Source organism: Plecotus auritus (assembly GCF_963455305.1).
Source record: "Plecotus auritus genome assembly, chromosome: X".
Lineage (NCBI taxonomy): Eukaryota > Metazoa > Chordata > Mammalia > Chiroptera > Vespertilionidae > Plecotus > Plecotus auritus.
In genome coordinates, this window is record NC_137784.1 from 53,519,238 (window position 1) to 53,591,326 (window position 72,089).

Here is a 72,089-nt window from a genome sequence, read left to right on the forward strand (position 1 = left end):
GTTTTTACTGTTGAGTATTGAGAGTTCTTTATATATTCTAGATACTAGTTTTTTGTTGGATATGTGGTTTTCAAATATTTTCTCTAAGTCTGTAGCTTTTATTTTTATCCTTTTAGCAAGACCTTCTGTAGAACAAAAGTTTTTAATTTGGATGAGTTGCAATTTATCAAATTTCTTTCTATGGTGCAGGCCTAAGAACTCTTTGTCTTGTTCTAGACCCAGAACATTTTTTCTTTTCTTTTTTAAGTTTTATAGAATTGTGTTTTACATTTAGAGTTTAAATATGCAATCCATTTCATGTTCATTTTTTTATTAGTTTCTGAGATTTAGGTCATGGTTTTTGTGTTGTTGTTTTTACCAGTAAGTGTCCAGTTGTTCCAGTACTATTCATTGAAAAGCTTTTCCTTTCTCCAGTGAATTGGCTTTGTACATATGTCAAAAATTATATCACAGGGTTTAACCTCTTGAGATTGGCAGAGTAGACATCATGCAGTGGATCCTGGAAAAGGCTAGAAAGGGCTACAACACTGAAGAACAAAGCCCAGAGATCATGTGACATTTATACTATGACATCAGAAGACATCAAGTGTTTTGATGTGAGTGTTCTTCCAGATGATAACTGTTGTCCTCTCATGTTTGCACTCAGTTGTGATCAAAAGTCACTGTACTCTTTGTGGGGTGAGGAGTCAGCAAGTCATTGGCTAAAGAACACTCATGATCCCTGTGTCCTGTGTGCTGGGTCTGCAAGTGGTGTCTCCTGAAATAGATGTTTCTGGCTGCTGCCACTGCAGGCATCTTTAACTGTGTTTACCTTTACTCTGTTCCCTGTGGATTCTGTTTGACACAGAATTTTTGACTAGAACTTCAACTTTGACCTCACTCATTGTATACATCTGCTTGCAAATAAGCAGATGAGATGCCCAAAGGCCCTGGGTTAAGATGTATGAGCCCAATCCTAAAATTAATCAGAATGTGGGCATTTTGGATATTTTTTAAAAGGAAAAAATGGTTTAGAGCCACTTTTCCAGAAGCAGATGCTTTCCATAGCATATGCAACACAGTAACAAATAAGAAAGCTAATTTATTTCAGCAATATTCTCATATCCAAACATTAATATATTACTTTGCACAAAATTAAACCCTTGTATTACTACATATTAATTTAATTTTTTATTATTACATCATTATGATGATTAAAATTCCTCAATACAGATAATTTTCTACAAACCAGCATAGGATTTGCTTTAATAGTGCTTTTTTTTGTATTTATTAGTAAAGCTTAACTGGATTAAGACTTGTAATGCTCCCTTTTTCCAACATATTCTCCACAAAAGTCTCAAAACAAATATATGAATTGCTCTATGTGGTAGTCAGCCTCCAAAATAGTCCTCAGTGATCTTCACCTCCTGGCATTCATGCCCTTCCCATGACCTGAGCAACCAACAAGAGATTGTGGAAGTGACTTCTGAGAGGTTAGTTCATAAAGATACTTAAGACTCTCCTTGCTCTCTCCTCAATCACTTTCTTTGGGAAAGCCACCTGTCATGTGGTGAGACCACTCCATAAGCCCTATGGAGCAACCATCATCCATTGGCCAGTCGTGTGGATTAACATCCTTGGAAGTGGATGGAAGCCTTCGGATGACTGGTGTCCTTGCTGACTTATTGTTACTGCAACCTCATGTAAGCTATCAGAAAGGAGGTTGATGGAGAGGCTGGATGAAAGAAGGGGAAGGGATTAACTTAAAAACATATATAAATAACACAAAGACAAAGACAATAGTGGGGTGATAGCCAGAGGGAAAAGAAGGTGAGGGTAGAGAGAGGTGCGAAAAAGAGGGGAAAATAGGGATGGGCGCACAATGCCATGTGCAGATGATGTTTTATTGTGTTGTGCACTTTAAAGCTGTATGGTTTTACAAACCAATGTCACCCCAATAATTTCAGTGTTTTAAAAAAGAAACTGAGCCAGATCCACATAAATAAACCACTACCAAATTCCTAACACTCAAAAATTGTAAAATGTTTACTGTTGCTTCAAAAAATCAGTTGGACATATTGATGTGGGTCTATTTATTTCTGGTTTCCCTATTCTGTTTGAATGATCTATGTGTCCACCCTATTGTCAATACCACACTGCCTTGATTACTATTGCTATATAGTAAGCCTTAATATTGGGTAGAGTGATCCTTCCCACTTTATTCTTCTTTTTCAAGATTGTTTTAATAATTCTAGACACAGTGATTGTCTATATAAATTTTAGAATAAGCTTGTCTGTAACCATAAAAAACTCCCACTGGTATTTTGATTAAAACTGTGTTAGGAAGATCCAAGATGGCTGCCAACAGAACAACAGGCTGCAAGATAGTGTGTTGTGAAAGAACGAAAGGAGAGTGTGTGGACATGCAGGGAGTGTCTATATTTGTAAGTGAGGGACAGCTATATTCCAAGGAATTGTTGGGGACTGCCGTACAGGGCTCCCCTGGTCGGGCAGCCTCTACTGCTGCTGAAATCTCTCCCAGAGCAGCTGGCTCTGCTGCAGAGACTGCACCATATTGAAGGGGAGAGTGGCAGAGATATGAAGCCCAGTCTTACCTTCAACCTGGGAGACCTCAGATACCTCCTGGGACCCTACAACCACAACCCCCAGGGACAATCTACCTCAGCTGCGAACCCAGGAACACCAAGACTCCAGCCTCTCTGACCTCAGGGGCCTAGAAAGTCTGTCCAGGAGGAGACAAAGCAGCATGAATATGCAGACAAGCCTTGCGCCTTCTCACAGAGCAGATAGAAGGAACAGCTGAATCGATTTCATCCACCTGGAATTGGCAAATTAAACACAGCTGGTGAGGCAATCCATGGAAGGAAAGGTCAGATATCGCCAAGGGAAAGATGAGATCTGGGATCCAGGCTGGAGGGAGAAAAGCATGTGAAATGCATGTGAAACACACGCAGTGGAAAATAAAGTCTCAGAGGAAGACTGAGCTGAAAAATCCACAGCTGTTGAGGTCAGTGTAGCCCTTGAATGTGGAAGGGGGTCCACAGGGCTGCTGGCAGAAGGGGACTATAGAAATTAACCCACAGCAGGGCTGGGCCCAGAAAGGCAGCTTGAAGTTCTACCCGTATACCAGCTGTGGGGTGCCAGGGGGAAAAGACATGAGTCTGCGCGCGTTCTGCAGCTTTCTTTTCCTTTTTCTTTTTAAATCCTTGCTTGTGATTTCTAAGTCCAGTACATAGGATCTTCCAATTAAAAATCACTCACTGAGACAGCAGGGGAAAGCTGTTTTTGTGGAACTTGGGGATCAGAGTGGAGAGAGATGAGCAGAAAACCAGCTCTAGGGCAGTCTATCCCCCCAACCCAGTATTGAGTGCTGCAGGGAAAGCAATATAAACACTGGGTAGGGGAGGGGCCTTCTAGCACCAGATATGAATACAGAAACACTGCCACCCAGGGGTTGTATCAGAAATTGACTCTTGTGTAAATACAACTAAAGGCAGGCTGAGAAACAAAGAGATCCCGACTGCTTGAAAACAGGGTTGTGGCTTATGACACAGAGGAGCGGTGGAGTGCAGGGAACTTCAATACTGTTCTGTCTACCTGACAGGAAACAGACCTGCTAAGCAGAATAGAAGAGGAAGTGAACGACCTTCACTACTTCACATTTTTATTTTTTAATCTTTCACTTGAGAAACTAAATTTTTTTCTCACTTGATTTTACCTTTTTTATTATATTTTTATTTTTAATTATTGTTATTACTCCTATTATTTTACCTTTTAAGTTTTATTTTATTTTTTCTTTTCTTTTATTTTGGGATTAGTGTTCTACATTCTATTTTTATTTTTCCTCTAGCATTATTTTACTCTATCTCAATTTTTCCTTTATCCCGACACTCTCTTCCTCACTTTCCCGCTTTGTCCTGTTTCTCTTACCTTGTTCCTGCTTTAGTTTTTCTCTACCCTTTCTCTTTACTCCCTGTTAAAAAATGATCTTACTCATATATCTAACTTATGCTTCCCTGCTCCAAGGCCATACACACTTCTCTCTTCTCTTGCTTCACTATCCAAATCTTCCTTCACTATCCAAATTTTCTTTTACTTACCATTTTTTTTGGCTTTTTCTTTCTGTCTGTCTTGGTGTTTTTTGTTTGATTGTTGATTAGTTTGCTTTTATTGCTTGTTTGTTTTTGTTTGTTTTTGTTCTTTTTTCATGTTGTTTTTTTTAACTTCTGTTTTTCCTCTCCTCACTGGTTCTTGTCTTCTACTAATAGCTTAACTAATTCCAATCACAAACTCAGGCCTATCTACTCTCTATTTTCCTTTGCCAATAGTAAATTAATACATAGATAGATAGATTAAAGAGGGGGAAAAGATATATATATATATATTTTTCTTTTGTATATATACTTTAATATATATATAGTAAAAAGCTATATACAAAAAAAGAAATATATATAAAAAAGCTATATACAAAAAATATATAGTAAATATATACAAGCAATATATAGTAAAAAGCTATATACAAAAAAAGAAATATATGTCTTGGATCTATACACACACACACACACACACACACACACACACACACACATATATATATATATATATATATATATATATATATATATATATATATATTTCTTTTTTTTGTATATAGCTTTTTACTTTTCTTCTTATACCCTCATTCTCTTTCTACCTCCTCTACACTGAATTGTGGCTATTTCCCCATTCATTCAATTCCTTGACCTTACCTTCTGGAAATAAGCTTTGCTTCCTCAGATTCATCTGGGTGTTTGTTGTTTGGGGGTTTGTAGTTTACATATTTTGAATTAGTTATTGCTTGTAGTTTGCATTCATCTTTGAGAGTTTGTTGTTTGTATTTTTTGGATTAGTTGTTGTTTTATTGAAGTATTCTCCCCATATACTTATATTTCCCCCCCCCCTTATTTTTCTTCCCTTTCTTTCCTCTCTTACATTTTTTACTTTTCTCAATATCATTTTTGCAATCTTTTCTATTCCCTAACTCTCTTTTCTTGTGGTCACCTTTATTTGGGGTCATTAGTATCGTGAATACGTTGTATATGGTGCCCTGTGCATTGTGTCTTGTTGTGTTGTATTTTGTGCCTTTAAGTCAACACAGGACAGAGAGAGCTACATAACCAGACATTCAGATAGGAGCGATCATGGGGATACAAAGTAACAGCCTACATACAAAAAAAAAAAAAAAAAAAAGAGGAATCACCAAAAAAGGAAGTAAATAAAATAGAGGCAAGAAATATGTCAGAGAAAGAATTCAGAGCAATGATCATAGGTAGCTGAACCGGATGGAAGACAAATTCAACAAGTGTAAGAACCAAAGGGAAATGAAGAAGAAGAAAGAAGAAATAAAAAATGGCATCGCTTCAATAAAGAACTCAATAGAAAGCATCAACAGTAGACTGGAAGAAGTAAAGGACTGCATCAGTGAGCTAGAAGACAAGGTAGGAAAAAATACCCAACAGGGCAGCAACTGGGAAAAAAAAAACTTAAAAAACAGGAGGAGAGCCTAAGGGAACTTTGGGACAACACACAAAAAAAACAACAACAACAACAACAAAAACAATATCCATATAATAGGGGTGCCAGAGGAGAGGAAACGGACAAAGAAATTGAAAACATTTTTGAAGAAATAATGACAGAAAACTTCCCTGATATAGGGAACAAAAAACCCACACAAATCCAAGGAGCTCACAGATTCCCAAGCAAAATGAACCCCAAAAGACCGATGCCAAGGCACATTATAATTAAATTGGCAAACACCAACGACAAAGTAAGAATCTTAAAAGCAGCAAGAGAGAGACAGAAAGTTACATACAAAGGAACCCACATCAGACTAGCAACTGATTTCTCAACAGAAACTCATCAGGCCAGTAGGGAATTGAATGAAATATACAAAGTCATGCAAAGGAAGGGTCTGAATCCAAGAATACTGTACCCAGCAAGGCTATCAATCAAAATTGAAGGTGAAATCAAGAGCTTCACAGACAAAAAAGGACTAAGGGAGTTTATTACCACCAAACCAGCAATGTAAGAAATGTTAAAGGGTCTGCTGCAAAAAGAAGAAAAATAAGGGAAGAAGGAACACAGGCATAAAGAATAAAAATGCCAACAAACAAGTACCTATCAATAATAACTTTAAATGTAAATGGATTAAATGCCCCAATAAAATACATAGGGTAGCAGAGTGGATAAGAAAACATGACCCATATATCTGCTGACTATAGGAACCATCTCAGAACAAAGGACTCACACAGACTGATGGTGAAGGGATGGAAAAAGCATTTTCAGGTGAATTGAAATGAAAAAAGATGGGGTAGCAATACTTATATCTGACAAATCAGACCTCAAAGTGAAGGCCATAATAAGAGATAAGGAAGGTCACTTCATAATACTAAAGGGATCAATTAAAAAAGAAGATATAACTCTGGTAAATATATATGCACCCAATACAGGAGCACCCAAATACATTTAAAAATTTCTGTAGGATATCAAGGGAGAGATTGACAGTAATACATTCATAGTAGGGGACTTGAATACCCCACTAGACCACTGGACAAATCATCTAAACAAAAAAATCAGCGAAGAAACATCAATCCTAAATGACTCAATAGATCACATGGACTTAATTGACATCTTCAGAACATTTCACCCCCAAAGCCACGGAATATACATTCTTCTCAAGTGCACATAGATCATTTTCAAAGATAGACCACATATTGGGACACAAGCAAAGTCTCTTCCAATTCAAGAAGATAGAAATCATATCAAGCATTTCTCAGATCACAATGGCATAAAACTAGAAATCAACTACAATAAAAACAGTAAAAAAGCAAACACCTGGAGGCTAAATAGCATGCTATTAAACAATGTCTGGGTTACCAAAGAGATCAAAGAAGAAATAAAAAGCATCCTGGCAACAAATGACAATAAAAACACAACAATCTAAAATCTATGGGACACAGTGAAAGCAGTCTTGAGAGGCAAGTTCATAGCTCTACAGGCCTACCTCAAAAAACAAGAAAAAATGGTAATAAATTATCTAACCATAAAACTCAAAGAGTTAGAAAGAGAGCAACAGGAAAAGCCCAGCATAAGCAGAAGGAAGGAAATAATAAAGATCAGAGATGAAATAAACTACATAGAGACCAAAAAAAAAAAAAAAATACAAAAGATCAACAAAAGCAAGAGCTGGTTCTTTGAAAGGATAAACAAGATTAATGAACCTCGCCGAAACCGGTTTGGCTCAGTGGATAGAGCGTCGGCCTGCAGACTGAAGGGTCCTGGGTTCGATTCTGGTCAAGGGCATGTACCTTGGTTGTGGGCACATCCCCAGTGGGAGGTGTGCAGGAGGCAGCTGATCGATGTTTCTCTCTCATCGATGTTTCTAGCTCTCTATCCCTCTCTCTTCCTCTCTGTAAAATATCAATAAAATATATTTTTTTAAAAAAAGATTAATGAACCTCTAGCCAGGCTCACCAAGAAGCAAAGAGAGAGGACCCAAATAAACAGAATCTGAAATGAAGAAGGTGAAGTAACAACCGATCCCACAGAAATAGAAACGATTATAAAAAATACTATGAACACCTCTATTCCAACAAAATGTACAACCTAGATGAAATGGACATATTCTTACAAAAAATACAAGCTCCCAAAACTCAATCAGGAAGAATCAAAAAACAAGAATAGGCTGATAACTATCAAAGAAATGGAAGTAGTGTTCAAAAACCTTGCAGCAAACAAAAGCCCTGGTGGGTGGTTTTACAGGGGAGTTCTACCAAGCATTCAAAGAAGAACTAAAACCTATCCTCCTCACACTATACCAAAAAATACAGGAGGAAGGCACACTTCCAAGCTCTTTCTATGAAGCCAGCATTACCTTAATCCCAAAACCAGATAAAGACACCACAATAAAAGAGAACAACAGGCCAATATTCTTGATGAATATAGATGCTAAAATCCTCAACAAAATTCCAACAAATCGGATCCAGCATTACATTAGAAAGATCATACACCCTGACCAAGTGGAATTTATGCCGCGGATGCAAGGATGGTACAATATCTGCAAATCAATAAATGTGTTACATTATATAAACAAACAGAGAGACAAAAATCACATAATCATATCAATTGATGCAGAAAAAGTATTTGACAAAATCCAACACCCTTTCTTGATAAAAACCCTCAGCAAAGTGGGAATGGAGGGATCATACGTCAATAAAAGCCTAATATGACAAACGTACAGCCAACATCATACTTAATGGGCAGAAACTAAACACATTTCCCGTAAGAACAGGAAGAAGACAGGGATGTGCACTTTCACCACTCCTGTTCTATATAGTACTGGAAGTGCTGGCCATAGTGATCACAAAAAAAGAAGAAATAAAAGGTATCCAAATTGGAAAAGAATAAATAAAATTGTCCTTATTTGCAGATGACATGATATTATACATACTGTGTTCCCCGAAAATAAGACATCCTCCGAAAATAAGACCTACTTACAGGTTTCCTTCTGAGTGAAATATAAGGCATCCCCCGAAAATAAGGCCCCAGGCTCTGTCTCAGAATGAAAATTAATTTACCGTAAACTGGTCGCTAGGGCCGCCCCGACTGGCGTCTAGCAACCAGTGACGTTACGCGGAGTCCTGACATCACTGCTGTGTGGAGGCAGAGCGGAGGTCGGAGTGAGCAGTGAGCGTGGGGCGGGAGAGAGGAGGAGACTTTCGCAGATGCGTGTAGAAGAACAGGAGGATTAGAGCGGACGGGACGCAGTGAAGGTGTTGAGTGCTGGTCTGTCTCTGGTGACACTACCTGATGCTCGCAGCCGCCTTCATGATGACTGAAGGTTCTCAGTCAGTGGCAGACCCTGCTCCAGCCCAGATCCAGGCCCCAGCAAGCCCAGTGACAGTCCCCAGGCAGGCCCCAGGGGGTAAATGTCTGATAAAGGGGTAGGGGGGATGTCTGGTGAAGGTGTTCAGTGGCACAGGGGTGGGGGAGGGGGATCACTTAAAATGACAAAGGAGGATCAGAGGGGGCAATAAAAATGACACAGGAGGATCAGAGGGGACAATCAAAATGACACAGGAGGATCAGAGGGGACAATCAAAATGACACAGGAAGATCAGAGGGGACAATCAAAATGACACAGGAGGATCAGAGGGGACAATCAAAATGACACAGGAGGATCAAAAGGGGTTACTAAAATGGTAATCCCCCCTCTGATTCTCCTGTGCCATTTTGATTCCCCCCTCTTATCCCCCCTGTGTCATTTTGAGTGATCCCCCTCCCCCCACCTTGATACCCCAATTCCTTTTTTTTTTACCCCTAGAAATTAGCGCATAAAGAAAAAGCTACTCCATGGAGTACAAGAAAGGAATCGTGGAAGACTCTTGGGGCCAAAATCTTACTGCTTTCTGCAAAGAGAAGATGTTGAGTATCCGATTGGTCCGAAAATGGCTAGCAGAGTATGGTAACCTCATTGAACAAGTGGACAAGGGAAATGCTAAAAAGCGCAAGTGTGGATCAGGTCTGCAACCATTATTTTCTGAGCTGGAAGACCTGATCTGTGAATGGGTTGTTGACAGGAGAGCAAAGGCTTTGGTTGTGAATAGGGCTCAGATTCAAGAATTTGCCCTTGCAATGGCACCACAGTTTGACATAGCCCCCGAAGACTTCAAAGCATCACAACACTGGCTGGATAATTTCCTTCAGCGAAGTGAACTGTCTTTAAGAAGATCTACAACATTGTTTAGGTTGGAAGATACTCAAGTTATTAAGCGAGCACTTGCATTCAAGTCCTTTATTGATGATGCTGACTTCTCTAAATACAATCTTTCCAACATGATTGCTATGGATGAAACTGCAGTGTTTATGGGCCAATCATCTCAAACAACAATTGAACAGCGGGGTGCCTCCTTAGCATACATTCCCTCCACTGCTTACGAAAGTGCACGTGTTTCCTGTATTTTGGCAATTCGTCTGGATGGCACTAAAATCCCACCTTTAATCATTTCTAAGGGCAAGAAGGAAAAGATTGAACGTGTTTTGGACGTTTTTATTCTTGAAACTGAAAAAGCCTGGGCCACACAAGCAGTTATAAGGAAGTGGGTCGATTTAATGCTGCTGCTTGTTATGCGAGGGAGCCAAAGAGGTCTGCTAGTCTGGGATACAGCCAGCACTCACCGCGCTAAAGACATGAAGACATTTCTTCACGAAAGAAAAATAGATCAGATAATGATTCCCGCAGGAATGATGGCCTATCTCCAGACTCTTGATATTGCAATAGACAAGCCATTCAAAGACAATTTGCGCATGGAAATTAATGACTACATTGAAAATAGAATGGAGAGAAATCAGCGTGGAAACTTTGTGAAACCTAAACTGCAAGAGTTGTGACTTGGGTGAAGAATTCATGGGAGAAAATCACTGACAGTTGCATTGCAAATGCACTGCGAGCAGGCTACCTTGACAAGAAGTACTCATTTAAAGACAGTGCTATTGCTAAACATGAGAGATTTGGTCCACTGATTCTGAAAGAAATGGAGTCACAAGAAATTCACCATGAAATTCAGGAATTGGATTGTTATGATGATGTTCCAGAAGATGATGACATGATTGTCATTGAATAAATGAGTAAATTCTTGATACTGTAGGATTCACAGTTTGTCTGGTTTGTGTTGACAACTACCGTACTACCGTACCATATACAGGTAATAAATTTCTTTTATTTTCATTTAACAATAAATGTGTACCGTATTCTTCTTCATGGAAAAATAAGACATCCCCTGAAAATAAGACCTAGCGTGTCTTTGGGGCAAAAATTAATATAAGACACTGTCTTATTTTTGGGAAAACACGGTAGAAAACCCCAATGACTCCATCAAAAAAACTACTAGGCCTAATAAATAAATTGGAAAATGTAGCAGAATACAAAATTAACACTCTGATATCTATAGCCTTTTTATACACTAATAATGAACTCACAGAAAGAGAAAGGAAAAAAAACAATAACATTTACTATGGCACCAAAAAAATTAAGATATCTAGGAATAAACTTAACTAAGGATGTAAAAACCTGTACTCAGAAAACTTCAGGACATTGAAAAAAGACATAAACAAATGGAAGGATATACCATGTTCATGGATTGGTAGAATCAATATCATTAAATAGTCCACAATACCCAAAGCAACCTATAAATTCAATGCAATCCCCATTAAAATACCAATGGCATATTTCACATACCTATAACAAACTCTCCAAAAATTCATCTGGAATAAAAAAAGACCCGAATATCTGCACCAATCTTGAGAAAGAAGAACAAAGTAGAAGGGATCTCAATACCATATATCAAGCTGTATTACAAAGCCACATGTCTCAAAATTGTCTGGTACTGGTACAAGAACAGAAATATAGACCAATGGAATAGAATAGAGAACTCAGAAATCAACCCAAACCACTATGCTCAATTAATATTTGACAAAGGAGGCAAGAACATACAATGGAAACAAGACAGTCTCTTCAATAAATGGTGTTGGGGACATTGGACAGATACATGCAAAAAATGAAAATAGACCACCAACTTAAATTATACACAAAAAAATGAGCTTAAAATAGATGTAGGACTTAAACATAAGAAGGGAAACCATAAAAATATTAGAGGAATCTACAGGCAGCAAAATCTCAGACATATGCCGAAGCAACATCTTCACGATACAGCTCCTAGGGCAATGGAAACTAAAGAGAAAATAAACAAATGGGACTACATCAAAACAAAAAGCTTTTCACAGCCAAAGAAACCATCACAAAAACAACAAGAAAGCCCACTGCATGGGAGAACATATTTGCCAATGTTATCACTGATAAGGTTTTAATCTCCAACATTTACAGGGAACTCATACAACTTAACAAAAGGAAGATAAACAACTCAATCAAAAAATGGGCAATGGGCCGAAACCAGTTTGGCTCAGTGGATAGAGCCTCGGCCTGTGGACTGAAGGGTCCTGGGTTCAATTCCAGTCGAGGGCATGTACCTTGGTTGAGGGCACATCCCCAGTAGGAGGTGTGCAGGAGGCAGCTGATTGATGTTTCTCTCTCATCGATGTTTCTAGCTCTCTATCCCTCTCCCTTCCTCTCTGTAAAATATCAATAAAATATATTAAAAAAAAAATGGGCCGAAACAGGTTTGGCTCAGTGGATAGAGCGTCGGCCTGTGGACTGAAAGGTCCCAGGTTCGATTCCGGTCAAGGGCACGTACCTTGGTTGCGGGCACATCCCCAGTAGGGGGTGTGCAGGAGGCAGCTGATCGATGTTTCTCTCTCATCGATGTTTCTAGCTCTCTATCCCTCTCCTCTCTCTTCCTCTCTGTAAAAAATTAATAAAATATATTTTTTTAAAAAAATGGGCAATGGGAGAAACCAAGATGGCAGCATAGGTAAACACCTGAAATTGCTGCCTCGCACAACCACTTCAAAACTACAACTAAAAGACAAAACAGACACCATCCAGAACCACAGGAAGGCTGGCTGAGTGGAAATTCTACAAATAGAAGGAGAGAGAAAAGCACACTGAGACTCAGAGGTGCGGAAGTAAAGTGCAGAGGTAGAGGCATGAGTGTGAGGAAAGGGCTGGCAACTGAGTACGAGGTTGTCTTTTTCAATCAGGAGGGAGACACAAGCTCCCAACTGCTCTGAACTCCTGTTCCGGGCTAGACTCTGGAGACCCAGACTCATACGGGGAGAAACTGGACTGTCTGGCTTCGGGCAGAACTCCAGGGCGGCTTTCTCTCAGAGGTGCTTGGAGGGATTATGGAGGGACACTGAGACCCGGGGGCCTCTTAGGGCAGGGCTGAGCATCAGCCATAACTGTTTGCTCTACCCTGTTGATTCCCTGAGACCCTGCCCCACCCAAGCTGTTTGCAGAGGCTTTTGCATATGAATGACCTGGCCCTTTGCAATATAAAATTACCTAACAAACTGCAGTTGGGCCAGAGAGCCCCAGAACTTCCAAAGGAATGCCCAAGGCACCACAGCAGCTTGCATTGCTTCACAGCTGGGCCTCATCTGGGCACCTCCAAATCCCAAACAAAGAAGAGGAATCTGCAGATCTCTCCGTAGCTCCTGCTGGGTGGCCTCAGGCAGAGATAAATTTGCACCTCCTTGGAGATCCAAGAGCCAGTGTATCCAGGGGTCAGAGTGGGACCATCCAGATTACAACTCCTCAGATCCATAAGGGACACACTTAAGGGGGCAGACTCAGTGAGCACCAAAGCCCCACTGAAGCAAGTCTTGCTCCATAAGGGTGTATCCAGAGCAGAAGTTTTCCCATCGTAGACACAACTGATCCTCACAGCCAAATGGCCTGGAGGTCAATTCCTCCCAGTGATACCAACAACAATCAAGGCTTAACTACAACAAGACTGTGCACACAACCCACAAGGGGTGCACCAAGAGTGTCCACCTCAGGTAATTGTGGAGGCTGAGCCGCTGGGCCCTATAGGATACCTAGCACACAAAGCCACTCTATCAACACAGGGAAGCAGCCAAAATGTGGAGACAAAGAAAGAGGTCACAAATGACAGAAATGGAGGAAAGCACACTACTGGATATAGAGTTCAAAACCACGTTTATAGGGTTTTTCAAGAATCTTCTAGAAACTGCTGATAATTTAGTGAGAACCTTGAGAAATTAAGCATACACTGACTGAAATAAAGAATAATATACAGAGGTCCAACAGCAGACTAGAGGATCACAAGAATCAAGTCAAAGATTTGAAATACAAAGAAGCAAAAAACACCCAACTGGAAAAGCAAAAAGAAAAAAGGAATCCAAAAATATGAAAATAGTGTAAGGTACCTCTGGGACAACTTCAAGCGTACCAACATCCGAATTATGAAGGTGCCAGAAGAAGAGAGAGAGAGAGAAAGATATTGAAAACCTATTTGAAGAAATAATGACAGAAAACTTCCCCTACCCGGTGAAAGAAATAGACTTACAAGTCCAGGAAGTGCAGAGAACCCCAAACAAAAGGAATCCAAAGAGGACCACACCAAGACACATTGTAATTAAAATGCCAAGGGCAAAAGACAAAGAGAGAATCTTGAAAGCAGCAAGAGAAAAACGGTTAGTTACCTACAAGGGAGCACCCATACGACTGTCAGCTGATTTCTCGGCAGAAACTATGCAGGCCAGAAGGGAGTGCCAAGAAATATTCAAAGTGATGAATAGCAAGTACCTACAATCAAGATTACTCTACCCAGCAAAGCTATCATTCAGAATTGAAGGTCAGATAAAGAGCTTCACAGATAAGAAAAAGCTAAAGGAGTTCATCACCGCCAAACCAGTATTATATGAAATGCTGAAAGGTATTCTTAAAGAAGAGGAAGAAGAAAAAGGTAAAGATAAAAATTATGAACAACAAATACATATCTATCAACAAGTGAATCTAAAAATCAAGTGAATAAAAAATCTGATGAATAGAATAAACTGGTGAATATAATAGAATCAGGGGCATAGAAAGGGAGTGGACTGATGATTCTTAAGGGGAAAGGGGTGTGGGGGTGTGGGAAGAGACTGGACAAAATCATATGGATGAGGACAGTGGGGCGGGGGGTAAGGGCAGAGGGTGGGGTGGGAACCGGGTGGAGGGGAGCTATGGGGGGAGAAAAGAGGAACAACTGTAATAATATGAACAATAAAGATTTATTAAAAAATGGGCAACGGACCTAAATAGATACTTTTTGAAAGAGGACAAAAGGAAAGCCAGAGACATGAAAACATGCTCAAAGTCACTAATCATCTGAGAGATGCAAATCGAAATGTCAATATGGTATCATCTCACACTTGTCAGAATGGCTATCATCAACAAATCAACAAATGACAAGTGCTGGAGAGGCTGCGTTGAAAAAGGAACCCTCATACACTGCTGGTGGGAATGCAGACTGGTGCAGCCACTGTGGAGAACAGTATGGAGTCCTCAAGAAACTAAAACTGGAGCTCCCATTTGACCCAGTGATCCCACTTCTAGGAATATATCCCAAGAAACCAGTAACATCAATCAGAAAGGATATATGCACCCCTATGTTCATAGCAGCACAATTTACAATAGCTAAGATTTGGAAACAGCCTAAGTGCCCATCAGCAGATGAGTGGATTAAAAAACTGTGGTACATCTACACAATGGAATACTACGCTGTGGTAAAAAAAGGAGTTCTTACCATTTGCAACAACATGGATGGAGATGGAGAGCATTATGCTAAGTGAAATAAGCCAGTCAGAGAAAGATAAATATCACATGATCTCACTCATTTGCAGAATATAATGAACAACATAAACTGATAAACAAAAATAGATCCAGAGTCAGAGAAGCATCGAGCAGATGCTCAAACTTCAGAGGGGAAGGTAGTGGAGGGTTGGGGTAATGGGGAGAGATCAACCAAAAGACTTGTATGCATGCATATAAGCCCGACCAATGGACACAGACACCAGGGGTGTGAGGGCATGAGTGGGGGTCGGGGGAAATGGGGGGATAAGGACACATAGGTAATACCTTAATCAATAAATTAAAAATAAAATTAAAATTAAAAAAAGAAATACAAGTGATTTTTTGTGTGCTAGTCCTGTATTCTGTGACCTTGCTGAACTTACTAGCTTTAAGATTTCTTTTTTGTAGATTCCTTGGAATTTTCTATGTAGACAATTATGCCACCTGCAAGTAGGAACAGTTTTATGCATTCCTTCACAATTTATGGTATTTTAATTTCATTGTCTAGCCTGGTTGTGTTAGCTGTTATATTATATTGAGTAGCAATGGAGAAAGTGAACATTCTTGCCTTGTTTCTGATCTTAAGGGAAGAGCACTCAGTCTTTAATCATTACATATACTGTTAGCTGTAGGTTTTATGCAGATGCTCTTTATCAAGCTTGGGTAGTTTCCTTCTATTCCTAATAGTGTGGATTTTATCATAAGTGGGTGTTGAATTTTGTCAAATGTTTTCTCTACTTTAATCAACATGATATTATAATTTATCGTCTTTAATTTGTTGGTGGGATACCTTGACTGATTTTCAAATATTCGACCAAGCTTGAATACCTGGAATAAAACCTACTTGTTCAAGGTATGTAATTGTTTTATAAATTATTGGATTCAGATTACTAATATTTTGTTGAGGATTTTGTTTTGTATTTAAATTTGTGAAAAATATGGTCTGTAGTTTTCTTGTACTGTCTTTGTCTAGTTTTGGTATTATGCTAATACTAGCCTCATAAAATAAGTTGGAAAGTATTCCCTTCTTTTTTGTTTTCTGGAATAAATTGTGTAAATTGGTGTTAATTCTCCTTCTACTAACCATTAAAACCAAGTTTGTTTATTAAATTCATTGGGGTAACATTGCTTAATAACATCATATAAATTTCAGGTACACTACTTTATAATTCAACATCAATATACTCTATTATGTGCTCAACATCTAAAGACTAATCTCCTTCCATCATCTTGTATTTGATGGAAGGAGACTTGTGTTATGTGACCCCATTAACCCTCTTCATCCTACCCTCACCTCTATTCCCCTCAGATAACCAACAAAGAAACAAACTCATATACATTTATTTTTGGAAATTTTTTATTTCCTTAATAGTCATAGGGCTATTCAAATTACCTATTTTCTATTAGATGAGTTTGTGATTTTCAAGGAACTAGTTCATTTCTTCTAAGTTGCCAGATTTATGAATGTAAAGTTGTTCATAGTATTTCTATGTTATCTTTTTAATAGCTTCAGTACCTGTATTGATATGTTTCATTCTTTTTTTTAGTATTCAAGACTTCCACATTATATCCATTCTTATCTCATTAAGCAGTTTCTTTTTTATCTTTTAATCTTTATTGTTGAAAGTATTACATAGGTCCTCCTTTTTCCCCCATTAACCTTTTCGAGCCCTTTCTTATCCTCACCCCCAGCTCCAAGTTTATTGGTTTATCTCTTCCCATCCTCTCTCTCCTGCCTTCCTTCTGATGTTCAACTGTCCTGTTCATGCTTCTGTGACTGTGGGTCTATTTTTGATCAGTTTATTTGGTTCATTAGATTCCACATGTGAGTGAGATCCTCTGATACTTATATTTCTCTGACTGGCTTATTTCATTCAGCATAATACACTCCAGGTTCATCCATACTGTTGCAAATGGTAAGAGTTATTTCTTTTTTTATTTCCATGTAGTATTCCATTGTGTAAATGTGTCATAGTTGTTTTTTAGTGTTTATTTGCTTTTTTGTCCACTCATCTCCTGATGGGCACTTAGGGTGTTTCTAAGTCTTAGCTATTGTAAATTGTGCTGCTATGAACATAAGGGTGCATATATTCTTTCTGATGAGTGTTTCAGGTTTCTTAGGACATAATCTTAGAAGTGGGAAGACTGGATCAAATGGGAGTTCCATTTTTAACTTCTTGAGGAAAGTCCATACTGTTTTTCAAGTGGCTGCACCAGTCTGTATTCCCACCAGCATTGTACTAGGGCAGTGGTTGGCAAACTCATTAGTCAATAGAGCCAAATATCAACAGTGCAACGATTGAAATTTCTTTTGAGAGCCAAATTTTTTAAACTTAAACTTCTTCTAATGCCACTTCTTCAAAATAGACTCGCCCAGGCCATGGTATTTTTTGGAAGAGCCACACTCAAGGGGCCAAAGAGCCGCATGTGGCTCGCAAGCAGCAGTTTGCCAACCACGGTACTAGGGTTCCCTTTTCTCCACAACCTCACCGACACTTGCTGTTGGTTAGTTGATCCTCCTATCTAATAAAAGAGTAATATGCAAATTGATCATCACTCCAAAACACAAGATGGCCGACCCATGTGGTCAAAGATGGCTGCCCCCATGTGGACACAAGATGGCCACCACAAGATGGCCGGCAGGGGAGGGCAGTTGTGGGTGATCAGGCCAGCAGGGGAGGGCAGTTAGGGGTTACCAGGCTGGCAGAGGAGGGCAGTTGGGGGAGACCAGGCCAGCAGGGGAGGACAGTTCTGCGGGGGGGGACCCAGGCCTGCAGGGGAGGACAGTTAGGGGGGACCAGGCCTGCAGGGGAGGGCAGTTGGGGGGGACCCAGGCCTGCAGAGGAGGACAGTTAGGGGGGACCCAGGCCTGCAGGGGAGGGCAGTTGGGGGCAATCAGGCCAGCAGGGGAGGGCAGTTAGGGGTGACCAGGCCAGCAGGGGAAGGCAGTTGGGGGTGACCAGGCCTGCAGGGGAGGGCAGTTGGGGGGGACCCGGCCTGCAGAAGAGGGAAGTTGGAGGGGACCAGGCCTGCAGGGGAGGACAGTTGGGGGGGGACCAGGCCTGCAGGGGAGGGCAGTTGGGGGCAATCAGGCCAGCAGGGGAGGGCAGTTAGGGGTGACCAGGCCAGCAGGGGAAGGCAGTTGGGGGGGACCAGGCCTGCAGGGGAGGGCAGTTGGGGGGGACCCGGCCTGCAGAAGAGGGAAGTTGGAGGGGACCAGGCCTGCAGGGGAGGACAGTTGGGGGGGGACCAGGCCTGCAGGGGAGGACAGTTGGGGGGACCCAGGCCTGCAGGGGAGGGCAGTTGGGGGCAATCAGGCCAGCAGGGGAGGGCAGTTAGGGGTGACCGGGCCAGCAGGGGAGGGCAGTTGGGGGGGACCAGGCCTGCAGGGGAGGGCAGTTAGGGGTGACCAGGCCAACAGGGAGGGCAGTTAGGGGCAATCGGGCCAGCAGGGGAGCAGTTAGGCGTTGATCAGGCTGGCAGGGGAGTGGTTAGGGGGCGATCAGGCTGGCAGGCAGAAGTGGTTAGGGGCAATCAGGCAGGCCGGCAGGTGAGCGGTTGGGAGCCAGCAGTCCTGGATTGTGAGAGGGATGTCCAACTGCCTGTTTAGGTCCGATCCTACCAGGATTGGGCCTAAACGGGCAGTCGGACATCCCTCAAGGGGTTCCAGATTGGAGAGGGTGCAGGTTGGGCTGAGGCACACCCCCCTCCCCCCATGCACGAGTTTTGTGCACTGGGCCTCTAGTTTGTTGATAATAGCCATTCTGACAGGTGTGAGGTGATATCTCATTGTTGTTTTGATTTGCATTTCTCAGATGATTAGTGTGATTAGTGACTGAGTATTTGTTCATATGTCTCTTGGCTTTCTCTATGCCCACTTTGGAGAAGTGTCGATTTAGGTCCTTTGCCCATTTTTATATTGGATTGTTTGTCTTCCTTTTGTTAAGTTGTATGAGTTTCCTATATATTTTGGAGATTGACCCCTTATCAGATATATCATTGGCAAATATTTTCTCCCATGTAGTGGGCTCCCTTGTTATTTTGATCATGGTTTCTTTTGCTGTGAAGAAGCTTTTTATTTTGATGTAGTCCCAGTTGTTTATTTTTTCCTTAGTTTCCATTGTCCCAGGAGATGTATCAGTAAACATATTGCTATGAGAGATGTCTGAGATTTTGCTGCCTATGGTTTCTTCTAAGACTTTTATTGTTTCATGTCTTACATCTATCTATTTTGAGTTTATTCTTTTGTATGGTGTAAGTTGGTGGCCTAATTTCATTTTTTTGCATGTTCCTGTCCAATTCTCCCAACACGATTTATTGAAGAGACTCTATCTCTGCTCCAATGTATACTCTTGCCTCCTTTGCCAAACATTAATTGAGCATAGTGACTTGGGTTGATTTCTGGATTCTCTGTTCTATTCCATTGATCTATATGTCTGTCCTTGTGCCAGTACCAGGCTGTTTTGAGTACAGTGGCTTTGTAGTATAGATTGATAGCTGGTATTGTTATCCCTCCAACTTTGCTCTTCTTTCTCAAGATTGGTTCAGCTATTTGGGGTCTTTTTTGGTTCCATATAAATATTTGGAATATTTGTTCTAGGTTTGTGAAATATGCTGTTGGTATTTTAATAAGGATTGCATTGAATCTCTGGATTGCTTTGGGTAGTATGGACATTTTAATGATGTTAAGTCTACCTATCCATGAACATGGTATATACTTCCACTTGTTTATATCTTCCTCTATCTCTTTTTTCAATGTCCTGTACTTTTCAGAATACAGTCTTAACTCCTTGGTTAAGTTTATTCCTAAGTGCCTTAATTTTTTTTTTTGTTGCAATGGTAAATGGGATAGGTTTTTTAACTTCCTTTTTCTGAGAGTATACTATCTATACATATAAAGAGGTAATATGCTAATTGTCCATTACAGTGTCCCAATAACGACCAATTTGCATACTGATGCACATTCAGCAGGGGGCGGGTGGCCAGAGCCAAGTTCCTGGGGGTCTGAGTAGAGTGCCTGACAGGAGCCTGGACTGCAAAGAAGGAAGAGGAAGCGGCCACGGGGAGCTCTTCCAATCCTCCTGCATGGACACCCTACCTCAGCCCCCGCACCCCCGAGGGGACAGAGAGGCTGACCATATGAGGAGAAGACCCAGCCTCAGGGGTAGCTGCAGCCTGCACCTCCGACTCCCAATTTCTTCCCCCAGCACCCCCACCAGGGGCGCCCACAACAATAGCACGCCAGCAACCACCCATCAGTACCCCTGGGGCACCCGGGTCCCATGGCCCACCACTGCTAAGCCCCCTCCACTGGGGCCTGGCACGCCTCTCCTCCCTACAACTCCAGACCCTGGTGGAGGCAGGCCTGAGCGGCCCCCATGGTCAGACCCTTCCCCCCTATAGCAGCAGTGCCATCTCCGCAGCAGAAGCGCGCTGAACCTTGCTGGGGGTGTGGCTAAACCCCCCTTCTAGCCCACCTGGCTCTGCCCTGGCCTGGCCCCCACTCCACTCCAGGAGATTGGAGCCCCGCCCTGAGCAGGTACCGCTGCAAAACAGGCACATACAATTTAAAGAATGGCGCCAAGCAGGAAGCTTTGACAGTTACTCCCCCTTTGGCCTCGCCACCCTCCTAGCGCCCCCCTAACACCCCAACCCCTGCCAATGCCTCCAGGGACTACCACTGCTACAGGGCTGCTGGCCAGAGCCCGCCCCTCCGAGGCCTGGGGAACCCTCTGGAAAGCTTCCATAGCTACAGTCCCAGGAAACAATCATGACCTCCTCCCCTAATCAGCACCTGCTACCTGTGAGGGTACCCATGGGCTTAAAAATAACAATCCCTTCCCGTTTAGACATCACTTACTTGATGAAACATTTCTAGGTTTATTAGCTCAGAACCTCCTCATGACAACCCAGTGAGGTAGGCGGAGAAGGGATTACAATTCCCATGGTATATGTGTATGTATTCAGAAATGAAGCTCAGAGAGGAAAAGTGTCAAGCCCAGTGGTTCCCAAGGTGCACCACACGCCCCACGGGGGGGGGGGGGGGGCAATTTGATTTTAAGTGGGGGCAATTTGAAAATGAGTTAACAGTGATTTTTTTGCATTTCTTAATGGTTCTAGGGGGCCTCATTTACAGTGTATCCTACATAATAAAAGGCTAATATGCAAATGACCGAATGGTGGAATGACCGGTCACTATAATGCACGCTGACCACCAGGGGGCAGACACTCAACACAGGAGCTGCCCCTTGGTAGTCAGTGTGCTCCCACAGAGGGAGTGCTGCTCAGCCAGAAGCCAGGCTCACAGCTGGCGAGCACAGTGGCAGTGGTGGGAGCCTCTCCTGCCTCCATGGCAATGCTAAGGATGTCTGACTGATGGCTTAGGCCCACTAAGCTGTCAGTCAGACATCCCCCCAGGGCTCCTGGACTGCAAGAAGGTGCAGGCCAGGCCAAGGGACCGCCCCCCCCCCAAGTGCACGAATTTCATGCACCGGGCCTTCTAGTTGGTGTATAAAATTGCTATGGATTTTTGGTTGTTAGTTTTGTATCCTGCTACATTTCCAAATTCATTTATTAAATTTAGTTTTTTGCTGGAGATTTTAGGGTTTTCTATTACAGTATCATGTCATCTAGGAATAATGAGAGCTTTACTTCCTCCTTTCTGATTTGGATTTCTTTTATTTCTTCTTCTTGTCTGATCACTATGGCCAGAACTTCCAGAACTGCATTGAATAAGAGTGGTGGAAGAGGGCATCCCTGTCTTGTTCCTGTTCTTAGGGGAAATGGTTTTGGTTTTTGCCCATTGAGTATGATGTTGGCTGTAGGTTTGTGATATATGGCCTTTATGATGTTGAGATGTATTCCCTCTTTTCCCATGTTGCTGAGAGTTGTGTGTTGTTGTTTTAATCAAAAAAGGGTGTTGGATTTTGTCAAATGCTTTTTCTGCATCAATTGATATGATCATGTGATTTTTGTCTTGCAATCTGTTTATGTGCTGTAGCACATTTATTGATTTGCAAATATTGGACCAGCCTTGCATCCCTGAAATAAATCCCACTTGGTCATGATGTATGATCTTTTTAATGTATTGCTGGATCAAGTTTGCTAAAATTTTGTTGAGGATTTTAGAGTCTATGTTCATCAGGGTTATTGGCCTGTAGTTCTCTTTGTCATGTCTTAATCTGGTTTTGGAATTAGGGTGATGGTGGCCTCATAGAAAGAGTTTGGAAGTGTTCATTCCTCTTAAAAAATTTTTGGAATATTTTGAGGAGTAAAGACATTAATTCTTCTTTGAATATTTGGTAAAACTCCCCTGGGAATCTGTCTGGACCAGGGTTTTTGATGCTGGGAATTTTTTTTTATTTCTGCTTCAATTTCATCAGTAGTTATCAACATATTCAGGTTTTCTGATTCTTCCTGATTAAGTTTTGGAAGGTTATATTTTTCTAGGAATACCTCAATTTTGGCCAGGTTGTCCCACTTGTTACTTTCACTTCTGATTTTGTTTATTTGAGTCTTCTCTTTTGTTTCCTTGTGAGCCTGGATAGAGATCCATCAATATTATTTATCTTTTCAAAGAACCAACTTACGATTTTATTGATCTTATATATTGTTTTTTTATTTTTCGTGGTTTTTGTTTTTTTGTTTTTTGGTGTTTGGGTTTTTTGTTTCTTTGTTTGTTTTTTGGTCTCTATGTCATAGATTTTGCTCAGGTCTTCATTATTTTCTCCCTTCTACTTGTTCTCGGCTTTTCTTCTTGTTCTCTTTCTAATTATTTTAGTTGTAATGTTAGATAACTTATTACCAATTTTTTCTTGTTTTTCTGAGGTCGGACATTAGTGCTATGAACTTCACTCTCAGGACTGCTTTCACTGTGTCCCATATGTTTTGGATTGTTGTATGTTCATTTTCATTTGTTTCCAGGATATTTTTATTTCTTCTTTGATCTCTTTGGTTACCCATTCATTATTTAATAGCATGCTATTTAGCCTCCATATATTTGATTGTTTTTGAGTGTTTTTATTATAGCTAATTTCTAAGTTCATGCCATTGTGATCTGAGAAGATGCTTGATATGACTTCAATCTTTTTGAATTTGTAGAGACTTAGCTTGTGTCCTAACATGTGGTCTATCTTTGAAAATGTCCCAAGTGCACTTGTGAAGAATGTATATTCCATAGCTTTGGGGTGGAATGTTCTTAAGATGTCAATAAGTTTAATTTGTTCTAGTGTCATTTAGTGTTATTGCTGTTTCTTTGTTGATTCTTTGTCTAGAAGATTGATCCAAAGATGTCAGTGGGATCTTAAAGTCCCCTCCTATGATTTTATTGCTGTCAATCTCTCCCTTGATATCCTCCAGAAGTTTTTTTTTAATATATACTTGGATGCTCTTGTGTTAGGTGCATATATGTTTACCAGACTTATAGCCTTTTATTGTAGCAATCCCTGTAGTACTATGAAGTGGCCTTCTTTATCTCTTGTTACTAGAGGCCCGGTGCATGAAATTCGTTGTGGGGGTCCTCTCAGCCCAGCCTGCACCCTCTCCAATCCAGGACCCCTCGGGGGATGTCCTGGGGATCAGGCCTAAACTGACAGTCAGACATCCCTCTCACAACCCGGGACCACTGGCTCCTAACTGCTCACCTGCCTGCCTGATCACCCCTAACTGCCCCCCATGCTGGCCTGGTCACCCCCAACTGCCCCCCCCCCAGCTGGTTTAGTTGCCCCAACTGCCTCCCCATCAGACTAGTTGCCCCTAACTGCCCCCCCCCCCCCCGCCAGCCTGGTCATCCCCAACTGCCCCCCCCCCTGCATGCCTGGTTGCCCCACGCAGACTGTTTGGTCATCCCTTCGGTTAGGATGGTTGCTTAGGCTTTTATTATTATAGATGGCCTTCACCTTGAGGTGTATTTTGTCAGATATAAGTATTGCTACCCCAGCAATTTTTCATTTCCATGCACCTGAAAATTTTTTCCATCATTTCACTTTCAGTTTGTTTGAGTCCTCTGTTCTAAGGTGAATCTCTTGTGGACTGAATAGATATATGGGTCATGTTTTCTTATACATTCAGCTACCCTATGTCTTTTGTTTGGAGCATTTAATCCATTTACGTTTAAGGTTATTATTGATAGGTACTTGTTTGTTGCCATTTTTATTTTTTATGCCTGTGTCCCATCTTCCATTTCTATTTATTCTTTTACAACTGTCCCCTTAGCATTTTTGCATTGCTGGCTAGGTGGAAGCAAACTCCCTCAGCCTTTTTTTTTCTGCAAAGCTCCTGATTTCCCCTTCAATTTTGAATGATAGCCTTGCTGGATACAGTATTCTTGGATTCAGTTTCTTGCTTTGCATCACTTTGTATACTTCTTTCCATGCCCTTCTGTCCTGATGTGTTTTTGTTTTTTGTTTTGTTTTGTTTTTTGTTTTGAGAAATCAGTTGATAGTCTAATGGGAGATCCCTTGTAGGTAATTTTTCTGTCTCTTTCTGGCAGCCTTTAAGAATCTTACTTTGTCATTGACATTTGCCAATTTAATTATGATGTGTCTTGGTGTTGGTCTTTTGGGGTTCATCTTGTTTGGGACTCTGTGTGCTTCTTGGTGTTGTGTGACTTTTCTTCCCCAAATCAGGGAAGTTTTCTGTAATTATTTCTTCAAACAGGTTTTCTATTCCTTGCTCAGCTTCCTCTCCAACATTATGAGATGTTGTTCCATTTCATGTTGTCCCAGAGCTCCCTTAGAATATCCTCCTGTTTTTTTAAAAAATACATTTTTATTGATTACAGAGAGGAAGGGGGAAAGAGAGAGAGAAACATCAATGATGAGAGAGAATCATCAATCAGCTGCTTCCCACCTGCCTCCTACTGGGAATCAAGCCTGCAACCGAAGCAGGTGCTCTTGTCCAGAATCAAACCTGGGACCCTTCAGTCCACAGACTGATGTTCTATCCACTGAGACAAACCTGCTAGGGTTTTCCTCATGCTTTTGAATTTTTTTTCCAGTTGCTGATCTGCTCATGTGTTTTTTCTGCCTTGTCTTTAACTCATTGATTCAGTCCTCAGCTTCTTATAGTCTGCTATTGAAACCTTCCATGGTGTTCTTTATTGAAGCTGTCATTCTTCATTTCCTCTTGATTCTTACACATGATGCATTTCTCATCCAGACGTTTGAGCATCCTTGTAACCATTACTCTGAAGTCTTTCTCTGACAAATCGCTTGCTTTTTATTTCTTTTAGTTCTTCTGGGGATTCCTTCTTTTCTTTCATTTTGAGGTTGTTGCTTTGTCTCCCCATTTTTGCTGCTCCTTTGTAATTGTTTCTATGTATTAGATCAAATTGCTATGCCACCCAGATTTTTTGAATTGGTCTTATGTAGTAGATGTTTTGTTGGACCCAGTGGTGCAGTCTCACAGGTCTCCTGGACTGGGTGTTCTAGAAAGGCCCCCTACTTGAGATATTTGTGTTCTCCTGATGTAGTTGGGTTTTGAATGTTATTGTCCCATTCGTGGATGGCATCTCCTCTCAGGGAGTCTGATTATGTGGCTCGCTCCCTACCACATAATGCCAACCATTGTGGAGGTGCTGTCTGAACAGCACAAAATACAACATGACACAAAATAACAGAACACAAATGTATACAAGACACCTATAACCCCAATAAAAGTGACCATCAGAGAAAAAAGAACTAGGAAAGAGAAAGGAGAGAAAGAATAATAGTGAGGAAAAAAAGAAAAAGAAAGTAAGAAATAATATGGGGAGAAAACACAACAAAACAAACAAATAAATCAAAAAGCACAAACAAAAATCACCCAGAAGTAAAAGGGGGGAAAGAATCTGTATATACAGCCCTAGCTGGTTTGGCTCAGTGGATAGAGTGTCGGCCTGCGGACTGAAGGTCCTGGGTTCAATTCCTTCCGGTCAAGGGCATGTACCTTGGTTGCGGGTACATCCCCAGTGCAGGGTGTGCAGGAGGCAGCTGATCGATGTTTCTAACTCTCTATCCCTCTTCCTTCCTCTCTGTGAAAAATCAATATAATGTATTTTTTTTAAAAGAATCTGTATATACAGAGCTTAAATAGAGAAAATAATGTTAAGTAATTGGATGAATGACCATGGTTTGGAATAGAGGAAGGAAAAAAGAAATGAGAAGACTGGAAGAAAGAATAAAATAAATAAATAATGTTGGTTTTTTTTTTGAAAAGGGGAAAGAGGAGAGAGCAGATTGGCCTAAATTTAGGAAGTAAAACAAGTTAAAAAATAGGAGAGGAAAAGATCAAGAAAAGAGAGAAAAAAATTGAGTAGTGAAGAAAAAGAAAAGAGAAGGGGAATGGAGCAGGATCAGATAAGTGGAAATCAGATATATGAATAAACCAACAGAGACTAGAATAATAACTCATCAATAAATTGGATAAAGAAGATCCATTTTTGTAAAGGGGAAAAAAGAAGGAAAGAGGAAACTAAGACTGAGAAAGAAGAAAAACAGAAGGAATACTAGTAAAAGAGAAGTGAGGAAGAAAAGAAGTGCAAAAAAATAAATAAAATAAATAGGATACAATAAAAATAATTAAAAATTGAAAATAATAAAAATAAAAAAGTTAAGTGTTTTTTTCAACTGAGGTTTAATGCCCCATGGAAGCTGGTTTAGTACCCCACTCTTCTGTCTGCTAATTCTGGTATTCCTGCTAGGTACTTATGTGGTGGCCACTGTCAGGCACTGTCTTGTGGCTTTTAGCACCCTGCTTGAAGCTCCAAGCAGTCCACAGGTCCTCTGCTTGTGTCTGTCTCCATAGGCCTTGGCTGCAAGCTGGTGGGGCCAATCTGCCTTCTGTGCCTATCTTATCTGCCAGCTGTCAGTCTTAATCACTCAAGCGTCTGTTTCTGACAGGGCTTTAGTTGGCGTTGCTGCTCTTTCGCTTTCAGGGAGTAAGGTGGGTGTTTTTTTCCTGACCCAGAACTTCTCCTCCGCAAGTGGCCCAAAATATTACTCTGGCCTTGGTGGTTAGAGATCCTTGTATGGAGACCAATGGGGTTAACTGGCAACCTGGAGTTTTTATCAGTCTGGTTCCCAGAATAGCAGGGCACATTGGCCCCTCTTCCAATCCAGTCACTGAGGGCTCTTTGGGCCTATTCAGACCCATAAACTTGACCTTTGCCTTTGTTTCCTTTGTAAAGCTCAAACTGCAGGAAGGTTGTGGCAGGCTGTATTACCTGCCTTGAGGCTACTGGGAGGGGCTAGCTCTTCAAGGGAGAAATGGCCACTTAGGTTTGGGAGCTTAAGAATGTCCCAATGCAGGACTCCTGGCCACGTCTCCCTGTCCTGCTTCCCTCCCCAGCCTCTCCTCAGGCATCTCAAGTGTGTGCCACTCTCCCTGCACCAATGCCTCGAGTGAGTGAGTGCAATAGAAAAGTCCTGTGTTCTGGGTTTACTGCATAAAAGCAAAGACCAAACAACCACAAAATTGCGGGTTTCTCTCCCCCAACCCCTCGTTGCTCTCTCCCTCACTGCTGCCATCTTCCTGCCTCTGTAATTGGGTCTGGAGTATTATTGACCCATTCGTGGATGGTGTGTCCTCTCTAGGTGTCTGGTTATGTGGCTTGCTCTTTACCACATTGACCAAAGAGGACAAAATGCAACTTGACGAGACATGACACAAAGGGAACAAAACATGAATGTACTCACGACACTGATAAACCCAATATAAGTTACCACCAGAGAAAAGAGAATTAGGGAAGAGAAAAGAGAGCACAAATGATATTAAGGAGAGAAAAAAAATGGTAAGAGAGAAAAGAAAAAGAAGAACAGGGAAGAAAGAGGGAAAAATGTATATATATGGGGATAAAACACCACAGAACGAAGAGATAAACCAAAATATTCAAACACCAAACACCCAAAAATGGGGGTGGGGTCAGAATTTGTAGAGGACAAGCTTATAAGAAATTGGATGAATATGGGGAGGTTAAGAAATTGGATGAATATGGGGAGGAACTCAGGTCAGCTTAGAGGAAGTAGAAAGAGGATGAGTGGATAAGAAGAAAGAGAAAGAGGAAGAAAAAAATTAAAATTAATTAAAAATAGGATAAAATAAAATAAAATAAAAATAGAATGATGAAAAATAATACAAGAAGAGGGGGAGGAAAAATGGTGGCGGGATAGACAAACGTGTTCCGAGCCTTGTCCCCGGAGTAGAAAGAAAGAACAGCTGAGGGTCGCACGAGGAGTGTTTGTTGGCAAGTTAGGGGACAGCTAAACTCCAGAAGAAGGTGGGGGACTACTAGACGGGGTTCCCCTGACCTGACAGCCCCCACTGTGGCCGGGTCCCCTCCCGGAGCTGCTGGCTTGGACGCGGAGTCTGCGCCATCTTGAACGGGAAAGTGGAGCTTATTAGAAGCCTGAGAATCCACAACTGCGGCACCCACGGAACAGCTGCGAGCCCCAGAACACCGATCCCCAGTTGGTGCAAACACGCGGATTCAGAGGAGCTCTACACTAAACCACAGAAAGGAGAGAGAGAAATACATAACCAGACATCCAGAGAAGAGAGTCCATGGGGAGACAAAGAAACAGTCCGCATATGAAAGAAAAGCAGGCATCACCAGAAAAGGAAGTAAAAGAAATGGAGGCAAGCAACCTTCCAGAGAAAGAATTCAGAGAAATGGTCATAAGGTGGCTGAAAAGAATGGAAGACAAATTAGACAATATGAGTAAGAACCAAGAGGAAATGAAGAAGAACCAAGAAGAAATGAAAAATGACATCCCTGCTGTAAAGAACTCAATAGAAAGCATCAAGAGTAGACTAGAAGAAGCAGAAGACCGCATCAGTGAGCTAGAAGATAAGATGGGAAAAAATACCCAAGTAGAGCAACTTCTAGAAAAAAAAATTAAAAAGCAGGAGGAGAGCCTAAGGGAACTTTGAGACAACACAAAACAAAACAACATTCACATAACAGGGGTTCCAGAAGGAAAGGAAGCTGAGCAAGGAATAGAAAACCTGTTTGAAGAAATAATGACAGAAAATTTCCCTCATATAGGGTAGAAAAAACCCACACAAATCCAAGAAGCTCACAGAGTCCTAAGCAAAATGAACCCCAAAAGAACGACGCCAAGGCACATTATAATTAAATTGGCAAACACCAATGACAAAGTAAGAATCTTAAAAGCGGCAAGAGAGAGACAGAAAGTTACCTACAAAGAAACCCCCAACAGACTAGCAACTGATTTCTCAACAGAAACTCATCAGGCCAGAAGGGAATGGAATGAAATATACAAAGTCATGCAAAGGAAGGGTCTGAATCCAAGAATACTGTATCCAGCAAGGCTATCAATCAAATTGAAGGTGAAATCAAGAGCTTCACAGGCAAAAAAGGACTAAGGGAATTTATTACCACCAAACCAGCAATGCAAGAAATGCTAAAGGGTCTGCTGTAAAAAAAAAAGAAATAGGAAGCGAAGAAGGAACACAGGGGAAAAGAATAAAAATGGCGACAAATAAGTACCTATCAATAATAACTTTAAATGAAAATGGATTAAATGCCCCAATCAAAAGACATAGGGTAACGGATTGGGTGAGAAAACAAGACCCATATATCTGTTGTGTACAAGAAACCCACCTCAAAAAAAAAAAAAAAAAAAAAGACGCACACAGACTGAGGATGAAGGGATGGAAAAAGGTTTTCCAGGCAAATGAAACTGAAAAAAAAGCTGGGGTAGCAATACCTATATCTGACAAATAAGATCTCAAAGTGAAGGACATAGCAAGAGATAAGGAAGGCCACTTCATAATACTAAAGGGAGCAATCCAACAAGAAGAAATAACTGTGGTAAACATATATGCACCCAATACAGGAGCACTCAAATACATAAAAAAACTCCTGTAAGATATCAAGGGAGAGATTGACAGCAATACAATTATAGTAGGAGACTTTAATACCCCACTATCACCATTGGAAAAATACTCTAAACAAAAAATCAGCAAAGAAACATCAATCCTAAATGACTCACTAGACCAGATGGAATTAATTGACATCTTCAGAACATTTCACCCCACAGCCACAGAATATACATTCTTCTCAAGTGCACATGGGTCATTTTCAAAGATAGACCATATGTTGGGACATAGGCAAAGTCTCTTCAAATTCAAGAAGATAGAAATCATATCAAGCATCTTCTCAGACCACAGTGGCATAAAACTGGAAATCAACTACAATAAAAACAACCCAAAGAAATCAAACACATGGAGACTAAACAGCAAGCTATTAAACCATGACTGGGTTCCCAGAGAGATCAAAGAAGAAATAAAAAACATCATGGCAACAAATGACAATGAAAACACTACAATCCAAAATCTATGGGACACAGCGAAAGCAGTCTTGAGAAGGAAGTTCATAGCTCTACAAGCATACTGCAAAAAACAAGAAACAATGGTAATAAATTACCTAACCCTACAACTCAAAGAGTTAGAAAAAGAGCAAGAAGAAAAGCCCAATGTAAGCAGAAGGAAGGAAATAATAAAGATCAGAGCAGAGATAAATGACATAGAGACCAAAGAAACAATACAAAAGATCAACAAAAGCAAGAGCTGGTTCTTTGAAAGGATAAACAAGATTGATGAACCTCTAGCCAGGCTCACCAAGAAGCAAAGAGAGAGGACCCAAATAAACAAAATCAGAAATGAAAGAGGTGAAATAACAACAGATCCCGCTGAAATAGAAAAATTGTTAAAAAATACTATGAACAACTCTATTCCAACAAAGTGGACAACCTAGAGGAAATGGACATATTCCTAGAAAAATATAACCTCCAAAACTCAATCAGGAAGAATCAAAACAGTACAATATGCCAGTAATCATGGAAGAAATTGAAGCAGTCATCAAAGAGCTTCCAACAAACAAAAGCCCGGGGCCAGACGGCTTCACAGGAGAGTTTTACCAAACATTCAAGGAAGAACTAAAACCTATCCTCCTCACACTATTCCAAAAAATTCAAGAGGAAGGAACACTTCCAAGCTCCTTCTATGAAGCCAGCATCACCCTAATACCAAAACCAGATAAAGACAACACAATGAAGGAGAATTACAGGCCTATATCCCTCATGAACGTAGATGCCAAAATCCTCAACAAAATTCTAGCAAATCGGATCCAGCAGTACCTCAGAAAGATCATACACCATGACCAAGTAGCGTTTATCCCAGGAATGCAAGGGTAGTACAATATCCGCAAATCAATAAATGTGATGCATCACATAAACAAATGGAGAGATAAAAATCACATAGTCATATCAATTGATGCAGAAAAAGCATTTGACAAAATCCAACCCCCTTTCTTGATAAAAAATCTCAACAAGGTGGGAATAGAAGGATCATACCTCAACATAATGAAAGCTATATATGATAAACCCACAGCTAACATCATACTTAATGGGCAAAAACTAAGACCATTTACCCTAAGAACAGGAACAAGACAGGAATGCCCACTCTCACCACTCCTGTTTGACATTGTACTGGAAGTATTAGCCATCGCAATTAGACAAGAAGAAGAAATAAAAGGCATCCAAATTGGAAAAGAAGAAGTAAAGCTGTCCTTATTTGCAGATGACATGATATTGTACATAAAAAACCCGAAAGACTCTATCAAAAAACTAACAGACTTAATAAATATATTCGGCAATGTAGCAGGATACAAAATTAACGCCAAGAAATCTATGGCATTTCTATATACCAATAGTGAACTTAGAGAAAGAGAGACTAAAAAAGCAATCCCATTTACCATTGCACCAAAAAAATTAAGATACCTAGGAATAAACTTAACCAAGGAGGTAAAAGACCTATGCGTGGAAAAGTACAGGACACTGAAAAAAGAGATAGAGGAAGACGTAAACAGATGGAAGAACATGCCATGTTCATGGATTGGTAGAATCAACATCATTGAAAAGTTTATACTACGCAAAGCAATCTATAGATTCAATGCACTCCCCATTAAAATACCAACGGCGTATTTCACAGACCTAGAAAGAACTCTCCAAAAATTCATCTGGAATAAAAAAAAGACCCCGAATAGCCACAGCAATCCTGAGAAAGAAGAATAAAGTAGGTGGGATCTCAATACCAGATTTCAAGCTGTATTTCAAAGCCACTGTTCTCAAAACAGCCTGGTATTGGCACAAGAACAGACATATAGACCAATGCAATAGAATAGAAAATCCAGATATTGACCCAATCCACTATATGCAATTAATATTTGACAAAGGAGGCATGAACATACTATGGAGTCAAGACAGTCTCTTCAATAAATCGTGTTGGGAAAATTGGACAGATACATGCAAAAAAAATGAAACTACATCACCAACTTGCACCATACACAAAAATAAACTCAAAATGGATACAGGACTTAAACATAAGACGGGAAACCATAAAAATACTAGAGGAATCCACAGGCAGCAAAATCTCAGACATATGCCGAAAGAACTTCTTCACTGATACTGCCCCTAGGGCAATGGAAGACAAAGAGAAAATAAACAAATGGGACTACATCAAAATAAAAAGCTTTTGCACAGCAAAAGAAACCATCAACAAAACAACAAGAAACCCCACTGTATGGGAGAACATATTTGCAAATGTTATCACTGATAAAGGTTTAATCTCCAACATCTACAGGCAGCTTATACAACTTAATAAACGGAAGATAAATGATCCAATAAAAAATGGGCAACGGACCTAAATAGAATCTTTTCGAAAGAAGACAGAAGGAAGGCCAAGAGACACATGAAAACATGCTCAAAGTAACTAATTATCCGAGAGATACAAATCAAAACGACAATGCGATACCATCTCACACCTGTCAGAATGGCTATCATCAACAAATCAACAAACGACAAGTGTTGGCGAGGATTCGGAGAAAAAGGAACCCTCATGCACTGCTGGTGGGAATGCATACTGGTGCAGCCACCCTGGAGAACAGTATGGAGTTTCCTCAAAAAACTGAAAATGGAACTCCCATTTGACCCAGTAATCCCACTCCTAGGAATATATCCTAGGAAACTAGAAACACCAATCAAAAAGGATATATGCACCCCTATGTTCATAGCAGCACAATTTACAATAGCTAAGATTTGGAAACAACCTAGGTGCCCGTCAGCAGATGACTGGATCAGAAAACTATGGTACATCTGCACAATGGAATACTATGCTGCCATAAGAAAGAAGGAATTATTACCATCTGTAGGCACCTGGATGGAATTGGAGAACATTATGCTAAGTGAATTAAGCTAGTCAATGAAAGAAAAATAACACATGATTTCACTCATTTGTGGATATTAAAAAACATTATAAACTGATGAACAAAAAGATAGATACAGAGGCAGTAAAGCATCAAACAGACTGTCAAATTACATCGGGAAGTTTAGGGAGAGGTGGGGGAAATTAGAGATCAACCGAAGGACTTATTTGCATGCATATAAGAGTAACCAACGGATGCAAAACATTGGGGGATGAGGGCATGTATGGGAGTGGGGTGGGGGGGCAATGGTAATATATGTACACATATAATACCTTAATAAAATATATATTAAATAAAAAATAAAAAATAAAAAAAGTTAAGGAGGGAATAATGGCGGCGGAATAGACAGACGTGTTCCGAGCCTTGTCCCGGAGCAGAAAGAAAGAACAGCTGAGGGTCGCACAAGGAGTGTTTGTTCGCCGGTTGGGAGACAGCTGAATTCCAGAAGGAGGTGGGGGACTGCTGAACGGGGTTCCCCTGACCTGGCAGCACCAACTGCGGCTGGGTCCCCTCCCGGAGCTGCGGGCTTGGAAGCGGAGTCTGCGCCATCTTGATCCGGAAAGTGGAGCTTATCTGAAGCCTGAGAATCCACAACTGCGGCACCCCAGGAACAGCTGCGAGCCCCAGAACAACGCTCCCCAACTGGCGCAAGCACACGGGTTCAGAGGAGCTCTACACTCCACCACGGAAAGGTCAGATTTCGCCTGGGATAAGGTGAGGTCTCTGGCCCCGGCGGGAGAGAGGAACGCGCGTTTTGCGGGAGCTGGAGGACCAGGGAAGTCTGTGCCTAGAAAAATCTGTGGCTGTAGGGGCTGGCGTGATCTGTGATTGTGGAAAGGGGTCCTCAGAGCTGCTAAGAGAAGGGCACTCTAAAAAGCAACCCATTTTGATCTGAAGTGCAGGGACACCCTAAGAATTTCAGGCAGTCCAGACTTAAGCGCAGCCCCTGCGTTCCCTGGGTGCCTGGGCTTACGCGAAGTCCCAGAGTTTGCACAACTGGGCTTTTTCCTCTTAAAGTTCTTGCCTCTGATTACTAAGCCCAATACATAGGATCACCCAGTTGGGGACACCCTGGGAGACTGCAGGGGAAGGTTGTTTTTCTGGAACCTGGGGATCGGAGCTGGGAGTGACCATCAGAGAGTCAGCTCTGAGGCAGACCACTCCCACAGGCCAGTGGCGAGTGCGGGAAAGAAGGCTCTAACACTGCCTAGAGAGGCCATAGATAGACCCGGAAGTTAATCCAGAAACACTGCCACCCAGGGGCTGAATCACAAATTGACTCTTGTGTAATCAAAAATAAAGGAATACGAGAAATTAAGACACACCGCCTGCTTAAAATCAGGACTGGCTTACAACACCGAAGAGCAGTGGATCGCAGGGAACTGCAATACTGTCTGGACTGAGAAACAGGCGTGCCAAACAGAAAAACAGAGGAAGTGAATGACCTTCACTACTTCACATTTTATTTTTACCTTTTATTTTTTTATTTTTTTATTCTTTTTTATTTTCATTTTTTGCATCTTTTAATCAAGAAACTTTTTTTTTCTTTTTTCATCACTTGATTTTACCTTTTTAATTATTACATTTTTATTTTCAATCCGTATTATTACTACTGCTATTTTATCTTTTTTTTTTTTTTTTAAGTGTCATTTTATTTTCTCTTCATTTTATTTTGGGATTAGGGTTCTACATTCTATTTCTATCTTTCCTTTAGCATCGTTTTACTCTATCTCAACTCTACCTTTAGGCCATCACTCTCTTCCTAACCTCCCCCTTTTCAGTGTCCTGTTTATCTTACCCTTTTACTGCTTTAGATTCTCCCTATTCTTTCTGTTTACCCCTTGTTAAAATTTCACCCTACTTACATATCTAATCTCCAATCCCCTGCTCCAAGTCCACATACACCTCTCCCTTCGCTGTCTGAGCTATCCATAAACTTGTCCTTCTCTCTGTCCTTTTGTTGTTGTTTGCTTGAATGTAGATTATATCCAATTTTTATGCTTTTTTGTGAGATTGTTTTGCTTATTCTTCTTTTGTTTATTTTTTTTGTTTGTTTTGTGCTTCAGCTTTCCCTTGCCTCACTCCATATTAGTTGGTGTTGTAGTTTGTACTAATCCCCAGGCACTTGTTGCTGGCATTTGCTGGGATTAGTGATTGTTCTATTGGAGTTTTATCCCCAATATATATAGTCTGTTCCCCTATCTCTCTTAGTCACTTTCTTGTCTCTCTTACTTTTTTTTTCTTTTTTTTCTTCTCTTTACTTTCCCTTTTCCCAATTTCATTTTCACACTCCTTTTTTTTTTCTTTCTTTCTTTCTTTTTTCCTCTTCTTCTTTCTCTCCTATCACCTAATTTGCCTCTTTCTGGTGGTCACCTTTATTGGAGGTTATTAATATCGTGAATACATTCCTGTTCAGTGCCTTGTGAGTTGTACCTGGTAGTGCTGTATTTTGTGCCTTTAAATCAACCCAGGAGAGAGAGAACTACATAACCAGACACCCAGAGAAGAGAGACCATGGGGAGACAAAGAGGCAGCCCGCATATGAAAGAAAAGCAGGCATCACCAGAAAAGGAAGTAAACGAAATGGAGGCAAGCAACCTTCCAGAAAAAGAATTCAGAGAAATGGTCATAAGGTGGCTGAAAAGAATGGAAGACAAATTCGACAATATGAGCAAGAACCAAGAGGAAATGAAGAAGAACCAAGAAGAAATGAAAAATGACATCGCTGCTGTAAAGAACTCAATAGAAAGCATCAAGAGTAGACTAGAAGAAGCAGAGGACCGCATCAGTGAGCTAGAAGACAAGATGGAAAAAAATACCCAAGAAAAGCAACTTCTAGAAAAAAAAATTAAAAGGCAAGAGGAGAGTCTACGGGAACTTTGGGACAACACGAAACAAAACAACATCCGCATAATAGGGGTTCCAGAAGGAAAGGAAGCTGAGCAAGGAATAGAAAACCTCTTTGAAGAAATAATGACAGAAAATTTCCCAGATATAGGGAAGAAAAAACACACACAAATCCAAGAAGCTCACAGAGTCCCAAGCAAAATGAACCCCAAAAGACCGACGCCAAGGCACATTATAATTAAATTGGCAAACACCAACGACAAAGTAAGAATCTTAAAAGCAGCAAGAGAGAGACAGAAAGTTACATACAAAGGAACCCCCATCAGACTAGCAACTGATTTCTCAACAGAAACTCATCAGGCCAGAAGGGAATGGAATGAAATATACAAAGTCATGCAAAGGAAGGGGCTGAATCCAAGAATACTGTACCCAGCAAGGCTGTCAATCAAAATTGAAGGTGAAATCAGGAGCTTCACAGACAAAAAAGGACTAAGGGAATTTATTACCACCAAACCAGCAATGCAAGAAATGCTAAAGGGTCTGCTGTAAAAAAAAAAAGAAATAGGAAGTGAAGAAGTAACACAGGGGTAAAGAATAGGAATGGCGACGAATAAGTACCTATCAATAATAACTTTAAATGTAAATGGATTAAATGCCCCAATCAAAAGACATAGGGTAACGGATTGGATAAGAAAACACGACCCATATATCTGCTGTCTACAAGAAACCCACCTCAGAAAAAAAGACGCACACAGACTGAGGGTGAAGGGATGGAAAAAGGTTTTCCAGGCAAATGGAACTGAAAAAAAAGTTGGGGTAGCAATACTTATTTCTGACAAATTAGATCTCAAACTGAAGGACATAACAAGAGATAAGGAAGGCCATTTCATAATACTAAAGGGAGCAATCCAACAAGAAGAAATAACTCTGGTAAACATATATGCACCCAATACAGGAGCACCCAAATACATAAAAAAACTCCTGGAGGATATCAAGGGAGAGATTGACAGCAATACAATCATAGTAGGAGACTTTAATACCCCACTATCACCATTGGACAAATCCTCTAAACAAAACATCAGCAAAGAAACATCAATCCTAAATGACTCACTAGACCAGATGGAATTAATTGACATCTTCAGAACATTTCACCCCACAGCCACAGAATATACATTCTTCTCAAGTGCACATGGGTCATTTTCAAAGATAGACCATATGTTGGGACACAGGCAAAGTCTCTTCAAATTCAAGAAGATAGAAATCATATCAAGCATCTTCTCAGACCACAGTGGCATAAAACTGGAAATCAACTACAATAAAAACAACCCAAAGAAATCAAACACATGGAGACTAAACAGCATGCTATTAAACCATGACTGGGTTACCAGAGAGATCAAAGAAGAAATAAAAAACATCATGACAACAAATGACAATGAAAACACTACAATCCAAAATCTATGGGACACAGCGAAAGCAGTCTTGAGAGGGAAGTTCATAGCTCTACAAGCCTACTGCAAAAAACAAGAAACAGGGGTAATAAATTACCTAACCCAACAACTCAAAGAGTTAGAAAAAGAGCAACAAGAAAAGCCCAGTGTAAGCAGAAGGAAGGAAATAATAAAGATCAGAGCACAGATAAACGACATAGAGACCAAAGAAACAATACAAAAGATCAACAAGACCAAGAGCTGGTTCTTTGAAAGGATAAACAAGATTGATGAACCTCTAGCCAGGCTCACCAAGAAGCAAAGAGAGAGGACCCAAATAAACAAGATCAGAAATGAAAGAGGTGAAATAACAACAGATCCCGCTGAAATACAAAGGATTGTTAAAAAATACTACGAACAACTCTATTCCAACAAACTGGACAACCTGGAGGAAATGGACATATTCCTAGAAAAATATAACCTTCCAAAACTCAATCAGGAAGAATCTAAACAGCTCAACATGCCAGTAACTATGGAAGAAATTGAAGCAGTCATCAAAGAGCTTCCGGCAAACAAAAGCCCGGGGCCAGACGGCTTCACAGGAGAGTTCTACCAAACATTCAAGGAAGAACTAAAACCTATCCTCCTCAGACTATTCCAAAAAATTCAAGAGGAAGGAACACTTCCAAGCTCCTTCTATGAAGCCAGCATCACCCTAATACCAAAACCAGATAAAGACAACACAATGAAGGAGAATTACAGGCCAATATCCCTCATGAATGTAGATGCCAAAATCCTCAATAAAATTCTAGCAAATAGGATCCAGCAGTACATCAGAAAGATCATACACCATGACCAAGTAGGATTTATCCCAGGAATGCAAGGATGGTTCAATATCCGCAAATCAATAAATGTGATACATCACATAAACAAATTGAGAGATAAAAATCACATAGTCATATCAATTGATGCAGAAAAAGCATTTGACAAAATCCAACACCCTTTCTTGATAAAAACTCTCAACAAGGTGGGAATAGAAGGATCATACCTCAACATAATAAAAGCTATATATGATAAACCCACAGCTAACATCATACTCAATGGGCAAAAACTAAAACCATTTCCCCTAAGAACAGGAACAAGACAGGGATGCCCACTCTCACCACTCCTGTTTGACATAGTACTGGAAGTATTAGCCACTGCAATTAGACAAGAAGAAGAAATAAAAGGCATCCAAATTGGAAAAGAAGAAGTAAAGCTGTCCTTATTTGCAGATGACATGATATTGTACATAAAAAACCCGAAAGACTCCATAAAAAAACTAACAGACTTAATAAATGAATTCGGCAATGTAGCAGGATACAAAATTAATGCCAAGAAATCTATGGCATTTCTATACACCAACAATGAACTTACAGAAAGAGAGACTAAAAAAGCAATCCCATTTTCCATTGCACCAAAAAAATTAAGATACTTAGGAATAAACCTAACCAAGGGGGTAAAAGACCTATATGCGGAAAACTACAGGACCCTGAAAAAAGAGATAGAGGAAGATGTAAACAGATGGAAGAACATACCATGTTCATGGATTGGTAGAATCAACATCATTAAAATGTCCATACTACCCAAAGCAATCTATAGATTCAATGCACTCCCCATTAAAATACCAACGACATATTTCACAGACCTAGAAAGAACTCTCCAAAAATTCATCTGGAATAAAAAAAGACCCCGAATAGCCACAGCAATCCTGAGAAAGAAGAATAAAGTAGGAGGGATCTCAATACCAGATTTCAAGCTGTATTACAAAGCCACTGTCCTCAAAACAGCCTGGTACTGGCACAAGAACAGACATATAGATCAATGGAACAGAATAGAGAATCCAGATATCGACCCAAACCAATATGCGCAATTAATATTTGACAAAGGAGGCATGAGCATACAATGGAGTCAAGACAGTCTCTTTAATAAATGGTGTTGGGAAAATTGGACAGATACATGCAAAAAAATGAAACTAGATCACCAACTTACACCATACACAAAAATAAACTCAAAATGGGTACAAGACTTAAATATAAGACGGGAAACCATAAAAATACTAGAGGAATCCACAGGCAGCAAAATCTCAGACATATGCCAAAAGAACTTTTTCAGTGATACTGCCCCTAGGGCAATGGAAGCCAAACAGAAAATAAACAAATGGGACTACATCAAAATAAAAAGCTTTTGCACAGCAAAAGAAACCATCAACAAAACAACAAGAAAGACCACTGTATGGGAGAACATATTTGCAAATGGTATCACTGATAAAGGTTTAATTTCCAACATCTACAGGCAGCTTATACAACTTAATAAAAGGAAGATAAAGGATCCAATAAAAAAATGGGCAACGGACCTAAATAGAAGCTTTTCGAAAGAAGACAGAAGGAAGGCCAAGAGACACATGAAAACATGCTCAAAGTCACTAATTATCCGAGAGATGCAAATCAAAACAACAATGCGATACCATCTCACACCTGTCAGAATGGCTATCATCAACAAATCAACAAACGACAAGTGTTGGCGAGGATGCGGAGAAAAAGGAACCCTCGTGCACTGCTGGTGGGAATGCAGACTGGTGCAGCTACTGTGGAGAACAGTATGGAGTTTCCTCAAAAAACTGAAAATGGAACTCCCATTTGACCCAGTAATCCCACTCCTAGGAATATATCCTAAGAAACCAGAAACACCAATCAGAAAGGATATATGCACCCCTATGTTCATAGCAGCACAATTTACAATAGCTAAGATTTGGAAACAGCCTAGGTGCCCATCAGCAGATGACTGGATCAGAAAACTATGGTACATCTACACAATGGAATACTATGCTGCCGTAAAAAAGAAGGAATTACTACCATTTGTAGGCACTTGGATGGAATTAGAGAACATTATGCTAAGTGAAATAAGCCAGTCAATGAAAGAAAAATACCACATGATCCCACTCATTTGGGGATAATGAAAAACATTATAAACTGATGAACAAAAAGATAGTTACAGAGGCAGTAAAGCATCAAACAGACTGTCAAATTACAGTGGTAAGGTTAGGGAGAGGTGGGGGAAATAAGAGATCAACTGAAGGACTTATATGCATGTATATAAGAGTAAGCAACGGATACAAAACATGAGGGCATGTATGGGAGTGGGGTGGGGGTGGGGGGCAATGGTAAGATATGTACACATATAATACCTTAATAAAAATTTGAAAAAAAAAAAAGTTAAAATAAAAAGAATAGTTTGAAAAAAAAAAAGTGTCTGGACATAAAAACTCCAGCACCACTTTCATCTGAAGGGCACTGCCGATGAATGCAACTGATTTTGTCATTCTCATCCACTTTGTAGTATTTTAGGATAGCCAGCTTCATCTTCTTTCTCTTATGCTCATTCTTTTTGGGAGTGGTGTAAGACTTCTTCCTTTTCTTAGTAACACCACGAAGTCTCAACACAAGATGAAGAGTGGACTCCTTTTGAATGTTGTTGTCAGACAGAGTACGTCTATCTTCCAGTTGCTTGTCAGAAAAGATCAGTCTTTGCTGATCAGGAGGAATTCCTTCCTTATCCTGGATCTTGGCCTTTACATTTTTTATTGTATCCAAGGGTCCAACCTCGAGAGTGATGGTCTTCCCTGTGAGGGTTTTCACAAAAATCTGCATCTTGGCAGAGACTCCACCGCAGATGGCATATTGGAAAGCGAGACTGCAGATTTTGTTTTGGACTCTGCAGAGTGTTGATTTTCATTCTGGTTGCCAAATACATTACTGGTTGATAACATTGAACTTCAGGGACATGGTTTTACACTTTTTTTAAGGGTGGATTTGTTTCAATTTTTCCCTTAGTCTTAGGATAAGTCCCTTTATCTTTAGACATAGTCTTTACTCCAAAGTCAAGAGCCTTCTGGTATTTCAATGGCAAGTTTGGGGTATTTACCAAGAGCTATTTATCCCCTTTACTAGGCAGCACTCAGACTCTAAACTCTGTATTCACTGCAATGGGCAACAGCTGAAATCTCTGCTCAGGACTTTGAGCCTTTTAGCTTCGGCTTTCTTCCAGGTCCTTGGAGTAATCCCATGCATGTAAAGTAGATTCAGCCAAGGAATTTAGGGGCTCCTTCCACAGTTGCTTTTTCTCCAGACTTCCCTCTGCAATTTTATGCTTCTCTGGCAATTCCAAACTCTCCTCTGACACTTGAAGCCAAAACTTTCTGCTTGAATTTAAGCCATCCTGTGACACAAAAACTGGGGAATGTTCTCAGGGGGGGGTTCTCAGGGGGGGGGGGGAAAGAGACATATTTTTGGACCTCAAGCAGTGAGTTTCTCTTCTTTTTAAGTGTCAAATCTCTTCCATTTTCTACCTCATTTCATTCACTCAATCTTTAATGCATTCTAATGGTTGGTGGTTTTGCAAATAGTAGTTTACAAAATATATATCTCTAGTTTATTATTGTTATCTGTGAGAAGGTAATCAGATAAAAGCTATTCTGCCATTACTAGAACCAGAACTCTCCCTCACCCTCTCCTCTAACTCATTATCTCTGATGTAGGCTATTATAATAGACTAGAGACCTGATGCATGAAATTTGTGCACTGGAGGTGGTCCCTCAGCCTGGCCTGAGCCCTCTCGCAGTCCAGAACCTCGAAGGTCAGACATCTGGCAGTCAGACATCCCTCTTGCAGTCCAGGATCCCTCTCACGGTCCAAAATCCTTTGCTCCTTACTGCCCACTTGCTTGCTGCTCCTTACCACTTGGCTCGCTGCTCCTTAGTGCTGCTTTGGAGGCAGGAGAGGCTCCCACCACTGCCACTGCACTCACCAGCCATGAGTCTGGCTTCTGGCTGAGCGGCACTCCCCTTGTGGGAGCACTGCTCAGCCAGAAGCAGGGCTTGCTGCTTCTTTGTGCTTCCGCAAAGGTGGGAGAGGCTCCTGCCACCACTGCTGTGCTCTCCAGCTGTGAACCCAGCTTCTGGCTGAGTGGTGCTCCCCTGTGGGAGCACACTGACCACCAGGGGGGAGCTCCTGCATTGAGTGTCTGCCCCCTGGTTGTCAGTGTGCATCATAGCAACTGGTCATTCTGCCATTCAGTCGATTTGCATATTAGGGTTTTATAATATAGAATTCTTCACTGGCCTCCAGTTGCTTTTGTAATTCAAGCTATGAACTACTGCTAGAATGATTTTCACATGTAAAAATCTGACTCTAGTATACTGATTATAATTCTTCAGTGTCCTTCACTGTCCAACATACACAGAACACATTCAAAATTCCTTAGCATGGTGCGCCATCTTGAAAGGGAAAGTGGAGCTTATCGGAGGCCTGAAAATCCACAACTGCGGCACCCACTGAACAGCTGCAAGCCCCAAAACACCAGTCTCCAATTGGCGCAAACACACGGTTCAGAGGAGCTCTACACTCCACCACAGAAAGGTCAGATTTCGCCTGGGATAAGGTGAGGTCTCTGGTCCCGGCAGGAGAGAGGAACGCGCGTTTTGCGGGAGCTGGAGGACCAGGGAAGTCTGTGCCTAGAAAAATCCGTGGCTGTTGGGGCTGGTGTGATCTGTGAATGTGGAAGGGGGTCCTCAGAGCTGCTAACAGAAGGGCTCTCTAAAAAGCAACCCATTTTGATCTGAAGTGCAGGGACACCCTAAGAATTTCAGGCTGCCAAGACTTACGCGGAACAACGGAGTTCGCACACTTGGGCTTTTTCGTCTTGAAATTCTTGCTTCTGATTACTAAGCCCAATACATAGGATCACCCAGTTGGGGACACCCTAGGAGACTGCAGGGGAAAGTTGTTTTTCTGGAACCTGGGGATCTGACCATCAGAGAGCCAGCTCTGAGGCAGCCCACTCCCACAAACCTGTAGTGAGTGCCACAGGGAAAGAAGGCTCTAACATTGCCTAGAGAGGCCATAGATAAACCTGGAAGTCAATCCAGAAACACTGCCACCCAGGAGCTGAATCACAAATTGACTCTTGTGTAATCAAAAATAAAGGAATACGAGAAATTAAAACACATCGCTTGCTTAAAATCAGGATTGGCTTACAACACTGAAGAGCAGTGGAATGCAGGGAACTGCAATACTGTCTGGACTGAGAAACAGGCGTGCCAAACAGAACAACAGAGGAAGTGAATGACCTTCACTACTCCACATTTTTATTTTTTTATTTTTTTATTCTCATTTTTTGCATCTTTTACTCAAGAAACTAACCTTTTTTTCTTTTTTCCTCACTTGATTTTACCTTTTTAATTATTACATTTTTATTTTCAATCCGTATTATTACCACTGCTATTTTATCTTTTTTTTTAAGTGTCATTTTATTTTGGGATTAGTGTTCTACATTCTATTTTTATCATTCCTTTAGCATCGTTTTACTTTATCTCAACTCTACCTTTATGCCAACACGCTCTTCCAAACCTTCCCCTGTTCGGTGTCCTGTTTATCTTACCCCTTTCCTGCTTTAGATTTTCCCTATTCTTTCTGTTTACCCCCTGTTAAAATTTCACCCTACTTACGTATCTAATCTCCAATCCCCTGCTCCAAGTGCATACACACCTCTCTCTTCAATGTCTTAACTATCCAAACAATTGTTTTTCTCTCTGTCCTTTTGTTGTTGTTCACTTGAATGTAGATTATATCGAATTTTTATGATTTTTTGTGAGATTGTTTTGCTTATTCTTCTTTTGTTTATTTTTTTGTTTGTTTTGTGCTTCAGCTTTCCCTTGCCTCACTCAATATTAGTTAGTGTTGTAGTTTGTATTAATCCCCAGGCACTTGTTGCTGGCATTTGCTGGGATTAGTGATTGTTCTATTGGAGTTTTATCCCCAATATATGTACTCTGTTCCCCTTTCTCACTTAGTCTCTTTCTTGTCTCTCTTACTTATTCCTTCTTTTTTCTTTTCTTTTTCTTTCCCTTTTCCCCATTTCGACACTCCTTTTTTTTCTTTTTTTTCTTCTTCTTTTTTTAAAAATAAATCTTTATTCAGATTATTACAATTATTTCTCCTTTTTCCCCCCATAGCTCCCCTCCACCCATTTCCCACCCCACCTTCTACCCTTACCTCCCCCCCACTGTCCACATCCATAGGTGTATGATTTTTGTCCAGTCTCTTCATGAACCCCCATACCCCTTTCCCCCTGAGAATTATCAGTCCACTCCCTTTCTATGCCCCTGATTCTATTATATTCACCAGATTATTCTGTTCCTCAGGTTTTTAATTCACTTGATTTTTAGGTTCACTTGTTGATAGATATGTATTTGTTGTTCATAATTTTTCTCTTTACTTTTTTTCTTCTTCCTCTTCTTTAAGAATACCTTTCAGCATTTCATATAATACTGGTTTGGTGGTGATGAACTCCTTCAGCTTTTTCTTATCTGTGAAGCTCTTTATCTGCCCTTCAATTCTGAATGATAGCTTTGCTGGGTAGAGTAATCTTGGTTGTAGGTTCTTGCTATTCATCACTTTGAATATTTCTTGGCACTCCCTTCTGGCCTGCATAGTTTCTGTTGAGAAGTCAGCTGACAGTCGTATGGGTGCTCCCTTGTAGGTAATTAACTGTTTTTCTCTTGCTGCTTTTAATATTCTCTCTTTGTCTTTTGCTCTTGGCATTTTAATTATGATGTGTCTTGGTGTGGTCCTCTTTGGATTCCTTTTGTTTGGGGTTCTGTGGGCTTCCTGGACTTGTAAGTCTATTTCTTTCACCAGGTGGGGGAAGTTTTCGGTCATTATTTCTTCAAATAGGTTTTCAGTATCTTGTTCTCTCTCTTCTTCTGGCACCCCCATAATTCTGATGTTGGTACGCTTGAAGTTGTCCCAGAGGCTTCTTACACTATCTTCAACTTTTTGGATTTTTTTTTTCTTTTTGCTTTTTCGGTTGAGTGTTTTTTGCTCCTTTGTATTTCAATTCTTTGACTTGATTTTTGTGTTCCTCTTGTCTGTTTTTGGGTCTCTGTATAATATTCTTTACTTCAGTCAGTGTATGTTTAATTTCTAGTTGGTCTTTTTTCATATCTTCGAGGGTCTCGTTATATTTATCGGCCTTTTCTAGGATATTCTTGAAAAGCCTTATAACCATGGTTTTGAATTCTATATCCAGTCGTTTGTTTTCCTCCATTTCTTTCGTTTCTGATCTGATTCTTTGATGCTGCATTTTCACTGCTTCCCTGAGTTGGTAAGGAAGATTTGTGTGCTAGGTTTCCAATATGGCCCAGTGGGTTGCCTCCCCAGTTAACCTGAGGTGTACACTCTTGGTGCACCCCTTTGTGGACTGTGTGTACAGCCTTGTTGTAATTAAGTCTTTATTGTTGTTGGCATCACTGGGAAGAATTGACCTCCAGGCCAGTTGGCTGTAAGGATCAGCCGTGTCTATGCTGGGAGAAGTTCGGTGCTGAAGACAGCCTTATAGGATTAGACTTGCCAAATTGCACTAGCCTCTGTGCTCAGCTTGGATGGGGTGGAGTCTCAGTCTTGGCTTCCTGTCAGCCTTGCCCTTGCACGCATATGCGCGCCTTCAGACCTCTGCCTTTCCCAGCTCGAGTCTCTGCCCGAGAGTCCAGACTCCCCCCACAAGAGCGTGGGTCCCCAGGGGCTCGCCTGGAACTGGGGTTCACTGCAGTCAGAACTGGGGCTCAGTGCAGTCACGAGCCTCTCACTCCCTTCCACTAGGGAAAGCCTGTGGAAACCTCCGCAGCCTTTGTGCACACTGGCCCGCGCGAGCCTTCAGACTTCTGCCTTTCCCAGCTCAAGTCTCCGCCCAAGAGTCCAGACTCCCCCCGTAAGAGCGTGGGTCCCCGGGGCTCGCCCGGAACTGCGGTTCAGTGCAGTCAGAACTGGGGTTCAGTGCGGTCGGGGGCTTCCTTCCCCCTTCCGCCAGAGAAAGTCAGCCAGGCTCTCAGCTGCCCTTCCTCTCTGCGCGCACAAAGACCCTTTGCCATACCTCCAATTCTCTGTGAGCTTTTCTCTTTCCTTCTAGTTGTAGAATTTTCACTCAGCCAGCTTTCCTGAGGTTCTGGATGGTGTCCGTTCTGTCTTTTAGTTGTAGTTTTGAAATTGCTGTGCGAGGCAGCAGTTTAGGTGTTTACCTATGCCGCCATCTTGGTTTCTCCCTTTTTTTTTTTCTTTCTTTCTTTTTTCTCTTTTTCTTTCTCTCCTATCACCTAATTTGCCTTTCTCTGGTGGTCACCTTTATTGGAGGTTATTAATATGGTGAATACATTTCTATTCAGTGCCTTGTAAGTTGTACCTGGTAGTGCTGTATTTTGTGCCTTTAAATCAATGCAGGAGAAAGAGAACTACATAACCAGACACCCAGAGAAGAGAGACCATGAGGAGACAACGAAACAGCCCGCATATGAAAGAAAAGCAGGCATCACCAGAAAAGGAAGTAAACGAAATCGAGGCAAGCAACGTTCCAGAGAAAGAATTCAGAGAAATGGTCATAAGGTGGCTGAAAAGAATGGAAGACAAATTCGACAATATGAGCAAGAACCAAGAGGAAATGAAGAAGAACCAAGAAGAAATGAAAAATGACATCGCTGCTGTAAAGAACTCAATAGAAAGCATCAAGAGTAGACTAGAAGAAGCAGAGGACCGCATCAGTGAGCTAGAAGACAAGATGGGGAAAAATACCCAAATAGAGCAACTTCTAGAAAAAAAAATTAAAAGGCAGGAGGAGAGCCTAAGGGAACTTTGGGACAACACAAAACAAAACAACATCCGCAAAATAGGGGTTCCAGAAGGAAAGGAAGCGGAGCAAGGAATAGAAAACCTCTTTGAAGAAATAATGACAGAAAAATTTCCCTGATATAGGGAAGAAAAAACCCACACAAATCCAAGAAGCTCACAGAGTGCCAAGCAAAATGAACCCCAGAAGACCAACACCAAGGCACATTATAATTAAATTGGCAAACACCAACGACAAAGTAAGAATCTTAAAAGTGGCAAGACAGACACAGAAAGTTACCTACAAAGGAACACCCATCAGACTAGCAACTGATTTCTCAACAGAAACTCATCAGGCCAGAAGGGAATGGAATGAAATATACAAAGTCAAGCAAAGGAAGGGTCTGAATCCAAGAATACTGTACCCAGCAAGTCTGTCAATCAAAATTGAAGGTGAAATCAGGAGCTTAACAGACAAAAAAAGACTAAGGGAAATTATTACCACAAAACCAGCAATGCAAGAAATGCTAAAGGGTCTGCTGTAAAAAAAAAAGAAATAGGAAGCGAAGAAGGAACACAGGGGTAAAGATTAGGAATGGGGACAAATAGCACATGTCAATAATAACTTTAAATGTAAATGCATTAAATGCCCCGATCAAAAGGCATAGAGTAACGGAATGGATAAGAAAACACGACCCATATATCTGCTGTCTACAAGAAACCCACCTCAGAAAAAAAGACGCACACAGACTGAGGGTGATGGGATGGAAAAAGCTTTTCCAGGCTGATGGAACTGAAAAAAAAGCTGGGGTATCAATACTTATATCTGACAAATTAGATCTCAAAGTGAAGGACATAACAAGAGATAAGGCAGGCCACTTCCTAATACTAAAGGGAGCGATCCAACAAGAAGAAATAATTCTGGTAAACATATATGCACCCAATACAGGAGCACCCAAATACATAAAAAAAATCCTGGAAGATCTGAAGGGAGAGATTGACAGCAATACAATCATAGTAGGAGACTTTAATACCCCACGATCACCATTGGACAAATCCTCTAAACAAAAAATTAACAAAGAAACATCAATCCTAAATGACTCACTAGACCAGATGGAATTAATTGACATCTTCAGAACATTTCACCCCAAAGCCACAGAATATACATTCTTCTCAAGTGCACATGGGTCATTTTCAAAGATAGATCATATGTTGGGACATAGGCAAAGTCTCTTCAAATTCATGAAGATAGAAATCATATCAAGCATCTTCTCAGACCACAGTGGCATAAAACTGGAAATCAACTACAATAAAAACAACCCAAAGAAATCAAACACATGGAGACTAAACAGCAAGCTATTAAACCATGACTGGGTTCCCAGAGAGATCAAAGAAGAAATAAAAAACATCATGGCAACAAATGACAATGAAAACACTACAATCCAAAATCTATGGGACAGAGCGAAAGCAGTCTTGAGAGGGAAGTTCATAGCTCTACAAGCCTACTGCAAAAAACAAGAAACAATGGTAATCAATTACCTAACCCTACAAGTCTTAACTTTTTTAACAAGCGTTAAAAAAGGAGCAACCAAAAAAGCCCAGTGTAGGCAGAAGAAAGGAAATAATATAGATCAGGGCAGAGATAATCGACATAGAGACCAAAGAAACAATACAAAAGATCAACAAAACCAAGATTGATGAACCTCTAGCCAGGCTCACCAAGAAGCAAAGAGAGAGGACCCAAATAAACAAAATCAGAAATGAAAGAGGTGAAATAAAAACAGATCCTGCTGAAATACAAAGGATTGTTAAAAAATACTATGAACAACTCTATTCCAACAAACTGGACAACCTGGAGGAAATGGACATATTCCTAGAAAAATATAACCTTCCAAAACTTAATCAGGAAGAATCTAAACAGCTCAACATGCCAGTAACTATGGAAGAAATTGAAGCAGTCATCAAAGAGCTTCCGGCAAACAAAAGCCCGGGGCCAGACGGCTTCACAGGAGAGTTTTACCAAACATTCGAGGAAGAACTAAAACCTATCCTCTTCAGACTATTCCAAAAAATTCAAGAGGAAGGAACACTTCCAAGCTCCTTCTATGAAGCCAGCATCACCCTAATACCAAAATGAGATAAAGACAACACAATGAAGGAGAATTACAGGCCTATATCCCTCATGAATGTAGATGCAAAAATCCTCAACAAAATTCTAGCAAATCGGATCGAGCAGTACATCAAAAAGATCATACACAATGACCATGTGGGGTTTATCCCAGGAATGCAAGGATGGTACAATATCCGCAAATCAATAAATGTGATACATCACATAAACAAATTGAGAGATAAAAATCACATAGTCATATCAATTGATGCAGAAAAAGCATTTGACAAAAATCCAACACCCTTTCTTGATAAAAACTCTCAACAAGGTGGGAATAGAAGGATCATACCTCAACATAATAAAAGCTATTTATTATAAACCCTCAGCTAACATCATACTCAATGGGCAAAAACTAATACCATTTCCCCTAAGAACAGGAACAAGACAGGGATGCCCACTCGCACCACTCCTGTTTGACATAGTACTGGAAGTATTAGCCACTGCAATTAGACAAGAAGAAGAAATAAAAGGCATCCAAATTGGAAAAGAAGAAGTAAAGCTGTCCTTATTTGCAGATGACGTGATATTGTACATAAAAAACCCGAAAGACTCCATTAAAAAACTAAGAGACTTAATAAATATATTCGGCAATGTAGAAGGATACAAAATTAACGCCAAGAAATTTATGGTATTTCTATACACCAACAGTGAACTTACAGAAAGAGAGACTAAAAAAGCAATCCCATTTTCCATAACACCAAAAAAATTAAGATACTTAAGAATAAACCTAACCAAGGAGGTAAAAGACCTATACGCCGAAAACTACAGGACACTGAAACAAGAGATAGAGGAAGATGTAAACAGATGGAAGAACATACCATGTTCATGGATTGGCAGAATCAACATCATTAAAATGTACATACTACCCAAAGCAATCTATAGATTCAATGCACTCCCCATTAAAATACCAACGGCATATTTCACAGACCTAGAAAGAACTCTCCAAAAATTCATCTGGAATAAAAAAAAGACCCCGAATAGCCACAGCAATCCTGAGAAAGAAGAATAAAGTAGGAGGGATCTCAATACCAGATTTCAAGCTGTATTACAAAGCCACTGTCCACAAAACAACCTGGTACTGGCACAAGAACAGACATATAGATCAATGGAATAGAAGAGAGAATCCAGATATTGACCCAAACTAATATGCGCAATTAATATTTGACAAAGGAGGCATGAGCATACAATGGAGTCAAGATAATCTCTTCAATAAATGGTGTTGGTAAAATTGGACAGATACATGCAAAAAAATGAAACTAGATCACCAACTAACACCATACACAAAAATAAACTCAAAATGGTTACAGGACTTAAATACAAGACGAGAAACCATAAAAATACTAGAGGAATCCACAGGCAGCAAAATCTCAGACATATGCCGAAGGAACTTCTTCACTGATACTGCCCCTAGGGCAACGGAAGCCAAAGAGAAAATAAACAAATGGGACTACATCAAAATAAAAAGCTTTTGCACAGCAAAAGAAACCATCAACAAAACAACAAGAAACCCCACTGTATGGGAGAACGTATTTGCAAATGTTATCACTGATAAATGTTTAATCTCTAACATCTACAGGCAGCTTATACAACTTAATAAAAGGAAGATAAATGATCCAATAAAAAAAATGGGCAACGGACCTAAATAGAATCTTTTCAAAAGAAGACAGAAGGAAGGCCAAGAGACACATGAAGACATGCTCAAAGTCACTAATTATCCGAGAGATGCAAATCAAAACAACAATGCGATACCATCTCACACCTGTCAAAATGGCTATCATCAATAAATCAACAAACGACAAGTGTTGGTGAGGATGCGGAGAAAAGGGAACCCTTGTGCACTGCTGATGGGAATGCAGACTGGTGCAGCCACCCTGGAGAACAGTATGGAGTTTCCTCAAAAAACTGAAAATGGAACTCCCATTTGACCCAGTAATCCCACTGCTAGGAATATATCCTAAGAAACTAGAAACACCAATCAGAAAGGATATATGCACCCCGATGTTCATAGCAGCACAATTTACAATAGCTAAGATTTGGAAACAGCCTAGGTGCCCGTCAGCAGATGACTGGATCAGAAAACTATGGTACATCTACACAATGGAATACTATGCTGCCATAAAAAAAGAAGGAATTACTACCATTTGTATGCACCTGGATGCAATTAGAGAACATTATGCTAAGTGAAATAAGCCAGTCAATGAAAGAAAAATACCACATGATCTCACTCATTTGGGGATAATGAAAAACATTATAAACTGATGAACAAAAGATAGATACAGAGGCAGTAAAACATCAGACTGTCAAATTACAGCGGTAAGGTTAGGGAGAGGTGGGGGAATTAAGAGATCAACTGAAGGACTTATATGCATGCATATAAGAGTAACCAACAAATGCAAAACATTGGGGGGTGAGGGCATGTATGGGAGTGGGGTGGGGGGGCAATGGTAAGATATGTACACATATAATACCTTAATAAAAAAAAGTTAAAAAAATAAATAAATAAATTTATTTTGAGGGTATGTTAACCTAGGTGCACAAAAACAATGAACAAAACTTGTTTAAAAAAATAATAACAATAACTTTAAATGTAAATGGTTTAAATGCCCCAATCAAAAGACATAGGGTAACGGATTGGATAAGAAAACAAGACCCATACAACTGCTGTCTACAAGAAACCCACCTCAGAAAAAAAAGACGCACACAGACTGAGGGTGAAGGGATGGAAAAAGATTTTCCAGGCAAATGGAACTTAAAAATAATCTGGGGTAGCAATACTTGTATCTGACAAATTAGATCTCAAAGTGAAGGACATAACAAGAGATAAGGAAGGCCACTTCATAATACTAAAGGGAGCAATCCAACAAGGAGAAATAACTCTGGTAAATATATATGCACCCAATACAGGAGCAGCCAAATACATAAAAAAACTCCTGGAGGATATCAAGGGAGAGATTGACAGCAATACAATCATAGTAGGAGACTTTAATACCCCACTATCACCATTGGACAAATCCTCTAAACAAAAAATCAGCAAAGAAACATCAATCCTAAGTGACTCATTAGACCAGGTGGAATTAATTGACATCTTCAGAACATTTCACCCCACAGCCACAGAATATACATTCTTCTCAAGTGCACATGGGTCATTTTCAAAGATAGACCATATGTTGGGACATAGGCAAAGTCTCTTCAAATTCAAGAAGATAGAAATCATATCAAGCATCTTCTCAGACCACAGTGGCATAAAACTGGAAATCAACTACAATAAAAACAATCCAAAGAAATCAAACACATGGAGACTAAACAGCATGCTATTAAACAATGACTGGGTTACCAGAGAGATCAAGGAAGAAATAAAAAACATCATGGCAACAAATGACAATGAAAACACTACAATCCAAAATCTATGGGACACAGCGAAATCAGTCTTGAGAAGGAAGTTCATAGCTCTACAAGCATACTGCAAAAAACAAGAAACAATGGTAATAAATTACCTAACCCTCCAACTCAAAGAGGTAGAAAAAGAGCAACAAGAAAAGCACAGTGTAAGCAGAAGGAAGGAAATAATAAAGATCAGGGCAGAGATAAACGACATAGAGACCAAAGAAACAATACAAAAGATCAACAAAAGCAAGAGCTGGTTCTTTGAAAGGATAAACAAGATTGATGAACCTCTAGCCAGGCTCACCAAGAAGCAAAGAGAGAGGACCCAAATAAACAAAATCAGAAATGAAAGAGGTGAAATAACAACAGATCCCGCCGAAATACAAAGGATTGTTTAAAAATGCTACGAACAACTCTATTCCAACAAACTGGACAACCTGGAGGAAATGGACATATTCCTAGAAAAATATATCCTTCCAAAACTCAATCAGGAAGAATCTAAACAGCTCAATATGCCAGTAACTATGGAAGAAATTGAAGCAGTCATCAAAGAGCTTCCGGCAAACAAAAGCCCGGGGCCAGATGGCTTTACAGGAGAGTTTTACCAAACATTCAAGGAAGAACTAAATCCTATCCTCCTCAGACTATTCCAAAAAATTCAAGAGGAAGGAACACTTCCAAGCTCCTTCTATGAAGCCAGCATCACCCTAATACCAAAACCAGATAAAGACAACACAATGAAGGAGAATTACAGGCCTATATCCCTCATGAACTTAGATGCCAAAATCCTCAACAAAATTCTAGCAAATCGGATCCAGCAGTACCTCAGAAAGATCATACACCATGACCAAGTAGGATTTATCCCAGGAATGCAAGGGTGGTACAATATCCACAAATCAATAAATGTGATACATCACATAAACAAATTGAGAGATAAAAATCACATAGTCATATCAATTGATGCAGAAAAAGCATTTGACAAAATCCAACACACTTTCTTGATAAAAACTCTCAATAAGGTGGGAATGGAAGGATCATACCTCAACATAATAAAAGCTATATATGATAAACCCACAGCTAACAACATATTTAATGGGTAAATTCTAAAACCATTTCCCCTAAGAACAGGAACAAGACAGGGATGCCCACTCGCACCACTCCTGTTTGACATAGTACTGGAAGTGTTAGCCATTGCAATTAGACAAGAAGAAGAAATAAAAGGCATCCAAATTGGAAAAGAAGAAGTAAAGCTGTCCTTATTTGCAGATGACATGATATTGTACATAAGAAACCCGAAAGACTCCATCAAAAAACTAACGGACTTAATAAATGAATTTGGCAATGTAGCAGGATACAAAATTATGCCAAGAAATCTATGACATTTCTATACACCAATAGTGAACTTACAGAAAGAGAGACTAAAAAAGCAATTCCATTTACCATCACACCCAAAAAATTAAGATACTTAGGAATAAACTTAACAAGGAGTTAAAAGACCTATATGCGGAAAACTACAGGACACTGAAGAGATAGAGGAAGATGTAAACAGATGAAAGAACATACCATGTTCATGGATTGGTAGAATCAACATCATTAAAATGTCCATACTACCCAAAGCAATCTATAGATTCAATGCACTCCCCATTAAAATACCAATGGCATATTTAACAGACCTAGAAAGAACTCTCCAAAAATTCATCTGGAATAAAAAAAGACCCCAAATAGCCACAGCAATCCTGAGAAAGAAGAATAAAGTAGGTGGGATCTCAATACCAGATTTCAAGCTGTATTACAAAGCTACTGTCCTCAAAACAGCCTGGTACTGGCACAAGAACAGACATATAGATCAATGGAATAGAATAGAGAATCCAGATATTGACCCAATCCACTATATGCAATTAATATTTGACAAAGGAGGCATGAACATACAATGGAGTCAAGACAGTCTCTTCAATAAATAGTGTTCGGAAAATTGGACAGATACATGGAAAAAAATGAAACTAGATCACCAACTTACACCATACACGAAAATAAACTTAAAATGGTTACAGGACTTAAACATAAGACAGGAAACCTTAAAAATACTAGAGGAATCCACAGGCAGCAAAATCTCAGACATATGCCAAAAGAACTTCTTCACTGATACTGCCCCTAGGGCAACGGAAGCCAAAGAGAAAATAAACAAATGGGACTACATCAAAATAAAAAGCTTTTGCACAGCAAAAGAAACCATCAACAAAACAACAAGAAACCCCACTGTATGGGAGAACATATCTGCAAATGTTATCACTGATAAAGGTTTAATCTCCAACATCTACAGGCAGCTTATACAACTTAATAAAAGGAAGATAAATGATCCAATAAAAAAATGGGCAACGGACCTAAATAGAATCTTTTCGAAAGAAGACAGGAGGAAGGCCAAGAGACACATGAAAACATGCTCAAAGTCACTAATTATCCGAGAGTTACAAATCAAAATGACAATGCGATACCATCTCACACCTGTCAGAATGGCTATCATCAACAAATCAACAAACGACAAGTGTTGGCGAGGATGCGGAGAAAAGCGAACCCTTGTGCACTGCTGATGGGAATGCAGACTGATATAGCCACTGTGGAGAACAGTATGGAGTTTCCTCAAAAAACTGAAAATGGAACTCCCATTTGACCCAGTAATCCCACTGCTAGGAATATATCCTAAGAAACTAGAAACACCAATCAGAAAGGATATATGCACCCCTATGTTCATAGCAGCACAATTTACAATAGCTAAGATTTGGAAACAACCTAGGTGCCTGTCAGCAGATGACTGGATCAGAAAACTATGGTACATCTACACAATGGAATACTATGCTGCCATAAAAAAGGAATTATTACCATTTGTATGCACCTGGATGCAATTAGAGAACATTATGCTAAGTGAAATAAGCCAGTCAATGAAAGAAAAATACCACATGATCTCACTCATTTGTGGATAATAAAAAACATTATAAACTGATGAACAAAAAGATAGATACAGAGGCAGTAAAGCATCAAACAGACTGTCAAATTACAGCGGTAAGGTTAGGGAGAGGTGGGGGAAATAAGAGATCAACTGAAGGACTTATATGCATGCATATGAGAGTAACCAATGGATGCAAAACATTGGGGGTGAGGGCATGTATGGGAGTGGGGTGGTATGTGGCAATGGAAAGTTATGTACAGATATAATACCTTAATAAAAAAAATAAAATAAAATTCCTTAGCATGGCCAAGTTCTTGCCTATTTTTTCAGCTTTATATTTGGACAACTTCTCATCCCCCTTGACATCTATGCTCTAACCCAGTCGTAGGCAAACTATGGCCTGCGGGCCAGATCCGGCCCGTTCGGCTGTTCTATCCGGCCCACAGAGCCAAAAGAGCGTTGGGTTCTCTTGCTCTCCCCTCCACTCCTTTACTTTGAATTTATATTAGTTCACACAAACACTCCATCCATGCTTTTGTTCCGGCCCTCTGGTCCAGTTTAAGAACCCATTGTGGCCCTCGAGTCAAAAAGTTTGCCCACCCCTGCTCTAACCACATTGAATTACTTGCAGTTTTTCTATTATGCCCCACTATCTTGTTATAGGGGCTTTGCACCCTTCACTCTTCCTGATATTAAAACAAAAAAAAATTGAATAAGATATATTATATATATATATATGGCTAATATGCAAAGTATCCCCTTGGATTTTGATCAACTGGGAGTTCAATCACTCACTATAACATGTACTGATCACCAGGGGGCAGTATTCCATACCCGGCAGCTTCTAGGTACTCTAGCCATGCACAAATTTTGTGCACTGGGCCTCTAGTAATAATAATAATAGACAACATATATTGGGTGCATTCTGTGTGCCAAGTGCTGTGGTAGGAGCTTTTGAAGTATTTTTTCTTTGTTTTTTATAACAGTCCTATCAGTTAATTACCCTGTAATCCTCATTTTACAAATGATAACACTGGCTCAGAGATGGTAAATGGTAGTGCAGGAGTCTACAATCAGACTATACTCACTGTCTCCCACTCAAGCAAAGTGTACTTATAGGACTTGAAAAGGAAAGAACTAAGAATCACCCTTGAGAGCTAAACTGTTGAATTAACATAAAATGAATATTAAGAGGATATGCAATGATATCTTAATAAAACAGAATGGTTCCCTTGTCAGCAAGGCTTGACTGTAACCTGATGGAAGTTGTTGATATATCTAAGGAAATAATGTGTCAAATAGTGGTCAGCTGACCAACTTTGGAAGCATACACAGAAAAAGCCACAGAGACAAACGTGAGCAACTCCCTCTAGACATTGTCCAAAGAATATAGTATCTTAGTCTAAGAATCTAATCCTGATAACCAGCATACTTAATATGGAGAGGGAGACTTTCAAGTTTCTTGACCAAATATTTTTATATATTTAAATCATAAGACTAATTTCCGGGAGGAAAAACCAAGATGGTGGCATAGGTAAATACCTAAACTGCTGCCTCGCACAACAATTTCAAAACTACAACTAAAAGACAAAACAGACATCATCCAGAACCACAGGAAGGCTGGCTGAGTGGAAATTCTACAACTAGAAGGAAAGAGAAAAGCACACTGAGACTCAGAGGAGCTGCAGGAGGCAGAGGTACTGAGACGCACACGCGAAGAGGACTGGCAACTGAGTGTGCGGCTGGCTTTCTCAAGTGGGAGGGAGACACAAGCTCCCGACTGCACTGAACTCCAGTTCTGGGCGAGACTCTGGGGACCCATACTCATTCGGGGAGAAACTGGACTGTCTGGCAGTGGGCAGAACTCGAGGGCGGCTTTCTCTCAGAGGTTCTTGCAGTGATTACCATGGGACACTGAGACACAGGGGCCTATTAGGGCAGGGCTGATGGGAAACCAATGCTCTCTGCTCTGCCCTGAGACTCCACCCCATCCAAGCAGAGCACAGAGGCTTTTGCAAGTCTTGTCTCATAAGGTTGTCTCCAGCACAGAAGTTCTCCCAGCGTAGACACAGCTGATCCTCACAGCCAGTTGGCCTGGAGGTCAATTCCTCCCAGTGATACCAACAACAATCAAGGCTTAACTACAACAAGACTGTGCACACAGCCCACAAAGGGGTGCACCAAGAGTGTCCACCTCAGGTAACTGGAGAGGTTGAGCCACTGGGCCCTATAGGACACCTAGCACACAAAGCCACTCTATCAACTCAGGGAAGCAGCCAAAATGCGAAGACAAAGAAACAGGTCACAAATGAAAGAAATGGAGGAAAGCAAACGACTGGATATAGAGTTCAAAACCACAGTTATAAAGTTTTTCAAGAATTTTCTAGAAAAGGCCGATAAATTTTGCAAGACCCTCGAGGATATGAAAAAGGACCAACTAGAAATTAAGCATACAATGACTGAAATAAAAAATATTATACAGAGATCTAACAGCAGACTAGAGGATCGCAAGAATCAAGTCAAAGATTTGAAATACAAGGAAGCAAAAAACATTCAACAGGAAAAGCAAAAAGAAAAAAGAATCCAAAAATATGAAGATAGTGTAAGGAGCCTCTGGGACAAGTTCAAGAGTACCAACATCAGAATTATGGGGGTGCCAGAAGAAGAGAGAGAGAGCAAGATACTGAAAATCTATTTGAAGAAATAATGACTGAAAACTTCCCCCACCTGGTGAAAGAAATAGACTTACAAGTCCAGGAAACACAGAGAACCCCAAACAAAAGGAATCCAAAGAGGACCACACCAAGACTCATCATAATTAAAATGCCAAGAGCAAAAGACAAAGAGAGAATCTTAAAAGCAGCAAGAGAAACAGTTACCTACAAGGGAGCACCCATACGACTGTCAGCTGATTTCTCAACAGAAACTATGCAGGCCAGATGGGAGTGGCAAGAAATATTCAAAGTGATGAATAACAAGAACCTACAGCCAAGATTACTCTACCCAGCAAAGCTATCATTTAGAACTGAAGGTCAGATAAAGAGCTTTACAGATAAGAAAAAGCTAAAGGAGTTCATCACCACCAAACCAGTATTATATGAAATGCTGAAAGGTATTCTTTAAGAAGAGGAAGAAGAAAAAGGTAAAGATAAAAATTATGAACAAATACATATCTATCAACAAGTGAATCTAAAAATCAAGTGAATAAAAAAATCTGATGAACAGAATAAACTGGTGAATATAATAGAATCAAGGGCATAGAAAGGGAGTGGACTGACAATTCTTGGGGGGAAAGAGGTATGGGGAGTGTGGGAAGAGACTGGACAAAAATCATACACCTATGGATGAGGACAGTGGGGGGGGGGTGCTGTAAGGGCAGAGGGTGGGGTGGGAACCGGGTGGAGGGGAGCTATGAGGGAAAAAAAGGAACAATTGTAATAATCTGAACAATAAAGATTTATTAAATTAAAAAAAAGACTAATAAAGTTCAACAAGATTGCTGGATTAAAAAAAAAGACTAATTTCCTTCACTTTATTTCAAGCTCACTAGACAAGCTTCTCATTATAATTTTACTTCTTTTACTCCTTGCCTACAGGTAAGAACATGCACAGGTAAGGTTTACATGTATGTCTTGCACCCATGAAGGGACCCAGACTAAGAGAACATGCTGAGAACAGTATCATGCCTAGGATGGCAGAGAAAAAGGCAAACATATCCTGGGTCCTACATGATATTACAAAGCCACTGAATAAAGCAGCCTGGAACCTTCCTTGTCACTAAAGCTCTTGTGTAGGTGAGAAAGTACACATTCTTTATTGTTTATATCAGTTGATTTGTCATATTCTGTTATATGATGCCAAGAGCAACCGAACTTATAGAGTGATGCAGATGCCAAAGTCTTTCATGAGGAGGAAGGAATTATGAGGTGTTGGCTGATGACACCAGTGAGCAAGGGGCGAGTGATATTGCTAATGTCATGAGCCTCATAAGCAGGGATATTTACACAAAGATTGAAAATAATTGCTTGTAAGGGGAAATAGGGAACAAGTAGGATACCTACCTCACATTCCTGATGTGTGTAGTATGAAAGAAAAACCACCCATAGGAGAAGGGGTGGTAGTTATGGCACTGTAGCTAAGGGACTGTAGTTATGGCAGGAAATTGATGTGCATAGACTATAGTTATGGCAGGATATTGATGGAATGTTTCAAGAAGAACTTGAGGGGATTTGGCTTATCACACAGTGTGAGTTCCAGAGGGTACGGTAGAAGGGTTTAGGCTGGATGTAAAGAGGGGATGAAATATAGTTAGTTAAGGGGAAGTACAGAGGAATACAGGGTGAGCATCCTGGTAATAATGATGTGCTGGTATATTACCTGTTCACTTTTAGTTTCATTCCATACTCTTTTCCTATAGATGATATTATGCAAATCATCCTTGCCAACTGGCTTTGGCTAATAGGAAACACTAATCAGAGATTGGGTATGGAATAAGGTATAAGTTAGGCCGGGTATTTATCCCTCTCTTTCAGAGGATATTTTCTGGAAGAGACTACGTCCTCCTCCATAGTTTCATCTCCCCATTGGATAGCTCAATCACGATCCCAGATCCCATCAGCTGGCCTTTACCTCCTTCCTTGCGTTCCTCCAGCACTAGAGAACGTAGAGACTTTGCTTTGTTATTCTTTGTTTAGCTTCTCAGCACTTCCATCTGTGTTACCAATTCCCTATATTAAATTTCCTCTGATTTATATAAGTAGAGTGGTTTATTTTTTTCTGACTGATAGCAGTAGCTACATTGGCTTGGCTGTGACTGGTGCTATACACTTCCAAAAATAATTTTAGAATTATTTATTTATTTATTTATTTCATATACTTTTTATTGTTGATAGTATTGCAGCTATCTCCCCTTTCCATCCCTTCACCCCCCTTCTCCTAGCCCCCCACCATGTCTTCATACCCTATCACCTGTGTCCATGGGCTATGCCTTTAAGTATACTAGTATAAGTTCTTTGGTTTATCTCTTCTTGTCCCCTGCAACACCACATCAACATATGTCAGTCTGTCCCATTCCTCTATGCTTTGGGTCTTATTTTGTTGGTCAATTCATTATGTTCATTAGATCCCACAAATAAGTGAGATCATGTTATATTTGTCTTTCTCAGGTTGGCTTATTTCACTTAGCATATTTTCTAGGTCCATCGATGCTGTCCCAAGGGGTAAGAGATCCCTATTTTTTACAACTGCATAGTATTCCATTGTGTAAATGTCCCACAGCTTTTTTTATCCACTCATCTGCTGATGCACACTTGGGCTGTTTCCAAATCTTAGCTATTGTAAATTGCACTGCTATGAACATAGGGATACATATACTCTTTATGATTGGTATTTTTAGGATATATTCCCAAAAGTGGGATCACTCAGTCAAGTCAAAGTTCCATTTTTTAATTTTTTGAGGAAAAGCCATAGTTTTCTATAGTGGCAGCACCAGGTTGCTTTCCCGCCAGCAGTAAACTAGTGTTCCCTTTTCTCCACATCCTCGCGAGCATTTGTTGTTTGTTAATTTTTGATAGCCATTCTGACAGGTGTGAGATGATATCTCATTGTGGTTTTAATTTGCATGTCTCTGATGATTAGTGACTTCAAGCATTTTTTTTCATATGTCTCTTAGCTATTTGTATGTCCTCTTTGGATAAATGTCTATTTGGGTCTTCTGCCCATTTTTAATTGTATTGTTTGTCTTCTTTTTGTTGAGTTGTATGAGTACTTTATATATTTTGGATATTAACCCCTTATCAGATATATCACTAACAAATATGTTCTCCCATACAGTGGGTTCCCTTTTTATTTTGATACTGGTTTCCTTTGCTGTTCAGAAGCTTTTTATTTTGTTGTAGTCCCATTTGTTTATTTTCTCCTTAGTTTCATTTGCCCTAGGAGATGTATCCGTAAACATACTGCTATGTGAGATGTCTGAGATTTTACTGCCTGTGTTCTCCTCTAAGATTTTTATGGTTTCATGACGTACATATAAGTCTTTTATCCATCTTGAGTTTATTCTGTATATGGTGTAAATTAATGGTCTAGTTTCATTTTTTTGTATGTGTCTGTCCAGTTTTCCCAACACTGTTTGTTGCTGAGACTGTCTTTACTCCATTGTATGTTCTTGACTCCTTTGTCAAATATTAATTGCCCGTAATGGTGTGGGTCAATTTCTGGGGTCTCTGTTCTGATCCATTGATCTATATGCCTGTTCTTGTGCCAGTACCAGGCTGTTTTAGTTATAATGGCTTTGTAATATAGTTTGATATCCAGCATTGTGATCCCTCCTACTTTGTTCTTCTTTCTCAAGATTGCTTCAGTTTTGGGGGTCTTTTATGGTTCCATATAAATTGTTGGAGTATTTGTTCTATTCTGTGAAGTATACCTTTGGTATTTTAATAAGGATTTCATTAAATCTGTAGATTGCTTTGGGTAGTACAGACATCTTAATGATGTTAATTCTTTCAATCCATGAACATGGTATACGTTTCCAATTGTATCTTCCTCTATTTCTTTTTTCAATTTCCTAAAATTTTCCAAGTACAGGTCTTTTACCTCCTTGGTTAAGTTTATTCCTAGGTATCTTATTTTTTTGTTGTTGCAATGGCAAATGAGATTGCTATTTTAGTTTCTCTTTCTGAGAGTTCATTATTGCTGCATAAAAATGCCATTGATTTCTGGATGTTGATTTTCTATTCTACTACCTTGCCGGATGTATTTATTAAGTCTAGTAATTTCCTGCTTGAGTCTTTAGGGTTTTCTATGTACAATATCTTGTCATCTGCAAATAATGACAGTTTTACTTCCTCCTTTCCAATTTGGATGCCTTTTATCTCTTCTTGTCTGACTGCAGTGGCTAAGACTTCCATTCATTTTAGAATTGGAATGCAGTGTTTGGGCCAAGAACTCCTCCCATGTGCATTAGTCCTGGCTTCTGTGGTTTCACTTTTATAAGGAGTATGTCTTAAAAACAAGAATATTTTCCTGGAACAAGTTAATACTGATGGTGTTGTTTGAACTAACTCTTTAGAAAACTATTGAGATACTAGTATGGCTTCTTGATAGCATGGCAGATCCTTTTCCAGAGGTCTGTTAAGGGGGTCACCATGGGATTAAAAAGCTGGAAATGTTCATGGTGTAAGAGAAATCATTGACTACTTTGAGTTTCAGAAGGGTGATGTCTTTAATATCACGTGACACTGTACAACAAATTTAAATTTTCCCATCTGCTTCTGTGTCCTACAGCAGGCACCACAGAAAAACAGGTCTCATCCCACTACTGAAGGCCTTCATTTGAACTACTTTCCTTATCTCACACTTCTTTTTTTTCTCATTTCAATGTGCACTTTAATTTATTTATTTTTGTAGATTTGATTTCTTTTACTTTATATTTTAATTAATTACTTAATTAAAATTAAATTCGTTATTGTTTAAAGTGTTACATATCTCTCCTTTTTCTCCCATTGAACTCTCCCCAGCTGCTCCCAACCCCCCAGCACATGCCCTCACCCCCCTACTGTCTGTGTTCATTGGTCATGCTAATATGCATGCATACAAGTCCTTTGGTTGATCACTTACCCCCTCCCCGCTGCCTTCCTTCTTAGGTTGGATGGTCTGTTCAATACTTCTGGCTCTATTTTTGTTCATGAGTTTATGTTGTTGATTATATTCCACAAATGAGTGAGATCATGTGATATTTGTCTTTCTCCGACTAGCTTATTTTGCAAAGCATAATGGTCTCCAGGTTCATCCATGCTGTTGCAAATGGTAAGAGTTCTGTCTTTTTTATTGCTACATAGTATTCCATTGTGTAGATGTACCACAGGTTTTTAATCCACTCATCTGCTGATGGGCACTTAGGCTGGTTCCAAATCTTAGCTATTGGAAATTGTGCTGCTATGAACACAGGAATGCATAAGTCCTTTCTGGTTGGTGTTGCTGAATTCTTGGGATATAGTCCTAGAAGTGGGATTAGTGGGTCAAATGGTAGTTCCATTTTTAAATTTTTGAGGAATCGCTATACTGTTTTCCACAGTGGCTGCACCAGTCTGCATTCCCACCAACAGTGAAGATGGGTACCTTTTTCTCCGCATCCTCACCAGCACTTGTCATTTGTTGATTTGTTGATGATACCCATTCTGACAGGTGTGAGATGGTACCTCATATTTTTGATTTGCATCTCTCCGATGATTAGTGACTTTGAGCATGTTTTCATATGTCTCTTGGATTTCTGAATGTACTCTTTCGAAAAGTGTCTATTTAGGTCCTTTGCCCATTTTTTGACTGGATTATTTATCTTCTTTTGTTAAGTTGTATGAATTCCCTGTATATTTTTGAGTTTAAACCCTTATTTGTAATATCATTGGCAAATATCTTCTCCCATGCAGTGGGCTTTCTTATTGTTTTATTGATGGTCTCTTTTGCTTTGCAGAAGCTTTTTATTTTGATGTAGTCCCTTTTGTTTATTTTCTCCTTAGTTTCCATTTCCAAAGATATTCCTATGACATATGTCTGATATTTTGCTGCCTATGGATTCTTCTAAGATTTTTATGGTTTCCCATCTTACGTTTAAGTCCTTTAACCATTTTGAGTTTATTTTTGTGTATGGTGTAAGTTGGTGGTCTATTCTCATTTTTTTTGCATGTATCTGTCTAATTTTCCCAACACGATTTATTGAAGAGACTGTCTTGACTCCATTGTATGCTCTTGCCTCCTAAGTCAAATATTAATTGAGCATAATGGCTTGTATCGATTTCTGGATTCTCTGTTCTGTTCCATTGGTCTATATGTCTGTTCTTGTGCCAGTACCAGGCAGTTCTGAGAACCTTGGTAATATAGCTTGATATCTGGTATTGTGATCCCTCCAACTTTGTTCTTCTTTCTTAGGATTGCTGTGGCTATTTGGGGTCTATTTTTTTTTTATTCCAGATGAATTTTTCAAGAGTTTGTTCTAGTCTTTGAAGTATACCATTGGTATTTTAATGGGGATTTTATTGAATCTATAAATTGCTTTGGGTAGTATGGACATTTTAATGATGTTGATTCTACCAATCCATGAACACGGTATGTTCTTTCATTTGTTTATGTCTTCTTCTCAGTGGTTCTCAACCTTTTTAATGCTGCAACCCTTTAATACAGTTCCTCATGTTGTGGTGACACCCAACCATAAAATTATTTTCGTTGTTACTTCATAACTGTAATTTTGCTACTGTAATGTAAATATCTGTGTTTTCTGATGGTCTTAGGCTCTACAACAGCGGTTCTCAACCTGTGGGTCGCAACCCACAGGTTGAGCACCACTAGCAGGGTCGCCTAAGACCATCAGAAAACACAGATATTTACATTACGATTCATAACAGTAGCAAAATTACAGTTATGAAGTAGCAATGAAAATAATTTTATGGTTGGGGGTCACCACAACATGAGGAACTGTATTAAAGGGTCGCGGCATTAAAAAGGTTGAGAACCACTGAAACTCTTTTTACAATGTCCTGTAGTTTTCTGAGTACAGGTCTTTTACTTCCTTAGTTGATTTTATTCCTAGGTATCTTAATTTTTTTGGTGCAATGGTAAATGGGATTTTTTCTTTAATCTCAATTTCTGTAAGTTCACTATTGGTGTATAAAAAGGCCATAGATTTCTTGGCGTTAATTTTGTATCCTGCTACATTGCCAAATTCATTTACTAAGTCTAATAATTTTTTGATGGAATCTTTAGGGTTTTCATTGTACAGTATCATGTCATCTGTGAATAATGACAATTTTACTTCTTCTTTTCCAATTTGAATGCCATTTATTTCTTCTTATTATTTGATTGCTGTGGCTAGCACTTCCAGTACTATGTTGAACAGGAGTGGTGAAAGCGGGCATCCCTGTCTTGTTCCTATTCTTAGGGGTAATGGGTTTTAGTTTTTGCCCAATGAGTATGATGTTGGCTGTACGTTTGTTATATAAGGCTTTTATTATGTTTATGTATGATCCATCTATTCCCACTTCGCTGGGTGTTTTTTATCAGAAAAGGGTGTTGGGCTTTGTCAAATGCCTTTTCATCATCAGTTGATATAATTATGTGAATTTTGTCCCTCAGTTTGTTATGTGATGTATCACATTTATTGATTTGCAGACATTGTGCCATCCTTGCATTCCTGGAATAAATCCCACTTGGTGATGTTGTATGATCTTTCTAATGTAATGCTGGATCTGGTTTGCTAGAATTTTGTTGAGGATTTTAGTGTCTATGTTCATCAGGTATATTGGCCTATAATTCTCTTTCTTTGTGGTATCTTTATCTGGTTTTGGGATTAGGGTATTGTTGGCTTCATTGAAAGAGTTTGGAAGTGTGCCTTCCTCTTGAATTTTTTTGAAAAGTCTGAGAAGGATTGGTTTTAGTTCTTCTTTGAATGTTCAGTAAAACTCCCCTGTGAAACCACCTGGTCCAGGGCTTTTGTTTGCTGGAAGCTTTTTTCTTACTGTTTCAATTTCATCAGTAGTTATTGGCCTATTCAGGTTTTTTGAATCTTCCTGATTGAGTTTGGAAGACTGTATTTTTCTAAGAATGTGTCCATTTCATCAAGGTTGTCCAGTTTGTTCGAGTAGAGTTGTTCCTAATATTTTTTACAATCCTTTGTATATCTGTGGGGTCAGTTGTTCCTTCACCTCTTTCGTTTATTATTTTATTTGGGACCTCTCTCTTTGTTTCTTGGTGAGCCTGGCTAGATGTTCATCAATCTTGTTTATCCTTTCAAAGAACCAGCTCTTGGTTTCATTGATCTTTTGCATTGTTTTTTTTTCTGTCTATGTCATTTATTTCTGCTCTGATCTTTACTATCTCCTTCCTTCTGGTTACTGTGGCTTTTCTTATTACTCTCTTTCTAATTCTTTAAGTTGCAAGATTAGATAATTTATTACCATTTTTTCTTGTGTTTTTTTTTTGTTTGTTTGTTTGTTTGTGTTGTTTTTTTTTTTTTAAGGTAGGCCTGTAGGCTATCAACTTCCCTCTTACGACTGCTTTCATTGTGTCCCATAGATTTTGGATTGTTGTGTTTTCATTGTCATTTGTTTCCAGGATGCTTTTTATTTCTTCTTTGATCTTTTTGGTAACCCAATCATTATTTAATAGCATGCTATTTAGCCTCCAAGAGTTTGATTTTTTTCATTGTTTTTATTGTAGTTGATTTCTAGTTTTATGCCATTACTAGTGGCCCGGTGCACAAAATTTGTGCAGGGCGAGGGTTGTCCCTCAGCCCAGCCTGCACCCTCTTCAATATTAGACCCCTTGGGGGATGTCCGACTACCAGTCTAGGCCCCAAAGATTGGGCCTAAACTGGCAATCGGACATCCCTCTCACAATCTGTGACCATTGGCTCTTAACCACTTCTGCCTGCCAGCCTGAACACCCCCTAACTGCTCCCCTGCTGGCCTGATCACCCCTAAGGCTTTTATTAGTATAGAAATGACCTTTCACAGAAAATTTCACTAACCCTGCTTCAAAATAAGGGCTTGATGATTGAATTATTGGGGCCAGACACCAAGTTTTCCTTTCTTTGAATAGTAGAGGGAATAATTATCTTGTCTTTAAGTTGCCCTGAACATCAAATGAGATAATGACTTAGAAAAGTATAAAAGTACCATATAAAGACAACTGTCTTTTTCATGTACTGAAAAGACAATAAAGTGGTAAAATGAAAAACACTATTTTTATTCTCCCCTTTCCTGCCATTACAGCCTTTATTTAAACTTTGAAATTTATAAAAATTTCACTCCTATTTTCATTTCTTTACATTCGATATTATTTTGTATTAGTTTCAGGTTTTATATTAGTTACAGAATAGTGGTTAGACAATCATATACTTTACAAAGTGTTCCCCGATATTTCCAGTACCCACCTGGCATCAAACCGTCATTACAACACTATTGACTGTATTCCCTATTTAAGTGACAATAGCTTTACAGGTTCCTTCCAATCTTTCTTTTGTGTTGCTTGCCCTTCCTTTTCTTTCTCAATTCTTTCCTCATTTTATTTATATAATATTTCAATTGGCCCTCAAAGCTCAGTGAAGGCACTGGGATACACTTAATCCATTTTACAGACCAGGAAACTGAGGCCAATTCCAGTTGGCTGTGGAACTGGACTCAGCGTGCAGGGAGCCCTCACAACTGCACTCTCCACCTTTCCTAAGGGACAGCTGTTAGGCAAATAGAACAAACCTCCCCAAGAGGCTTCCGAACCTCATTCTCAAGTACCTCTTCATCGTGGATGCTCCACATTCTTTCCTCTTCCCCACCTTCACCCCCATCTTTACTGCCCCTCCTTCTATGGAGCAGGTGGTAGGTTTTGCACTCACCATGCAGGCACACAACCCCCATGGGGCAGGGCGGGGTGGGGTGAGAACTGAGGGTGTGGCCGGCATGGGCTTTGGGCCAAGGCGAGAGCAGGAGTCGCGGCCTCTCAAGTGCGCAGGCTGCGGCAAGGCCCGGTTAGTGCCAGGACCTTAGCAGAATCGCTGCAGTGGGGTACCTGGCAGTGTGGCACCCCTCCACTGAGGTGGCACCACCCCTCAACCTCCGCCTCAGGGCTGCAGGTCTGCTCCCCTCAGCCCGGGCATCCTTCCACACCAGCATTTCCCGTCTGGCTGACCTGCATCTTGGGGCCAGTGCAGAACCTCACTCTCTGCAGGGGAGGCAGATACCCACCTGCCAGCCCCCTGCCCCAGCCTGAGCCCCCTCCAGTGCACCCTGCCTCGGCACTGCTATGCACCCTGTGGGCCGCCCACCTCCTGGCCAGACGCTTTACCGAAGCCTCCACGGCGCTCACCCAGGAGCCGCCCCTCAAGCAGAGGACTGTATGCGCACCTGCGGGGACCTTCCGGCCATGGCTACTGGCTGGCCACTTCGCCAAAGCTTCCTCTTCCTTCAGGCGCTCTCCTCAGACCCCCAGGAGCTTGGCTCTTGTGGCCCCATCCCTCTGTGGCTCCTTGCAGCCCCTGCCCCACTCGACTCTCCCTGGCCACCCACCTGTCAGGACACTGCTGGGGCACCCTGCCACGGGCAGAGCAGACCTGGGGCAGTGGGTGGGGGTGGGGGGAGCAGCTCCAGTAAAGTTTAGTAAACCCCAGGTTGGTGTTGGGATTCAGCTGCGGGCTGCAGGGGAATCTGCCTGGGCGGGACCAAATCACACTTAGACCCAAAGTATGGCACTGAGGCCCTGCAGCCCCGACCACCCTGTGAATGTCATGATGTAACGGCATCCTGGAAAATTTGCATATTCCTTCTTTATATATAGAGATGATCTGAGTCAATGCTTGTTATGATTTCTATCTTCTTGAATTTGAAGAGACTTTGCCTGTGTCCTAATATGTGGTCTATCTTTGAAAATGTCCCGTGTGCACTTGAGAAGAATGTATATTCTGTAGCTTTGGGGTGAAATGTTCTGAATATGTCAATTAAGTCTATCTGATCTAGTGAGTCATTTAGGGTTGCTGTTTATTTTGGTGATTTTTTGTTTATAGAATTTGTCCAGTTCTGTCAGTGGGGTATTAAAGTCCCCTACTGTGATTGTATTGCTATCAATCTCTCCCTTGATATCTTCCAGAAGTTGTTTTATGTATTTGGGTGCTCCTGTATTGGGTGTATATATGTTTACTAGAGTTATATTCTCTTGTTGAATTGCTCCCTTTAGTATTATGAAGTGGACTTCCTTATCTCTTGTTATGGCCTTTACTTTGAGATCTATTTTGTCAGATAAAAGTATTGCAACCCCAGCTTTTTTCTCATTTCCATTGGCCTGAAAAAAATTTTTTCCATCCCTTCACTATAAGTCTGTGTGAATTCTTTGTTCTGAGTTGGGTCTCTTGCAGACAGTAAATATATGGGTTATGTTTTCTTATCCATTCAGCTACCCTATGTCTTTTGATTGGAGCATTTAATCCATTTACATTTAATGTTATTATTGATAAGCACTTGTTTGTCATCATTTTTATTCTTAATGTTTGAATGATAGCCTTGCTGGGTACAGTATTCTTGGATTCAGTCCCTTGCTTTGCATCACTTTGTATATTTTATTCTATTCCCTTCTGGCCAAGTGTGTTTCTGTTGAGAAATCAGTTGATATTCTAGTAGGAGATCCCTTAGAGGTAACTTTCTGTCTCTGTCTGGTGGCCTTTACGATTCTTACTTTGTCGTTGATGTTTGCCAATTTAATTACCATGTTTCTTGGTGTTGGTCTTTTTGGGTTCATCTTATTTGGTACTCTATGTGCTTCGTGGACTTTCATGGTTTTTTTTCTTGCCAATATCAGGGAAGTTTTCTGTCATTATTTCTTCAAACAGGTTTTCTATTCCTTGTTCAGTTTCATCTCCTTCTGGTACCCCTATTATGTGGATGTTGTTTCGTTTTGTGTTGTCCCAAAGCTCCCTTAGGCTCTCCTCTTGCTTTTTACATTTTCTTTCTAGTTGTTGCTGTGTTGTGTGTTTTTTCCTACCTTGTCTTCTAATTCGCTGATGTGATCCTCAGCCTCTTCCAGTCTACTGTTTAACCCTTCCATTGTGTTCTTTATTGCAACTATGTCATTCTTCATTTCCTCTTGGTTTCTTTTCATGTTGGTGACATTCTCATTCAGCTCCTTATAGTTCTCATTGAGTTGTGTGTATTTGTCATCCAGCCGTTTGACCATCCTTATAACCATTACTCTAAATTATTTCTCTAACATGTTGCTTGCCTCCATTTCATTTAATTCCCTTTTTGGGATGTCTCTTTTTCTTTCCTTTGGGGTTTTTTTTTCTCCCCATTTTTTGGTGTAACGTTTTAATTGTTTCTGTTTCTTAAATCCAATGGCTTTGCTACCCAGGTTCTTTTGGGGGTGGTGCTAGAGGTGTGGTCTCTCAAGTCTCCTGGGCTTGATGATCTAGCAGAGCTCCATACTTGAGCTATTTGGGTTCTCTTGATGTAATTGGATCTTAAATGTTAGTTTCTTATTTGTGGATGAATTCTCATCTTGCGTTGGCAATGTGATTCACCCCTGGCTTTATTGTGAAAGATGTTTTGGATGTGATTGTGGTTCCAGCTCTTGTGGGAAAGGTTATCTGAGGTCTCACTGGTATGTGCTCACTGTGGGTTCCAAGAGTCCACGGCCTGGGAGGAAGGAGTCTCAGGGCCTAAGGCTCAGATACTGTAGCTTTGGCTGGTGTGGTGTGACTATTGCTGGATTATTGTCACTCTGCAACTCACTATGAGGGGCCCAGAGCTTGGGACATTGGGGGTGGGTGTCTCATAGTCTGTGGTTGAGGCAGTGGGATTCTGGCCAAAGTAATTTCCCTCACTGAATCACGAGGGGGTTCAGGATCCAGAAGCTGGGGATGTGGGAATCTCGGGGTCTGTGGCTGAAACAATGTAACCTTGTCCAGGGAGGCAAGTCCTCAGTAATTCATCAAGCTGTCTAGAGGTAGGTAGCCAGGAGAGGGATGTCATGGATTCTACTGAGGGAGCCATGCATCCTTGCTTGGAGAGGCACACACCCAGTGGTAACACATTGAGGGGCCTAGGAACCGTCTTCAAGGGTTGTGTGCTCATGTGGCCCACATGCTGGATCAGAGTGATCACGGTGTGCCACTGGCCCCATGGAGGTAAAAGTCCCAGTTTCTCCTTTGGGGGATGTGTACCCTTTGTTGGATATGCATGCCCAATGGCTGCTTACAGAGGCATCCTGGAGCCGTCTGCTGGGGCAGTGGGCTTAGGGGGCCTTTGTGGCAGGGCAGCACTACCATGAGGACTGGAATCTAGTGGCCAGGGTTGTGCCTTGTGACAGTTCAGAGAAGCACCCAGGGGCTGCCTGTCAAGGCAGTGGGCTCAGGGGGCTAGCATGCTGGATCAGTGCGCCTGCAGTTACTGGAGGTCGGCAGCTGATGAGGGGGAAGTCTGAGTTTCTACTGTCTGGGCCTTGAGTTCTTGCTTGGATATGAGTGCATCTAGTGGCAGTTCACCGAGGCACCCGGGAGTCGCTTGCTAGGGTGGTGGCCTCAGGAGGCCTGCATGC

The 72,089-nt window shown here is 40.4% G+C and overlaps 1 protein-coding gene across 1 annotated transcript; it reads right to left on the reverse strand.

The window, feature by feature from the left end:
* Positions 1 to 15,680: 15,680 nt before the first annotated feature.
* On the reverse strand, positions 15,681 to 41,520 carry LOC308240124 (ubiquitin-ribosomal protein eS31 fusion protein-like; the record flags this gene model as incomplete). The annotated part of the gene is made up of 2 exons (XM_080653082.1): positions 15,681 to 15,736; positions 41,145 to 41,520. 2 exons carry the CDS (start codon positions 41,518 to 41,520, stop codon positions 15,681 to 15,683), a joined length of 432 nt encoding a protein of 143 aa, XP_080509208.1.
* Between the last annotated feature and the right edge of the window lie 30,569 nt (positions 41,521 to 72,089).